At 43.8% G+C, this 72,089-nt stretch overlaps 1 protein-coding gene and 1 long non-coding RNA gene across 2 annotated transcripts; one reads left to right on the top strand and one right to left on the bottom strand.

Annotated features, from left to right (window-relative positions):
* The first annotated feature begins 13,694 nt into the window (after positions 1-13,694).
* Positions 13,695-66,819, top strand: UBE2K (ubiquitin conjugating enzyme E2 K). Its single transcript, XM_075567756.1, has 7 exons — positions 13,695-14,080; positions 42,953-43,046; positions 55,259-55,317; positions 56,015-56,097; positions 61,631-61,730; positions 62,647-62,775; positions 64,828-66,819. The coding sequence occupies exons 1-7, from the start codon at positions 14,018-14,020 to the stop codon at positions 64,900-64,902; spliced, it is 603 nt and encodes a 200-aa protein (XP_075423871.1). The 5' UTR covers positions 13,695-14,017; the 3' UTR covers positions 64,903-66,819.
* Positions 41,582-56,450, bottom strand: LOC142464293 (uncharacterized). Its single transcript, XR_012787635.1, has 3 exons — positions 56,347-56,450; positions 45,078-45,284; positions 41,582-41,929 (listed from the first exon to the last, which is right to left on the bottom strand). It is a non-coding gene; the product is annotated as an uncharacterized LOC142464293 (long non-coding RNA).
* Positions 66,820-72,089: the final 5,270 nt, after the last annotated feature.

Genomic DNA, 72,089 nt, shown 5'->3' with positions numbered 1-72,089 from the left:
TGGTCAAAGGAGCTCTCAATGCAAGTGAAACAGGGCATCCCTAGGCTGCCAAAAAAAAGAAAGTCCATCAGAGAGATAGCAGGAACATCGGGAGTGGCCAAGTCAACAAATTTGTACATTCTGAGAATAAAAGAACGCACTGGTGAGCTATGCAACACAAAAAGGCCTGGATGTCCACGGAAGACAACAGTGGTGGATGATTGTAGGATGCTTTCCATGGAAAAGAAAAACCCCTTCACAACATCCAGCCAAGTGAAGAACACCCTCCAGGAGGTAGGCATATCATTATCCAAGTCTACCATAAAGAGAAAACTTCACGAGAGCAAATACAGACGGTTCACCACCAGGTGAAAACCATTCATAAGCCTAAAGAATAGAAAGGCAAAATAAGACTTTGCCTAACAATATTTTAAAAAGCCAGACCAGTTCTGGAACAGCATTCTTTGGACAGATGAAACTAAGATCAACCTGTACCAGAATGATGGGAAGAAAAAAGTATGGAGAAGGCTTGGAACGGCTCATGATCCGAAGCATACCACATCATCTGTAAAACACGGTGGAGGCAGTTTGATGGCATGGGCATGCATGGCTTACAATGGCACTGCGTCACTAGTGTTTATTGATGATGTGACAGAAGACAGAAGCAGCCGGATGAATTCTGAAGTGTTTAGGGATATTGTCTGCTCAGATTCAGCAAAATTCAGCGAAGTGTGACGGTTCAGGGGATTCCTTCCCCTTCTTTCTCTCCATCTGTCCCCTCTCTTGCCAATTCCTCTGCACCTACCCACTCCTGTCCCGCACCGTCTCCCTCTCTCACTGCCCCATTGCCACAGCGCATGCCCCGCAGGTCGCGCACACCCGCACGATCCCCAAGCCCTTGGGGCAACGCTCCCTGCTCCCAGTCGCTCCCTGTGCCCGCTGCCTGCACCTTACCTCCGTTGGCGGTCTCGGCCGTTCCCTTGCTTCCCTCCGCTGGGGTGCCCACAGTGCGGCGCTCCGCCCGCCTGGTGACGTAGCCTGTGCGTGCGCACCCTCGGCTTACAGAGGGCGCGCGCACACGCTCCTCTTCTAAGCCCTGTCACACTCCTGACTCCTCCCCCCATTCCTTGCAGGCAATCTCACTCTCTGATCCTTCTGTCTCCTCCACTTGTCTCCCTAACCTATCCTTGTTGTCTCCCACTTTTCTCTCTGCTCCTCCCCTCTCACCTATTGGTGTGCCTCCCTTTATAATCCCTGTCTGTCCTCTCTATCCTCTCTATCCTCTCTATCGTCGCTCTGCATAGTTCCTGTTTCCCTGTGTGTGCTGACCTATGCTGTGCTCCCTCTGTGTCTCTGCTGTATCCTGCTACTGTGTTACTTTGGATTCCCCTGGCTTTGACCCCTGTGTGTTCTGGACTACTCTGCTCTCTGTACCCCTTGAACCTTGCTACGAACTCTACTTTGCTGACCTCTGGAATCCTTGGACCTGGCTTTGAACTTTGACTACTCTACTCTCTGGATCCCTGGACCCCTGGACATTGGCACACGGACACGACCATTTTTACGCTTATCCCACAAAACGTTGCAAATATCTTAACCACTTTCTCAACAGGCCCAGAAACGCTATACCACACTCCGGGCTTGCTCCCACTGCTGTGGGTGTGTTGTGTAATACCGTTCCCACCTCAGTACTGGGGTCCTGCCAGGTCTGCGGGCATACAGGCGTGACATGAAGTTGATTGGACGGCACTTCACTTTACAGATGGACAATGACACAAAACATACTGCGAAAGCAACCCAGGAGTTTTTTAAGGAAAATAAGTGGAATATTCTGCAATGGCCAAGTCAATCACCTGATCTCAACCTGATCGAGCATGCATTTCACTTGCTGAAGACAAAACTTAAGGTAGAAAGACCCATGAACAAACAACAACTGAAGACAGCTGCAGTAAAGGCCTGGCAAAGCATCACAAAGGAGAAAACCCAGCGTTTGGTGATGTCCATGCATTCCAGACTTCAAGCAGTCATTGCCTGCAAAGGATTGTTGACAAAGTATTAAAAATGAACATTTTATTTATGATTGTGTTAATTTGTCCAATTACATTTGAGCCCCTGACATAAGGGGACTGTGTATGAAAATGGTTACAATTCCTAAACGTTTCATACAATATTTTTGTTCAACCCCTTGAATTAAAGGGGCTGAAAGTCTGCACTTCTATTGCATCTCGGTTGTTTCATTTCAAATCCATTGTGGTGGCGTACAGAGCCAAAATTATGAAAATTGTGTCAGTGTCCAATTATTTCCGGACCTAACTGTATGTATGTACTGTATATCTTTATTCATATAGTGCCATCCATGTACATAACATTTCAGAGCAGCAATACACGGACATAATAATATAACACATAATGGAAATAAGCACTTGAGACATAAAGGTAGCATTAGGAAAAGGAGTCCCTGCCTGTGACAGGGTGAAGTCAAACCCTATCAATTATGCCTGGGAAACATATGTCTGAGTGCTTCATCCAGCACTCATAAGGGTTAACTCAGGTGGAAGTTAGGTAGTCAGGATGTAAGCTGACACCTGAGAGCCAGCAAGGTAGATAAGGAGGATCTTGTTACCAGCAGTAGCTGCCTGTCTCAGATGAGAGCACATGGATAGATGTGTTGCTAGGCAGAAGGATACAGCACACTACTTACTGCAGCCAAAGTAAGATTTATTTCATTTGTTTGCATGACTGCTTAAAAAGACTCTTACGGTTTGGGTATGGTTTAGCCAGCCAGCCTGCTAGCTAGGACTGCTGTGTTAGTCACTTTTCTCCCAACGTGGAGCTGGATTTATTTGCTTAAAGGGACAGTGTACCCGCATATTATGTTGCTGTGGAGAAATAAAGCCACTGAACGTTTTCATTTATCCTGAAACTACACGTGTGGACTGTTCCCTGACCTCGGCTACAGGCCGTCCTGCCACAGGTGGTGTCAGAAGTGGGATGTTGGACGGGCCCTGTATCTGAAGGGCCACACACACACACAGACGGAAAAAAAAATGGAGACAATTTTTTCTCAGTTCCTTGAGCAACAGCTCCAGCTAGCAGAGAAACAAGCTGAGCGACAGGCCCAGCAAGATGAGCGACAGGCCCAGCGAGAGGAAAAGCTACTCCAATTGCTGGCCGAAGGCCCAGCCCCAGGCAGACCAGGGATTCCAAATAACCCACCAGTGATGCTGCATAAAATGAAGCCAAACGAAGACCCAGAGCCATTTCTCCTCACTTTTGAAAGGGTAGCCACGGCCCACGGCTGGACAGTTGATCGCTGGGTAACGACTCTGGCTCCACTCCTCATAGGGGAAGCTCAGGCTGCCTACCAGGCTCTTCCAGCAGACGAGGCCATGGACTATCAGCAACTAAAGGCTGCTATTCTGGATCGCCTAGGCCTCACTCCAGAGGCCTACCGACAGCGGTTCCAGACAGTCAAATATACAAACAGAGACAGACCCCGGGTCGTAGCCCACCGCTTAGTAGACTTATGTACCAGGTGGATACAACCGGAAAAACATGACAAGGCAGAGATCCTTGAACAGTTTGTGCTCGAGCAGTTCATACAGATACTGCCCCCCTCCTCCCGCTCCTGGGTAAAAAGACACGCTGCATTTTCCCTGAATTCAGCAGTCCGCTTGGTGGAAAACTTCCTGGGCGACGACACCCAACAGGATAGTTGGGAACGGCCGGTGCAAACACCAGTTGCTTCCGGTGATGCTAGAGGCAGGAGAGCAGACAATCGAGGGGTCTACAACCCGCCAGCTCGGGAGATCCAGTCAACCCAATCGGAAGACCCTTTCCCATCTCGGAGGGTTCCTGGTACAAACTCCCGCAGAGACGCCCATCCTGGGTCCGAGGCCACTGGATCACTCAAGGGAGGCCACCACCCAAAGTATTCCCCGAGAACCTGGACTCCTGTCACCCTCCCGGTGGAGAGGATAACCCCAGACCAATAACCAACCAGAAGGGAGGACCCCATCCAACAGCGGAGAGGTCCAAACACCGAGCCCCGTCGAGAGCTTCCGCTGACGACTGAGGTTGCGGATTCAGGAGATGATGAGATGGACTGTTCATATGGCAGAACCACTGCCACAGCTTGTCTCCGAGGGGACCACAATCCGTGGTTAGTCCCAGCATCTCTGGAGGGGACAAAAGTAAACGCCATGCTGGACTCGGGCTCTGGAAAAACCCTGATCCTAGAGGGCCTAATTCCAAGCAATAGACTATCTTACGACTCTCCTTGGAATATCGAGTGTATCCATGGGGATACAAAGAGATACCCGACGGCGAACGTTCTACTGCGTATCCAGGATCAAGAGGCTAGCCTACTAGTGGGAGTTGCTCCCTGGCTACCTGCTCCTGTTCTACTTGGCCGAGACTGGCCCTACCTCGAAACATTGTTGGCCCCTACTCCTACGGAGCCTACTTCTCTGGTACCGGAGAAGCCCGGAGACTTGTTCCCTTTTTCCCCAGAGATTTTTCCCCGTAGACACCATGTCCCAAAGACACGTAAACAGAGACGTGCGGAAAAAGAGGACTGGTTAAGAAAGGTGGGACTCTTGGTAACATTAGTCAGCCCAAAGGACTGCAGGTCATGGCCGGGGATGACCAGGGTGGGGAACAGATAGATACGGGAATTTTGCCAGACCTGGATCTTCCTGACTTCCGTCAGAGACAGAGGGAGGACCCAGCTCTGGCTAGACAATATGAGAAGGTGGTATAGGTCAACAACAAGATAATGGATGAACAGGGTGTAAAAGTGTTTCCACATTTTGAACTGTTGAATGACATTCTATATCGTGTGAATTAGGTTACACAAACAGGGGAGGTCATTCGACAGATGCTAGTCCCTAAAGGGTTGATTAAAACGGTGTTCACCCTAGCCCATACTCTCCCATGGGGTGGTCATTTGGGCAGAGATAAAACCACGGACCGCATCTCGACCCGGTTTTACTGGCCAGGCATACAGGGTGACATCATGAAACTATGTGAGACATGTCCTGAATGCCAGTTAACTAGCCAAAAAGGACAGAAGCCGGCTCCCTTGGTTCCTCTGCCCTTGGTAGCCATCCCATTCGAGAGAATTGGGGTAGATCTGGTCGGACCTTTAGAACCCTCTGCGAAGGGACATAAATTTATACTCGTTGTGGTAGATTATGCCACCAGATATCCTGAGGCCTTCCCTCTGAGATCAGCAACTGCTAAACAGGTTGCTCACAGGCTGTTAGAACTGTTCTCTAGGGTAGGACTTCCCCTTGTAATGTTAACTGACCAGGGAACAAATTTCATGGCAAAGTTAATGCAGGATGTCCTGAAGTTATTGGAGGTAAAATCTGTCCGGACCTCAGTCTACCATCCTCAGACTGATGGATTGGTAGAGAGGTTTAACCGTACTTTAAAAACCATGCTTAGGAAGTTTGTGGACACTGAAAAGCGAGCTTGGGATGAACTTCTCCCTTTCCTGTTGTTTGCGTTACGAGAAGTTCCCCAATCATCTACAGGCTTCTCCCTGTTTGAGCTCCTATATGGACGCCAACCTCGGGGTATTCTCGACCTACTGAAGGAATCCTGGGAGGAGAAGCCCTCCCCCTCCAAGAATACCCTTCAGTATGTCATAGACCTTAGAAATCGCTTAGACATGATAGGTCGGTTTGCTAAGGAAAACCTCAAATCTGCTCAAGAACGTCAAGAAAGACAGTATAACCACAATGCTCGCTTGAGGGTCTTCCAACCTGGGGACCAAGTGATGCTACTACTACCGACATCAGAGAGTAAACTCCTTGCGAAGTGGCAGGGTCCTTTCCAAGTTCTCCGCCGAACCAGGGAGGTGAACTATGAGATCTCTCAACCAGGGTCCAGGAAGGGTAAACAAATCTACCACGTGAACCTCCTGAAACCCTGGAAAACGATGAGATCGCTGTTCATCCACCCTCGGGAAGGAGAGACGGATTTGGGTCCACAGCTTCCAAAGGGTAGTACGTACAATGACCATCAGGTTCCCATGGGAGGGCAGTTAACAACGGAACAAAGGTCAGACCTACTAGAATTATGTGACCAGTTCCCAGATGTTTTTTCGGAGCTGCCAGGGCAGACTAATTTAGTGTCCCATAGGATTGAGACAGAACCTGGCGTAAAAGTACGGTCCCGTCCCTATAGATTGCCAGAGGGCCGAAAAGACCTGGTAGAGAGGGAGATAATAGACATGTTGGAATTGGGCGTGATCGAGGAGTCCCACAGCGAATGGTGTAGCCCTATCGTGTTGGTCCCTAAACCAGATGGGAAGGTGAGGTTTTGCGTGGATCTGCGAAAGGTAAATGCTGTATCCAGATTTGATGCATATCCAATGCCTAGGGTGGATGAATTGCTTGACTCGTTTGGTAAAGCAGAGTATATCTCTACCCTAGATCTCACGAAAGGATATTGGCAGATACCTCTAGCGGAAGAATCCAAATGCAAAACTGCCTTCGCCACCCCTCTCGGGTTATACCAATTCGTCACTATGCCATTTGGGTTACATGGGGCTCCAGCCACGTTCCAAAGGTTAATGGACAAGGTACTACGACCCCATAGGGCATATGCTGCGGCCTACTTGGATGACATTGTCATCTATAGCAGACACTGGCAGTCTCATATAAAAACGTTAAGGGCAGTCCTAACGTCCTTAAGAGAAGCAGGGCTCACTGCAAATCCCAAAAAACGTGCCCTGGGTAAATCCACTACAAAGTACTTGGGCTATGCCGTTGGGGGAGGGATAGTAAGGCCACTAGCTAGCAAGGTGGCCGCCATAAAGGAAGTCCCCACCCCACAGACAAAGACACAGGTCCGCTCCCTTTTGGGGTTAGCAGGATATTACCGACGGTTTATCCCCAATTTTTCACAAATATCTGCACCCCTTACAGATCTGACAAAAAAGAGTGCCCCAACCCAAGTTAAATGGTCTTGGGAGTGCCAAGACGCCTTTGACATGCTAAAAAAGTGCCTGTCAGAGGGCCCCGCTCTTCGGAGCCCAGATTTTAAAGAGCCCTTCATAATCCAGACGGATGCCTCAGAGGTAGGACTGGGAGCAGTGCTGTCTCAGCAATTTGATGGTGTGAACACCCCATACTGTTCATCAGCAGGAAGCTGTTCCCAAGGGAAGTGAGGTATTCCGTTATTGAGAAGGAGTGCCTCGCTGTAAAATGGGCAATTGAGGCCTTGAGACATTATGTCGCCGGAGTACACTTCACCCTGGTCACTGACCATGCGCCCCTGAAGTGGTTAAACACCATGAAGGACACAAATCCAAGGTTGACCAGGTGGTATATGGCCCTCCAACCCTTCTCTTTTGATATTCAGCATAGACCTGGAAAGGACCATGGAAATGCTGATTTTTTGTCAAGAGAAGGAGTGGAGGGTTGGGCTTCAGCCGTGTGGGACACTAGCCACACACAAACAGGGGAGGTATGTGACAGGGTGAAGTCAACCCCTATCAGTTATGCCTGGGAAACATATGTCTGAGTGCTTCATCCAGCACTCATAAGGGTTAACTCAGGTGGAAGCTAGCTAATCATGATGTAAGCTGACACCTGAGAGCCAGGAAGGTACATAAAGGATCTTGTTACCAACAGTAGCTGCCTGTCTCAGATGAGAGCACATGGATAGATGTGCTGCTAGCCAGAAGGATACAGCACACTACTTACTGCAGCCAAAGTAAGATTTGTTTCATTTGTTTGCAGGACTGCTTAAAAAGACTCTTACGGTTTGGGTATGGTTTAGCTAGCCAGCCTGCTAGCTAGGACTGCTGTGTTAGTCAGTTTTCTCCCAACGTGGAGCAGGATTTATTTGCTTAAAGGGACAGTGTACCCGCATGTTATGTTGCTGTGGAGAAATAAAGCCACTGAAGGTTTTCATTTATCCTGAAACTACACGTGTGGACTGTTCCCTGACCTCGGCTACAGGCCGTCCTGCCACAGTGGCTTAGAAAAATCAGTAGTACTGCCTGCCACGGATTTCAGGGATTCTGTGTTTGTACTGTCAAGGTTTGAATTAAAAAATGTATTAAACATTAGGGCACAGTGTTTTTTTTTTTTACAAATCCCCTTTTTATTTAAAAATGAAAGTGGAACTGTTGGTGTGTAAATTTTAAAAATGGTGGTACTGTAGGTCTGTACATAAAAAAAAATTGCGTGTGCTGAGCATGCGTGTTCTAAGTCAAACGTCTTTGCATTTTGTCACTGAAATTGTGTTTTCATTTTTATGATTTAGATTGAATTAAACACTTTTGAGAGTAACGGCATTTAGATACTTTAAAATCCAAAATATATGTATCTTACTTTAGTTATCATAAGTTAATGATATCATGTATTCCAAGTAATTGTATGGAAATTTCAACACAAAAATAAATAAAAGAAATGATACTCTCAAATCTTTTTCATTGAATTAAAAACATCACCATCGCAAAACACAATTTCTGTAACAAAACACAAAGAAGTTTCACTTACAATACGCGTGCTCAGCACACACAACTTTTTTTGGTCATGTGGAATGACACAGAAGATCAGTTCAATGAGTTTGTGAACAGACTTAACATGAACTTTTTGAATTTTAAATTAATTACAGATATCAGTATTACTGACATTTCGTTTCTTGATCTTAAAATCTTCAAAGATACCAACAACGCTATTCAGGCAATAGTATTCCGAAAAAGCACGGCCACAAATAGCCTGCTTCTGGTCCAAAGCCAATATCAAAGATCCCTGATTTCAGGAATCCCAACTGGTCAGTATTTGAGGCAAAAACAAAATTGCTCTACAGAAGAAGACTTGGTAAAAAAAAGGTTTATTGGCACATCATAGTAGTGCACAGCAGACACAGCAACATCTAATGTGTTTCGTGCAGCTAGGCGCTTTGTCAAAGAGTAATTGCTCTGAGTACGATACACAGGTTAAGTATCGTTCTCAACCGGAAGTGGTAAGCACAGAGAGCAGCAGAGAACAATCCGAATACCTAGAGGAAACACTGTAGAGGCGGTGTCTAGAGGCCCTCCCATGGTCTCCGTCCCTTATGAAGCTCCGTATGCGAGCAAAACGCGTATGGCGTCATGACGGTATAACATCATAACCTGGTTTTCACTAAAAACTTTTCTATTTCTGATTGCTCCATTTCAACCTTTTCCTCCCTCTGACCATCACCTCATCTCATTTTCTTTCTCTCACTTCTCCCCTTCCCCACCTCCATCTGCCCCTCGTCTCTACAGAGACCTGTGCTCTATTAACCTACCAGCTTTTCAGTCCACTTTACGCTCCTCCCTCTCCTCTCTCAGCTCTGGTCCAGACCCTAAAAACCTGGTTAGGAACTACAACTCTGCCCTATCCTCCTCTCTTGATCTAGATGCCCCGATTTCTCTCTGCCGCTCTCGCCCTTTGAACCCCAGACCCTGGCTAAATTCCCACATGCGCATGCTGCACTCGTTCCTCTGAACGCCTCTGGAGGAAATCTCACACTCTCGCAGACTTCCTTCACTACAAATGTATGCTATCCTGTTGCAACTATGCCCTCTCTCAAGCTAAACAAACCTACTTTTCTTCACTAATCAACACGCACAAGTCTAATCCTTGCCGACTCTTCTCTGTCTTTGACTCCCTACTCAAACCACCCTCTGCTGCCTTTCGTCGTCCTCCATCTCACCGCAGAACTTTGCCGACTATTTTAAGGAAAAGGTGGAATCCATACGTCAGGCCATCCCCTCTGTATCCTTCTCCCATCCTACACCTCTTCCTAACTCTCCTCCTGCATTCCTCGACTCTTTATCCGCTTTCACAGAGGAGGATGTGTTGTTGCTGATCTCCTCTTCTCCCTCTACCACCTGCCATCTTGACCCCATTCCCTCTCATCTCCTAAAACCTCTTGCTCCTACTACAATCCCTACACTCACACACATTTGTAACTCCTCCCTCTACTCTGGTACCTTTCCCTCTTCCTTCAAACATGCAACAGTTATTCCTTTACTCAAAAACAGCAAGCTTGACCTCACCTGTCTTTCTAACTGTCGACCTGTCTCCCTCCTGCCTTTTGCCTCTAATCTCCTTGAGCGTCTTGTATGCGCTCGCTTGCTCCATTTTCTCAACACCTATTCTCTCTTAGACCCTCTACAATCTGGCTTCCGCACTGCTCACTCCACTGAAACAGTCCTCACTAAAATAACTAATGACCTCCATGCTGCCAAAGACAGAGGTCATTACACTCTGCTCATATTACTCAACCTCTCTGCAGCATTTGATACCGTGGATCACCCTCTTCTCCTTCACATTCTCCATAGTCTTGGCATTCGTAACAAAGTTCTATCCTGGATCTCCTCTTACCTCTCCCATCGTACTTTCAGTGTCTCTTTTGCTAACACCTCCTCTATCGCTCTCTCTGTGGGGGTACCCCAGGGCTCTGTCCTGGGACCCCTTCTCTTTTCTCTTTACACACTCTCTATAGGTGACCTAATCACATCTCTTGGGTTCAAATATCACCTCTATGCTGATGACACACAAATTTACTGTTCTACGCCAGACCTTACACCTGCTATACAGACCAAAGTTTCTGAATGTCTCTCGGCTATATCATCCTCGATGGCCCTCCACCGACTTAAACTTAACATGGCAAAAACAGAGATCCTCATACTTCCTCCCAAACCTGGCCCTATTTCCTCCTTCCACATTACTGTTGGAAGTACCATCATTCAGCCAGTAGCCCAAACATGCTGCCTAGGGGGCACACTCGACTCCTCTCACATTCTCTTCTCACATTCAAAAGGTAGCAAAAACATGTCATTTTTCCCTCTGCAATATTACCAAGATACGCCCTTTCCTCTGTTGCTCGACTGCAAAAACTCTGACACAGACCCTCATTCTCTCCTGTCTCGACTACTGTAACCTCCTGCTGTCTGGCCTTCTCATCTGTCTCCCCTACAATCTAGCCTAAATGCTGCTGCCAGAATCACTCTATTATTTCTGAAATCTGTCTCAGTGTCTCCCCTGCTGAAATCCCTCTCCTGGCTTCCTATCAAATCCTGCATCTCACACTCAATTCTCCTCCTGACTTTTAAAGCTTTACACTCTTCTGCACCTCCTTAGGCTGCGTACATATTGGGGCAGACGGAGCTGACGCACGCTGAGCGATCAGACTGCCTAAAGGCAGTGATCGTGTCTATACAGGGTGCGGGGGGAAGCGGGAGGGGGCGCGCGACGCGTGTGAAATCAGTCAAAACTGATTTCTTGCGCGATAGGGCGGTCACGTGAGCGGTTCTCCCAATGAGAGCGAACCAGCTCCGTGACGTCAGTAGCCCGCCCATAGACACGCCACCGGACAGCGTGTGTACTAAGGCCAGGGAAAGCACCCGCTTTCCCTCCACACGCCTCCGCACGGCTGCAGTGTCTATGGACACAGCCTCACATCCCAGCCCTAATTTCTCGCTATACACCATCCCGACTCTTGCGTTCTGCTCAAGGATATGTTCTCTCTACCCCCTTTTGTATCTAAAGCCCTCACCCGCCTTAAACCCATCTCACAGACTGCCCCACACCTCTGGAATGCCCTTTCCCTCAATATCCGACTAGCACCCTCCCTATCCATATTTAAGACCCACCTCAAAACACACCTGCCTAAGGCTGCGTCCATAGGACTGCAGCCGTGCTGAGGCGCGCGGAAGCTGAGGGAAAGCGGGTGCTTTCCCTGGCCTTGGTCCGTGCGCCGTCCGGGGGCGTGTCGGGGGGGGGGGGGGGGGGGAAAGCTGTGACCGGCCCTGTGCTCCCTTGAGCGCTTGAATTTAAAATTCTGCTAAGACTTACGCTTTCGCACGCTTGCGGAAGCGTAAGCGAGCCCCTGCTAAAGCCGCTCTCATTGCGGCTGCAGGGGCTCACTGCCGAGCAGTAGCGCGCCTCAGCACGGGTCAGCGCATAAGTGCTGACCATGTCCGAGGCCTTAGGCCACGCTTATAGTGCTGGCGACGCGACCGATGACGTCACACGTCGCCGTCTGCAAGAGTTGTAATTTGGTTTTGGGCGACGTCGCTGGCTGCAAGACCAGTGACGTCATAAAAGGGGAGGGCAGAGGCACGGATAAGCTCCCGATTGGCCACAAGGGGAGACCTTTGCCGAAAAAATCAAATAACAGTGACTACCAGATTTCTGGTACAACTGTTGCTCCGTCGCCGTCGCGTGCACTATCAGCGCACGCAACGGCGACAATGCATTTGTTTTGCAGCGACGCCGCCGGCACTACAAGCGCAGCCTAAGGAAGCATACGAGTAGCTCCATGGCTGATAATTAACACCTCTTACTTTAACCTTGGCCCCTTGCAGATGCACTTACAGTGGCAGCCGGATTGATACTAATGCGGCTGCCGCCGCAGTTTAAAAATAGCTGCGGGCGGCGCGCGGCTGTCTTCGGCCGGTTTTCCCGCGCCTCGGGCGCTTTCAATAGTAAGCGCCATTAGCGCTTATCTATTGAAGCGGCCGCCGCGCGGGAAACTCCGTTTTAAACGGAGAACAGACCCGCAGCTAGCCCACTATGCACCCGGCAAGCTTTAGAATAAAGCTGGCCGGGACAGTACCAGGACGCCCTCCTATTGTCTCTGTATGTTCTTCCTACCAACAAATTAGATTGTAAGCTCTTCAGAGCAGGGACTCCTTTTCCCAAATGTTACTTTAATGTCTGAAGCACTTCTCCCCTTTATGTGTTTTATATATTATTTGTTATTTATATTATTTCACGTATATTAATGCTGTGAAGTGCTATGCACATTAATGGCGCTATATAAATAAAGACATACAATAACCAAGAAGTGATCTGGAGCTCAGGCAGAGGCAGTTATGCTGCTAGCGCAAGGGATAGTTCATTAAATTGGTATATACTTAGGATTCCACTCTCACTTACTGGTACTCCTATTGTCAACACTATCCAATACAGGCAAGGACTAATGGTATAGCTATCCATTGCTATACGCTCCTGTTGTGCGAGGCAGCGACCACACTGCTCTCTGATTTAGTGACACACTTAGTCAGAGGGCGTTTGTCCTTCACTGACTACACCTATTAAGGTTAACATGTATTTCTGCTCTTGCCCCGTTTGTCTACTAGGCTCACTGGTTACACAGTTATACAAATCTCATAATATCTCTAGGTAGATGGTGTCCTGTGTTTGCCCCAAGCCTATTAAGGCTAGTCATATATCTGCCTCTATTCCTATTATAATTGGCATATGAGTTATTTACCCAGTTGGCTAAAATGTTTTCACACAGATTTATTATTCAGTCTATATTAAAATACACAGATACCCAGTAAGCCAGATACTGGGTATCTGTGTGCCAGCCTAACTCTTAATGTAACCCTAATAGAGCCAGCCTAACTCTTACCAGTGCCAGCCTAAACCTAACCAGCACTCTCGAAATCCTCCTAATCTGGGAGAAACTCTCTGAGACTAAGTGAAGGGAGAGGGTGGAGAGTATAACTGGGTAAATAAATACATATATACCCACAGTTTGCCACACACACACACAATCTATGTGTTCACATTGACACATGCGTTGCGACCTGCTGACAGATCACGTGATAACCACCCCCCTCCCCGGCCCCGGGTGAATGGACACAGTGGGAGAGCCGCCTCGGTGTCCCTGTGACGTCACAGGGACGCGGCGCCGGCGGGGGGCGGGGAGTTGCCCTGGTGACACAGGCCGTTACCCTGTCAGGAAGTTCTTCCTGTGGCCGTTGTTCTGGGCACTGCGCACGCGCGCCGAGCCGCCATTTTGCCGTGTATAGTGTTGTGTTGGTTATCCGGGGGTGACACACATACACGCGCACACACACCGAGTGACGCCTGGGAGGGGGAGGCCGAGCACGCCGGGCCCCTGCAAGAGTCGGGGAGGCAGAGCGGGACACGGAGGTGGAGCTTCGCATATATAACGCGCACCGCAGAGAGCCTGGGGCCAGATCTACACCTACTGAGGGGCAGAGAGACGGGAAGAGGAGGGGGTCAACATGGCCAACATCGCAGCGCAGAGGATCAAGAGGGAGTTCAAGGAAGTGCTGAAGAGCGAGGAGGTGAGAGGTGGAGGCCGGGAGATGTACTGCTGGGATAATGTGCAGAGACAGACATCACATGTGTATATATATCTATCTACAGAGAGAGCAGGTGTGTGAGTATAGAGAGGGGCAGGTTAGTTCGTATAGGGGGATAGGTGGTTGTCTACAGAGACGGACAGATGTGGCAGTATAGAGAGGGACAGGTGAGCGTCTATAGAGAGATGTTATAGAGAGGGACGTGTGTGTATGCTATATAGAGATATGCTATAGAGATTGACGGATGAGCGTCTCGAGGGACATGTTATAGAGAGATAGGCGAGCGTTTAGTGGGAAAGGTGGCCTACAGATGGACAGGTGAATAGAGACATGCTATTGGGGACAGGTGTGTGTGTATATATAGACATGCTGTAGAGGTGTGCGCATAAAGAGGGACAATAGTGTCTAGAGACATGCTATAAAGGTGTGCGCATAAAGAGGGGCAGGTGAGTGTCTATAGAGGCATGCTATAGAGGACAGGTGTGTCTATATCTATAGAAATATATCATGCTATAGTGCGGGATGGATGAGCATCTAGAGGGACATGCTATAGAGGTACAGGTGAGCATCTACAGAGACATGCTATAGAGAAAGATGTGTGTGTGTGTATAGAGGCCTGCTAAAGAGGTGTAGATAGGGATGGGAGAGGGACAAGTGAGGTGCGTATAGACATGATATAGAGGACAGGTGAGTGTGAGCTTTGTCGCAAGACATCAAATGGAGTGAAATATATAAGTAGGTTAGATGTAACCTATGGAGAGGACAGCAGTAGGCATCCGATTGGAGCTGTGTGTATATGGAGACATCCTATAGACTGTCAGAGGCCTGGTGCATCATGTTCATAGCTGTGTATTTGTAATGGTTACAATCCTAACTATACACACTAGGTTTTTACTTTAATTCATTCCATGCTTTCTACACTTCCTGATTTTGACTTTGAGGAGGAGGGCTTAAAACAGAATTTGATGGCTGATAAGAACCGCTTTGCTCACTGTCTGCCCATTTCCAACCTGCTGTAAAACCTCACATCCTATTTGATCATAGGCGTTCTTTATATTTATTATAGCTTTGTGTCAGTGTAGAATCTTCATAGTGCATTCTATATATCACACGTGGAGGAGCCAATCAGTTCTGTGGATCACTATGTGGAGGAGATTTGTGTAACCAGTTTAAGATAAAGCCTGCTAAGGGTTCAGAGCCAGTAACATACCTCAGGATACTTTTTCATCGCTTGTTTGGAAGAGAACCACCACCACCACTTTTTTTTAATTGATTTTAAATATAAGAACTTTGTATGATCATGATCTTTTTTTAAGTATGTTACAAAAATGACCTTTATGTATCTCTAGGAATCTTTGGTATGGCAATACATGGATATACCTGTAGGAGACAAGTTTTTGTGTGTATGTAAAGGTGCCAAAATGAATTTATGCTAATGGCAAGTTTATTTTTGTCTTATAATTGGATATTTCGAATTTAATTTTTTTTTTTTTACTTTGTCACCGTAGTAACGAAATGCTTTGGAGGTTTTTCTTTCCTTTACCTATTTTTTGTTACACTACTGTTGAGAAACTGCTGTATATACAGGTACATTCTTAATCAAAAGCTGTGTATCTATACCTATCTCTCTCTATACCTATCTCTCTCTATACCTATCTCTCTCTATACCTATCTCTCTCTATACCTATCTCTCTCTATACCTATCTCTCTCTATACCTATCTCTCTCTATACCTATCTCTCTCTATACCTATCTCTCTCTATACCTATCTCTCTCTATACCTATCTCTCTCTATACCTATCTGTTACCATTATAAGGTTAGAAATAACCATACCTAAACAAATATTGTATAGGATTCCACATACATTGGCAATGTGATAAAAACAGAAAAAATACCCACTGTAACACTCTGTTTAAATGGAAATTGCAATTGTTACATTATTTCAAAGCTGTAGCTTCTCAAAAATAAAATATCTAAGAAAAACCCTAGAACGTCTTATTTCATCATTATCCCCTTCAGTGCCCTGTAGATCTGGGATGGCCACCAACAGGTCAGGTTTTAAGGATAGCCCTGCTTCAGCACAGGTGCCTCAGTCATTGGACATCCCTACGTCATAAGGTCCCCAAGGAAGTGTCGCCCGCTGTTGTAGGGATGTTCTTAAAACCTGACCCGTTGGTGGCCCTTGAGGACTGGAGTTGGCCACTCCTGCTGTAGACGTACAACGTACATCATTTTGGGCAGCACTTCCTGGATGACCTTAAGACGTCATTGGGGTTTGATCGTTTCTTAGAGGGTGTTCGCGAATAGCACTTCACAGGAGCACTGACTACCAACTAAACAGAAGTGGAGGGCTATCCTCTTCTTTTAACATTGCTGGTTGATCAGTGCCAGAGACGGCACTGAGGTGGCAAGAACCTCTGTAACTGCTGTGCCCCCCCCCCCCTGAAAATCTTGCCCCCCAGTTTATGCAGTCCTGATGTAGGGTATCAAACATACTTTGGAGGGGTTAGGCTGGGCCTAAAGAACTTTATCTTTAACTTCTTTCTTCAAACGGGTATGTTGCTGAGCTGAATTTCTTCCATCAATTGCTACAGAATGTAACATTTAATCAGTATGTCTGAGAGTTGATTAGGCAAACCCCTCCCTTAATTGGTAGTCAAGTAACTGTGTTTTAGAGTACTTAAGACCATCCAGCTAGGCTGTGAAGCCATTTGGCTGTGTGTAACATCTAAAGTGTCTGGCAGAGCTAAAGTTTCTGACAGAGTTAATTTTGGAGGTGAAGATTTGGACTCTGCACAACAACAACTTTGCAACTGTGAGAAATTTACTTTCCAAAAGCTGTGATTATTTGTACTCTTTCTATCCTCCAGAACCTGGGAAGTCTCTCTTCCTGCATCTCACTATGCCCTCCCTACTGCTTTTGCGGTTTACTGTTTCCTCACTCCTTTGTGAACGTCTCTGTTCTCTCCAACGTCCCCACGGCACCATTATTTATACACTTCTCTCCCAACAACTTCTTTACCCTTCAATAAAAAACACCCACACAAATCCTCTATTCACACGCTCTATCTACTCCTTCCTGCTGCTGGGGATCACTCACCCCTTAGCCTGAAGGCAGACATACACACCTGATTGCACCAATGCCTCCCTGTCATCTCTTCCCCTGTAAAGTGTGTTAACCCTCTCATTTTAATACTGACTAACCTTAAAACTTGCCCCACAAATCAAGCATCCCAAGAGCCTGCACTCATGGTTACTGTCCCACACTCAGTCACTCCTACCACCCATTGTGACCAAGCACTGCCATCTACAGCACTTATTCCCTCACCTACTGTCTGTAAGTTCCCCATCAAAGTTCCCCATCAAACCTCTTAGGCTGCGGTCCCAGTCAGCACTGTGGCATGCGTGTCCGGCGGGGGTGGCGCGTGCACAGCGCTAACCGCGGTCTTCAGTGAGAGAGGGAGATTGCGATGGAAGGGGGCGTAGTGAGGGTTTTGCGGGGGTTTTGCGGGGGCGTGGCCATGACCTCACGCCGCGGCTGGTTTGCCCTCATTAAGTTTAAAAAACCTGGCAGTACGGCGCGGCTGCACCTTCAGCGGGAAGGTGCGTACTGGGCCCAGCCCCATTGAGGTGTGGTGCTAGGCGTGCGCTGTAGCAGTCACTGGGACCGCAGCCTTAGAGGGATTTCCTTTCCTATTGTCTGATTTTGCTGCACTTATGGTATTATTATAATTCCCTGTACGGTATTCTTTGTGAAGCGCTGAGTACACTTTTGGCGCTATATAAATAAAGACACAATACATACTACTGTCCACAAATGTATGTCAGTGAGCACCTATGGAAGGGCATAAGCAGACCATGCCTGTATCCCAAAGTCAGCAGATCTGTTTTAGTTTGCTCCTATGCGAAAGTTCTCGCAAAGCACAGCCCTTACTGAACTAACCTCTCTCTGATACCAGGCAGACCTGTTCTAAACTATGATATGGGGCTTACCAAATGCTGTTAATATCCATGGATCTGTGAGTTCAATAGAGCATGCAAATCACAACAGTCCCACTAACTCTGCAGGAAGGCAGCAAATTGCTTTGGACACTTGTTTCACACGCATTGCTTTACAGAATGCTCTGCTTGACCCCTCAGTGTTGGACTCTCTGAACTATTATCTTGCATTTGGCTGGCTTTGTTTGCCATAGGCACCTTGACTGACATAGGCAGTGCCGTTTTGGACTGCTTATCAGAATCTCTATTACTTTTGCGTAGGGTAGTTGACACTATTGTGAAAAGGGAATTGTGGTACTCTTTTCAGGGTTTAGGGAAGTACCTCTTTTCCTTTGGGAACGGGCCTGAGGAAGGGGCCATTGCCCCGAAATGTTGCCCCCCTATTTTGTCCCTGTTTTACCTTTACCATCTCCCCCTGCCCCCTTTGTGGTTTTCCTTGTCCTACCACCCTATCCCAGTTTTCTCTCCCTCTCCCAATCTACTGTGTTTTACTTCAGTGGGGGGCGCAGGATTTTTCTGGGGGGGGCGCGAGCGGTTGCAGAGGCCCCGCGTTCTTCCCCGAGGCATTTAAATTAAGTGCCGGGGCATCCTGTGAGGCCTCTGCAACTCACTTACCGGGGTTCAGACGCGTGGCTGTGATGCGTCGCCATGGCAACGCGGCGTCATGTGGAGTGGCGTCACACGTCCATCTCCATGGCAACGGAGTCACGTGGCACCACGTGACGTAATTTGATGCCACCAAACCAGGTAGGGGATTCGAGGGGGAGCAGGCAGGGAGGCGCAGCTCCAAAAGTTTGCACTCTGTTTTACTTGGTGCCTTTCTCATGTTCTGTTGGAGCATGTTTCATGACTCCTAGTTTGCACTATTTACTTCATTGTTCCCATTTATTCATTAAATTTATTTTTGGCCTATCTTCTTTTGACCATTTGTATCTCTATTCGTCAGTGAGTGCTAGGACTCCCACCCCCATCTCTCTCTTCCATTTATATTGTGGAGGATAAAGGGTCCTCCCTGTATGCACCCTGCACATTATATTTTTACCATATATTTCAGTGCTGTCTATCTCTGTTATTTATGCAAATATTTACATTTACACCTTCTACAAAATAAACACACACCACTAACAATGTGGTCCACAAAGCGTTCTTGGGAAAATGAGTCACTCAAAATGGCAAATATGAAAAAATATAAATATTTATTATGAAATATGAAGCATTGATAATATCCAGACAATACAAATTATGCTAAATAGCAATAAATGAAAAAAAGCTCAATAATGGAACTCATACGTGGGTCCAAAATATTGAATGAAGAGTAGCAGCAACACATATATATCTATATATCCTAATCTATGTCCTTATATGATGATAAACACTTACCCTCAAGAGAACGCAGTAATAGAAAAGCAGTCAGCATACTGTATGTAGTAAGATGCGTAGCAGCAAGTATATTCAATATCCTCAATGAGTAAATGGCCTAGAGAACATAATCTAGCCTGACTTTCACATACAGTCATGTGGGTAATCAAAAAAATTAATGATTCCTGGTGGAAAGTACACCATGGTTGGATTTGCAGTTCAGATAGGTAAGTCTCACCGCAGAGTACCTTATTGGCCCGAATATAGTGCGACCCCCTACAGTTTTGCCAACAAAATATTGGAAAAAAGAAAAAAACTATTTGGAAATTCACACTTGTAAGAAATAGAATAACATGCAAAGATCAGCTGAATAGCTCATGAGGGAGGGGGGAGTGGACCGGAGTTGGCCGAGCCTGCAGTGAAGCGCCGGGATTAAATGGCCGCCTCTCCTTACCTGTGGGCCCTCCGCTGTAGCTCCATTGGTCTGTGGCTGTCAGCCTCCCAATGTGCCGGTGACCGGATTCCTGTCGGAGTTCCCTGTTGCTGCGGCTCTCGCCTCCTCAGGTCAGTGTCACCCGCTCTGTTCGGCGCCGTGTCGGGACTACCTGGAGTGCCTTACGGCCATCTTGGATTTTTTCCCCCATATTAAATGCTAGGCTGCGAATATTGTGGAGGTTTTGGCAGGGCAATTTTCAGGGAAAACCTTGTTCTCTATTCGGGCCAATACGGTAGACAGAGTACAACATGAAAAATACTTTCTGATCTCTTATAATAGCAAGAAACCGGATTGCATGTAAACAAAGCCTAGTGTAGAAAATTCTGGCGGATCTCTCGTATAACTTTTCAAGATGGCGCAGAGGTAAGCATTTGAGAGCGAATCCTCTTTCGCCTGGGAGTGGAGCCGGCTCTGTCGGGCAACTCAAATCCATAGAAAGACTCTCTGTGGTTTATGGTGCAGAAAAAAAATATAAATGTATATCTGTTCGCTCTCTGTGGAGCGGACAGTTCTGTGCTGCTAGATACTCCCACAGGTCACAAGTACGTAACACCCCAACACGTGCATTAAACCACTGCTTCATCACCATCTATACAGGTTCTGCCTCTGTTATATTGTCATCACCAATTGACTAATTCAAAATACTATCACCAAAACAGAAGTTAAAACCGCTCAACACAATCATATGCAAGAAAAAAAATGTCGTTCTTTATGGAGATCTTCAGGTTGAACACAATCAAATCTAAAAATCCAGCGACTTTCTTGAATTTTTTTTTTTTAAGCAGTCTTCTCCAAATTGCCCCCTCGAATTCCCATATTAATTTTTTTTCGACTCTGAGATTAACCACTTCAGTGATGTTTGATGCACACGCAAAAAAATGTTGTGCCACACTGGTAAGTTTTTTTTTTTTTTTTTTTTTTTTTTTTTTTTTTTTTTTTCCTAAAGAGATTCAAATCTGTGGGTGCATTAATGATGCAATTAACATGTTCCAAAAGTCTAATACGAAGCTCTCGTGTTGTCATCCCGATATATCTAAGATCACGTGAACATACAGTACACCACTACTTTGGGTTTACAGTTTATGTAATCACGCCGATGTCTCAAATGTTTTTGTGGTTGACAAGTGGCAAGCTTCACAACCTCCACATCTGTGAGCCTGTGACAACAGGAAATCTATGACTTTTTTGATTTGAAAGTTGCTATGGGTGAGAAGATTTAACACTTTGTTCGATTTTTATATTGCATATTGAAACACTATCACACGGTGCTGTGCCCAGAACTGGGTCAAGACACAAATATGCCAGTGCAAACTAGTAGATATGAATTTGATAGTTTTGCCAGGAGTGAATTTCCTTGCCTGCTAACTGTATCCATCAGATTTAAAGACTGTCATCCTCTTTCTATGATGTATCTACTGCTATACCCTCAATCTAGGAGTCTACTGTTAAGTTACCTAGAACTAATTCTAAAATCCTTGGTTTCACTCTAATTTCTTTTAAGTCGTAAACGGACAAGTAGGTATAATCAATTGTAGATTTGGGGTGTAAACTAGAGGCATGTAGTGTACTGTTTGTTGCAGTGGCTTGCGAAATAACTCTAAGTGTACCATCCATATTTTTATTAATTGGAAGGTCCAAAAGGTTAGCCTTGGTATCCCTATCATACGTGATCTTTAGACCAAATAACTAGTATTACCGCTTGTACCAGAATTTTTAAGAACATCATCCCACTGCTATATATCTTCTTCAATGCCAGATTTTCTAAGTGGGACAAATGAGAAATCATATGTATATATGTATCTTATGTTTAATGTTGTGTGTAAAACTAATAAAGTATGAATTTGTGAGCATATAACTATTGACAGAGTAAATTGCAGGGTCTAAATATCTTACTTTTGTCCTGAACTATCTCTGCAGTCAAATTCTCCTGTAGTAATTCTTCTAAAACAGGGGTGGGGAACGTCAGGCCATACGGCCCTCGAAATCATTTGGTGTGGCCCTGCTAAGGCAATTGCTATAACTGGGGTCGCGCTAATTTAAAAAAAAATGGCCGCTGCACGCCCGATCGGGAGGAGGTGGTGTGGGGCGCCGCCAGCCCTACACGATCCACAGCAGCCACCGTACTAGCCCCAGCAATCCCCCAGCAGCCACCGCACTTCCCCCGCAGCATTCCCCGCACTTCCCCCATGCTTCTCCAGCAGTTCCCCCCGCACTTACCCCAGTATCCGCCCTACACGATCCCCCCCCAGCAGCAGCAACTACCAGATGTAGGGGGGCGGGGTTCTGTGTGCCTACATGCCTGCAGTGTGCCTGCCGTGTGCCTGCCTGTCTGTGTCTGTATGGCCCGCGAACGATGTTATAAATATCCAAATGGCCCTTGGCAGAAAAAAGGTTCCCCACCCCTGTTCTAAAACATGTACGTTTTCCTTTTCCTAATTCTTGAAGTATTTTCTTCATCATGGAAAAAATGTATGTAATGAGTTTCCAATAGAAAAGATTCAAATCTTTAACCCACTCAAAATAGTTTAAATGCTTTGCCGGAGAAAAGGTAAGCCCCTTATTTAGAACCAAAACCTGTGGTTCTGTCAAAATGTGAAGACAAATGAAGAATTTGTCAATCTGCTTCCAATGCTGGCAACTCCAATCCAGTAGTTATTTCCCGGACCTCAGTTGGTGTCCTCGTCATTCTCTATTTCTGTGATCTTAGATTACTTCCCATGTCTTGTATGTCTTTCTTGGGGCGTCTCTTCTCGATATTCTAGTTCCCTGTGGGCCAAATGTCTTTCAATGTCCTAAAAAAGACTTGTCTCTGGAGGCAGACATGGGTGCAGAGATTCCAGAATCATCTTATGTTCTACTTTGGAGTCCAATTTACTTCGCTCAGTTCTACAAAAGCACTGGCTAGGCTTGTCTTGACCCTGTTCTGGGTACAGATCCAAGATCTAACAAGTTATTCGATCTTCTCACCTATAGCTGCTACTTTCAAAGCAAAAGTCATAGATTTTCTGTTATCACAGGCTCATATTGATGTGGAGGTTGTGAAGCTTGCCTCTTTGTCAACCACAAAAAATGTTTGAGACTCGAGACACCTGTGTGATTACATAGACAAAACCAAAGTAATGGTGTACTGTCTGATATGCCCATGTGGCCTTAGATCTTAGGTGACAGCACGAGAACTTGATAGGAGACTTTTTGGAACATGCTAATGGCATCATTAATGCATCCAGAGAAGTGAATCTGTTTAGAAAACTTACCCGTGTGGTACAACTTTATTTTTATTTTTTCATGTTCATCAAGCATCACTGAAGGGGTTCATCTGTGTTGGAGTTGCTAAAGTTAATATGGGATTTCGAGTTGGCACCTGCTTGACACAAAAAAAGTCGTTGGATTTTTTTATTCGATTGTGTTCAACCTAAAGATCTTAATGAACTATTTTTTTTAAACGTATATATGATTGTTTTAAGCTATTTTTATTGTTCTCTTTCTGTATTTTGAATGTCTATTGGAGATGTCATACTTGACGACTATATAACAGAGGCAGAACCTGTATAGTCATGCGCCCTGATAAGCAGTGGTGAAATGCGTGTGTCCGGGTGTTAGTTCTTGTGACCAGTGCAGTATCTAGCAGCACAGACCCATCCGCTCCATGGAGCGGGAACAGATGCATTTTATTTGTCTGCACCCCAAAGACTTTGAGTCTTTCTATGGATTCAAGTTGCCTGGGACGGAGCCCGGCTCCACTCCCGGGCAAAGAACAAGTCTGTCTCTGAGGAACGCTTACCTCTGCGCCATCTTGAAAAGTTATACAAGAGTTCTGCAAGTATTTTATACACTGGAACTTTGTGCATGAAAACAATTTGGTTTCTTGCAAATATAAGATCAGAAAGTCGCACCCTCTTCCCCCCCCCCCCCCCATCCGCCCCTTCTATTTTTTTATTTTTTATTTTTTTAACCTCCTTTTGGAAGCTCGTCTCTATTTTATCCATGCTCTTCAGTTTGAATAAATATGATATTACTATGTCTAATGTTGGAGGTGATGGAGATACCCACTGCAGCATAATTGCTTTTGTGTCTGCTAGCAGCACCATTTCAGAGGCTTTTACTGCTTTGTTTGTCAACTTCCTCATCTAGCCATAAATCTATGTTGGCAAATAACACCATTGGGTTCTTATGTTTTGTGACTTGGAGTGTTTTTGCTACATAGTCTATAGTGTCCTCCCACAATTTTCGATGAATCTGCATGACCACAAGCAATGCACTTGGGGCATTGGTTAGTAGCTCCCATTAATGGATGAAGGTTCTTGTTGAATGCAGCATATGCCCTCTGTGTTATTTTGAATTGGACTTTTCTCTATGGCTCTGCTAGCATTGGGGCAAGTCTATGGTGCTGGCGCGCGATAGAGCGATCTGTGAACTACAGATCCACGTGACGGGGAGGCATGTCGGAAGCGTGACAGATGACATCATGGAGCTGGTTCGCCCTCATTGGAGCGAACCGTTCGCGTGAACCGGCTGCCGCGAGACAATAACATTATTTTGTTGCGTGAACAATTGGGCGCGCCATCGCGTGCACTATGGCTGTCCTCATTGAGGAACGGCAGTTGTAAAACATACAGGACCCCTATAAGCTCATATTGAACCCCCAAAGTAACCACAACATGTATGTATGTATGTATGTATGTGTGTCAGAGTGCTACTGAGCATGGCAATATATATTTTAAACCAGACACAGAACATGAAACACAGACAGAGCTCAGTGCTACATCCAAAGACACTAATACACGGTAGTGTGTGTGTGTATATTGTGTGTGTGTGTGTGTGTGTGTGTGTGTATACATATACATATATACACACATACATATACACACATATATATATATATATATTTTGTATACATATATACACACACACACACACACACACACCACACACCACACACCACACACCACACACCACACACCACACACCACACACCACACACCACACACCACACACCACACACCACACACCACACACCACACACCACACACCACACACCACACACCACACACCACACACCACACACCACACACCACACACACACACACACATATATACATATATACATATATATACACACACACACACATATATATATATACACATATATATACACACACACACACACACACATATATACATATATATACACACACACACACACACACACATATATATATATACACATATATATACACACACACACACACACATATACATACACACATACTCCTTGGTGAAGCCAGTTTCCTGAAGTTTGTGGTTATATATATATATATATATATATATATATATATATATATATATAACTGTATGCTCATCTGCAGGTCTGCAACCCCACCTTTCACCATTATCACCAAGCATACAGCACTTCCACTGCAGCAAGGGATTCTGGGAAATGACATGCAAATGAGCACTCAGTGCCACTTTTTGCTTCAAAAAACATATTTAATATGGATTCCTTATATATTTATATATATATATATATATATATATATATATATATATATATATATATATATATATATATTTATATATATATATATATATATATTTATTTTTTTTGTTTTTTTTTGCATGTCATTTCCCAGAATCCCTTGCTGCAGTGGAAGTGCTGTGTGCTGGGTGATAATGGGGAAAGGCGGGGTTGCAGACCTGCCTAAGAGATGCAGATGAGCATACAGTTGTGTGTGTGTGTATGTATGTATGTATGTATGTATGTATCTATATATATATATATATATATATATATATATATATATATCTATATATATATATATATATATATATATATATCTCATACGAACCAGCCCAAAGACCAGTAAGGAGACAGCAACCAGCGAGGTGTAATCCAAAATAATCTGTATTGAAATGAACAGATACACGAAAGCCAACGTTTCGGTCTCTCAGGGACACCTTCCTCAGGGCCTTTTGCACGGCCCTGAGGAAGGTCTCCCTGAGAGACCGAAACGTTGGCTTTCGTGTATCTGTTCATTTCAATACAGATTATTTTGGATTACACCTCGCTGGTTGCTGTCTCCTTACTGGTCTTTGGGCTGGTTCGTATGATTTGTGGATTCCTATGGGACTAGCAACTGCCTTTTGCTTTACATTAGAGTGCTGACTGCTTCATTTATGTTATATATATATATATATATATATTTAAAATGGTCTTTTAGTTTAACTCTTTGGCCAACAGCGGTTGTACTCAGCATGGACGCGGCCTTAGTTTATATATCCTTAATAGACCAACTTGGAGTTAATCTATATCATATATTTCTGTAAAGTCTCTTTGCCATGATATTGGTGTATTTTGTAGTCATTGCCTCCGGTCAGCTCCTCTCACTAGATTGGACAATTTCAATATATTGCATCTGTTTTCTTGCATGGTCAAAATAGTAATCGAAGCTGTTATTTTGTAATATGCATTTTTTTTTTAAGTGTTTGTTATTCTTTCCACCCCCCCCCCCCCCTCAACTCTCTCTTTTTTTCATGCTTCGCTCCTTGAAGGGAATGAACGCTTGCTTTCCCTATATCAAATTGTCTGAATAATCTATCACTTTTGTCACCCAGATTTTAAAAGATCTTTGCTCTTTTCCTGGAATACATTTTGAGTTTTCCTGGAGAGGCAAATATCTTGATACAGCATTGACTAACCCCAATTTTTTCCTTGTTTCCCTCCAGGCAATTATGGTGTCTTTTTTTACCATCACTGTGTGTTTTATGTGCAGTGGAATTTCACCTAATTTCTTATGCAAGATCTCTTAAAGATAGTGGTTTTACCAATTGTTTACTTAACATATTGGATGAGTAATCATTTTTTCCCCAAGATCCAATCTCCTACATGCCTAAGAAGACATGTGAGATTGTAATTTTTTTTGTATGCCGGTAGGTTGATCCCACCCAAATCTTTAGATAAAAAAAAAAAGCAGAATAGCACAGGTAAAATTATGTTTGTTACTTCCATAGAAATGTTGTCATGGCTATGTTCTTTTACATCTTTGTGTTGCATCAGAACTGGCAGGGTCTGCATGAGGCTTACATCTGGCAAATTACATCATCTTTACCACATATCCTCTGCCAAATAGGGACAATGGAAGATCCATCCACTTTTTTAATTCATCTACAATCTTTTTTTCTAATGGGTCTGAAATGAATTATAATCTAGTTTTCCCAATTCTGACGTGAATATTGTTTCTAGGTATCCAGGGGGTTTAGTTGTGATTGGTATACTGTAGATACAGTATATTCTTTGTTACTGTATTTTCTGGTTTGGCTATGTACATTAGTCCTACTTTGTTCAAGTTTATTTTGAACCCCGCAAACGATCCAAATTTCTCGATTTTTTTTTTGTTTTTAGTATGCCGGTAAACATTTTATCAGGTTGCGAAAAAAACATGAATATAACGTCTGCTAACATTACTAGTTTCAATTCCACTGACTCAATCCCTATTCCCCTGAATTCTTTCATATGACAAAGGTATTGTGCCAGTTGTTCAATTGCCAAATTGAATAAGAGCGGTGAGCGGGGACACCCTTGATGCGTACCTCCTAAATAGTTCAAATTCTTCTTATAGCTAGCCTGATGCTATTATCTTGGCCTTTGGGCTTACATTGGCTTTAGCATATCATTAAACTGTCCCTGGAATACCAATCTGTCTAATGTTTCGAGTAGCAGTTCCCAGTGTACATTGTTAAAAGCCTTTTCGGCATCTACCGATATGATGACTTTGTTCTTTAATTTGTGTATATTGACTCTGTTAGTTGCTGTTATTACAGTTCTTATATTTTTTCCTACTTTGAAAACCTTCATCTTCTCATATTCTCATTTTTAATAGTTACTCCATAGCCATCCATAAAACCCCTCCACAGAATACATTGAAGCAAGCTCTAAACAGACCATGTTTATAGGAACTTGTCACAGGGGCCATATTTTATTCCCACGTCTGGCAAGGCAACCACCTTTATTTTAAAACTATATCAGTTTGTACCACTAGGTCTGCAAAAGGTGATAAAACACCATAAAACCTCTTTGTACTTGTCGCATTATTTTCAACTTCGAACTGTAGCTCATTAACACCTTAAGAACCAGAGGGATTAAAATACCTAATCTCATGACACCTCCCTTCATAAAATGTGTGAAGGGGCTGATTTACATGCCAGTCCCGCACTCACACGAATAACGCCTTTAGCATTTCCTCTTGGTCCGTAGGGATGACAGGCTGTAATGGGAAGCTGTCTCTGCCCCCCCTTTGGCATAGTCCCCGTTGGACACCCTCCTGAGGTCTTCTGTGATGGCAAGCTGTACTTGTGAGACTATCTTTGCCCCCCACTCCGGTACAACTCCTGTCAGTCACCCTTCCCCGGCCCCAGTAGCTGGAATTGTTCCGTGGGTTCCTGAGTTTGTTGGGTCACCGCGGTCTCATATTGGGTAACGATCTTTCCAAGATCATTACCTAGTAACACATTAGCAGGAATAACATAAATTACGCCTACCTCCCACACGCCCTGCCTAGTGTCCCCATTCAAGTATACCTTTGCCACTGACAACATAGTGGCCCCCTCCTACCACCCCCATATACGTCCTTCCAGGAATGATTTCCCCAGGCTGCACCAGGGTAAGTGTAGCACCAGAGTCTCTCAGTCCTTGGGTGAGTTTCTGACCCACCAGGACTGGCTGAAGGTAGGCATCGTTGTTTTTTTGCCCAGGTACCACACGGGCACCTAAGCGAACTCCTGAGGGGCGATCCCCTCCAGAGGCAGTTGCAGTCCTCTTCCTTTCTGGGAAGTTGGTGCTGATGTGCTCCAGCTGTTGGCAGGCAAAACACAGACTGGTACCCCCCTGTCTCGGTGTGCAAACCACCCTCCCAAAGAAAGCCTCAGTTGGTGTAACAAGAGGAGGTTGGGGGGTTTCCTCAAATTTACCCCCCTTCCATGTTGGCAAATGCTCCATCCTGGGTTTTGAAGAGATGAGACCTCTGCTGCTTGGTTCTGGCAATTCCTTCTGGAGCTTGGCACGTTTCAGCTGTTGCCGTGGGCCTGCAGCATCTCTCGCTTCTGCAGCAGCTTGCCTTTCTCTTTCTGCAGCACATCTCACTACGATGTGTTCTGAAGCTGTTTTTTCTCTCTCAGCCTCACGCTCTTGGGACTGGGTGATGAGCTGCAACAGCATTGCATCATCTACTGGTCCCAGGCACTTGTGGGTGATTTCCAGGGCTAAGCCACACTGTTCCACTGCTGTGGTCATCCTGGCCCGGTGTAGCATCTTGCGCTCTGTCATCTTCCAGCAAGACTTTTGTGAGCTCTTCTTTATCTTTACCCAGACCTTGGAGATCACTCTCCTCACACAGAGCCACCAGTGTCTCTCTTATCTGGCGTTGGTATAAAGCAGCCATATTCATTACACTTTACTAAAAATAACTTTTTAATGTTTCGTTTGTCTCGCAGGCATAAACGCAAACCACTAAAAAGCTCTGATATTAATACAAATTGTTATCCCACCGCTATGTCACCATTTTGTCACGTACGGAACCTTGTGAGCCCGCCACCTGCATACCGGACAAGGGTTAATACTCGTGCCTGCAAGCGCTCCCACTTTTCACCTCTGTAGAGGTCTGTCAAATGGACAATATCTCCTCTACAGGACAAGGGTTAATACACAAACCACAAGCTGCTCCACTCTTCACCTTCGCAAATGTCCCTCAAATGAGTTATATCTATCTTGAATCCGTCCCAATATACCACCGCCACGAACAGCACACAAGTGAGCACGTGACTTAGATATGCAATCAGGGTTAATACACATGGCTACTCTAGCCAACTCCCCTTTCGCCTGCGCAAGGTACCTCCTGTGAGTTAATATTAACCTCTACTCAATTGCAAATCATATCTATCCACTGCCACCACCTAAGGTAGTTATGCAAACCAAAGATGTCAAATTAATATTTGCGAGGGCCCCAGGTCCCTGTTTGTTATAGAAAAACTTTGCACTTTCACAAATCAGTGGTAGCAAAATGTGTCCGAAAACATTAATACTCTCCCCAGAGCGTGCAATAGTTCATTCAGAGCCCAAAGCATTACTTATGTATGTACATTCCCTCCCCCCCCCCCCTTGGGTTACAGAAAAAAAGTTTACAAGAAACATAGTTACAAATGAATGCAGAACAGCATGTTGAAATACAAGGATAAAACACAAAAGAAAACGTTATACATCACCCTACGACATATGTTTTTCTCGCAGAGCGGTCACTGATAAGAGATGATGAGATACCATATCTGGTCCCAGATACACCTCTGTAGACATCTGATTATTATAATCTTTGCTCAGACTTCCCATGTAAACCACATAAATCCACCCCCTGTCGTAAATCAGCTGTAAGATTGACGGTTTTACAACAGAGGAAACAAAACTCTTACCAACGAAGTTTGAATTGTGCCTCATTATATAACTGCACTTATAACATCACTTCAATAATACTTGCACACGAGACACATCAGTACATTCAGGCCCGCAATGCGGACGCGGCAAGACTAAATATGACCATCTTAATCCTAAATTCAAGTGGCACAGGGATATCTGTATTAGTACCTGCTAGACCTGACGTGTCTGTAATCATCATGTGCCACTCAGTTCCACGGATACACACGTCATTTTTAGCATATCTAGTCGAGGACATCACAGGATATTCTCATTTTTAATAAAGTCACTCTTAGTTTGATACATTAGATACGCCCCATGGCCATCCATAAAACCCATCCACAGAATGCTTTGAAGCTCGCTCTAAACAGACCATGTTTATAGAAATTTGTCACGGGCCATATTTTTTTCCCACGTTTGGCAAGACAACTGCACTTATCTTGAGACTATATCAGTTTGTACTACTAGGTCTGCAAAAGGTGATAACATACCATAAAACAGGAGTGCGCAAACTTACTGCGCTGCACCCCCACTGCATGCTCTCCCCCTCGTTCGTGCCCCGCTCACCTCTAATATTGCGTTAAATGATGCTGCGGGGTGACGTCACGTGACCCTGGCGTCTTTTGACGCCACGTCACCATGGCAACGGGCATCAGTTGCCATAGACGCTTGGTTGAAGCTGGGTAAGTTTACAGAGGCCTCGCACTCTTGGCACAGTGCCTTTTGTAAACGCTGGGCCCCCCAGAAAAGTCTTGCGCACCTCTGCCATAATACCTCTGTACTTTTCGCACCCAACTTCAATCAAGCCTCTTTGAAGATCCCACAGATTCATGACAAGCCAGACCCCAAATTTTGTATTTTCAACTTCATACTGTAGCTCATTAACCCCTTAAGCACCGCAGGGATTAAAATACCTAATATCTCATGACATTATCATGACTGTGTGTGTGTCGCGACTTACCAACATGCTGTTAGTGTCTGTGGAGGGTGGATGCCTGTCGTGCCTGATCACCAAAGCTTGTAGTACACTTCATACACGACGTTGCTACCAAGGAGTTACTGGTGGTTTTTGAGACCTGCAGCCAGCTTCAAGGAGGCTCAATAAGTGGGAATGTATGTATTCAAGGTGTTGGTAAGGGCTGCGGTGGTCCGTGGTAAATATATATGTTTCCGCCCCTACCCCTCCGCCCCCCATCTTGTCTGCGGATTTCGCCAATTCAGAAGTTGTTCCCTGCTGCTGATTTTCGCAGAGTGGCGGTGACTGCTGTGTGCGGCATCCTCAATCCGCAATCAGTGGTCGGTCATGGAGGGGTCTTGGAGGTCCCGGATGAACGTTGAGAGCTGTGGTGGTTTACCGGGGTGTTTATAGGTGCCTTCAGATTCTTTTGCTGCTTTTTTTTTTTTTAGGGGGGGGGGGGGGGGGGGGTTTAGGGGCTTTTTCCGTTCAAGGCTCAACTCTTTGAAAGTCTGTTTTCACACTGGCAATTACAAGTATAGAGCAAAGAAGGAAAAACACAAAATGAGAGCGCGCACAAAAAGTGTATACCAAGTGATATCTATATCATACAAATAGGAATATCAATGTGTGATATAGTGAAAATACTAATAAAGTGCAATAGAATTATTAATCCAGAGAAGGAAAACTACAATAACGAGAGCCAATGTAGAAGTTCCTATATTGAATACGGATAATATGGAGAACAATACGGAAACTTTGCAGGGAAATATATAAATTAATGACACTATCTCCATCCCTTTTATAACTAACTATAACTCCCTTGGGACACAGATTAAAAGTATCATTCATAAGCATTGGGGAATACTTGAAAATGACCCTGTATTAGGGGCTGTTTTATCTAGACCTAAGGCCATCTTGAGAAGTCAAACTTTAAACGTTTACTAGCTCAAAATGATATTAGTATACCATTGAATAAGATCCCCAGTTAGACCTGGTTACCAGAGAGGCCTAAGGGTAATTTCACCTATAGTAGTTGTTTGGCCTGTAGGATGCTTCACTGATAGGAAGAATGTCTCTACTAAAGGATCGCATGAGGTGTTTAAGAACAAGCTGTGCATTACATGCACTACTACCCATGCGGTTTATTACCTAGATTGCCCCTGTGGTTTGGCACATATAGGAGGAACCAAAAGAAAATTTAGGAGAAGGATACTAGAGCATGGGATGAAGATCAGGGTTTGACAAACATAGTGTTTCGAGACACTTAAAAACACATCACAGACCCACCCTACCCTAATGAAATATAAGGGGAATGATGTTGTTCCTATTAATGGAAAAGGTGGTGAGAGGGATCTATCGAAACAAGAGTTATTGGATATATAGGCTTAAGACCACCATTCCACCTGGAATCAATGAAGATATTGACATTGTATCACTTCTATAATAGTTGGTAATTCCCGAGATATTTGCAGTTTCATTGCCCCCTTGTGATATTCCTTGCCTGCTGTGCTGCTTCTCGTAATCGAACCACTGGGATTTTATGTGTCTTATACCCTTTTTTTTTTTTTTTAAGGAACCCAAAGATAAATTCTGAGGAACCCCCAACCCTCTCTACCAGTGTGTCTGTGATCAGACACATTGTAAATTCTCCTGTATTTGATACAATTTTCAATTTCCCAAAAATTACAGTGAATCCTTTAGGCATGCCTGGGGGAATTCCCGGGAACCCTGGTTGAAAAACACTGGTCTAATCTTATATACTATATTAGTGAAAGCACTGTATGCCTGCCTGCCTGCCTGCCTGCCTGCCTGCCTGGATGTCCGGTGTCCCTAGAGGAAATCTCATTGGTCCCTTGGCCCGCCCCCGCACACCTCTCATTGGCCTGAGGCGGAGTGACGGGCCAAAAGACACACAGGGACACACACACACACACAGGGACACACACACACACAGGGACACGGACACACACACTGAGACACACGGACACACACACGGACACAGGGACATGGACACACACGCACACACGGACACAGGGACACGGACACACACACGGACACACACACGGACACACACACGGACACAGGGACACACACACACATACACAGTAGGGGGGGGTGTACATTAGCAGCATGTATAACCAGGGGGGTGGGGCTCACATACCCGCCAGTCCCGGAGCCTCTGCCTCTTCCTCCCCGAACATCAGCCTCCACACCCGCGCGCACCTCCTCCTCTCCCCGTGTCTCCCTGTTTCCTGCGCTTTCAGCCCTATCCCCCCCCCCCACCCCCGGCGCCACTACAGTCAGCGGGGGAGCGAGTGCCCGGGACACAGCGGGGGAGCGGCCACAACACGCTGCCTCCCGCCTCAGATCCACGTGGGAGCTTCCGGACGGGTGAGTGAGCGACCTTCACTTCCCCTCACCTCCCCTCCACCCCCTCCCCCCCCGGCGCAGCTACAGTCAGCGGGACACAGCGGGGGAGCGAGCGCCCGGGACACAGCGGGGGAGCGAGCGCCCGGGACACAGCGGGGGAGCGGCCACAACAAGCTGCCTCCCGCCTCAGATCCACGTGGGAGCGGCCGGACGGCTGAGGGAGCGGCCGGACGGCTGAGGGAGCGGCCGGACGGCTGAGGGAGCGGCCGGACGGCTGAGGGAGCGGCCTTCACCCCCCTTCACCACCCATCACCCACCCTCACCTCCCTCCACCTCCCCTTCACCCCCCTCCACCTCCCCTTCACAGCCACAGCAGCACTACCACCACACATGGGCCGTGTGGACCACTCCCCACCCAAATGCCACACCCACACCACAAACATCCCGGGCAACGCCGGGGCTCTCAGCTAGTGTGTCTATAAATAGCTTTACACACATGGACGTTGTTTTGGACCCAAAACTGGAACAACCTACCAGAGACTCTCACATCCACCACCAGTTTAAGTTCTTTCAAATCTAAGGCTGTCTCACATTTTAATCTGGTCTGTAACTGTTTCATACGCCCATAATATATATTTTCTTTAACTGTGCACACAATGTCTTGTATATAATGTATACCTTGTTCATTTATGTAACTGTATTTGTAACCATGTACTATTTGTTTTACTCTGTGCCCAGGACATACTTGAAAACGAGAGGTAACTCTCAATGTATTACTTCCTGGTAAAACATTTTATAAATAAATACTACACGTCCATTCCTATCTTTAGGATGTATAGACAGACCCCCAAGCCTTCACGTTTTCCATATCGGAGTTATGCATATATGCCTTTCTACAGAACCCTGATGTGTAGTTCTACAGGTCGGCACCATTCATATATAGACTGTTTTGCTTCCTCCATGTGCCTGTCCATTAAACTGGACTCTAATCAGTTCCTGTCTGCCCCATATAATGTGTAGTTCAACATTTCCTACTCTAATATTGCTACCATTGCAACATTTGTTATACATTTTTGAGTGTTACAATAACATTATGTTGCCATTAATTCATGTTTTTGAATTTGTATCCATTTTTCTCCTCTTTTCGTGTACATTGAGACTTAACCTCTTGTTGTTGTGATATATTGTTCCCCTTTTTTTAGAGTTATTTGTAAAATTCTGTTAAATGTTTTTTAATACCATATTTCCTTGATTCTAAGACGCACATTTTTTTCCCATTTTCACATCTGTATTTGGTCTGCGTCTTGGAATAGTTTAAAAAAAAAAGAGAAAAAGTCTGCAAAGGGGCGCTGCTGGAGCAGCCGCAGCGGCGATGTTTATAGCGCCCAGCAGCAGCTCGGCAGTCTTACCCGACTCCGATCATGGCTGTTAAGCCCCCCGTCGACTTTCGGCCTGGCGGGCAAGTGTGAACGGGACCGAAACTCCTCTCCTCCCTCCACAATATCCGGCTGTTTAGCTCCCGGTGACCCTCTGACCAGGGAAGGGGTGACTGGTGTGCACATAGGACCTGCCCTCCCGCAACCCACACCACCAAACCCGTTAAGCCCTTGTAAGGCTGCGATTATAGTGAGCAACTGGAGATTTTCCTTCAAGGGATGTGAGCAGCCCAAGTGGCGGACTGAGTCCAGAGAGGGAAATCTGTATGGCTGCCACGGGCAACTACCACCGTCCAGGGAGAACGTTGCCGGTTATCGATCTACTACCCGGTTGACCTGGACTGTGAAGGGCAGCGGATGATGGTTTCAATCTGGCCATTACGGTTTTTAAGCCCACAGCTTTTTATATTGTTTGTTCTTGTACAAGCATACCGTACCATTGTACTTAATACATCTTATTTTTAATATACTGCACCACGAGAGGGTTTGTGCTTTTCTTTTCTGTCCCTATAGAAAAAAACACCTGCCAAAGCAAGTGGAAAAAGATCCTTATAGTACCAGCACTTACTCAGAGTGAGTGCTGGTACTATAGGGGTCTTTTTCCACTTGCTTTGGCAGGTGTTTTTTTTGTCCATTTACCCTTTTCCACCCCTGGCACCACTCCATAGACTGTAGCAAGAGCTCTCCTCTCTCTCCTCCCCCTCCCTACACTCATTCTCTTTCTCATAGATTTTCTGTCCATATAGAAGCAAAGAGCAAACAGAGCCTCTTGGTGTAGTACAGGCATACCCCGCATTAACGTACGCAATGGGACCGGAGCATGCATGTAAAGCGAAAATGTACTTAAAGTGAAGCACTACCTTTTTCCCACTTATCAATGCATGTACTGTACTGCAATCGTCCTATACGTGCATAACTGATGTAAATAACGCATTTGTAACAGGCTCTATAGTCTCCCCGCTTGCGCACAGCTTCGGTACAGGCAGGGAGCCGGTATTGCTGTTCAGGACGTGCTGACAGGCGCATGCGTGAGCTGCCGTTTGCGTATTGGGCAATATGTACTTACTCGCGAGTGTACTTAAAGTGAGTGTACTTAAAGCGGGGTATGCCTGTATATTGGGAAGTAGTAGAAACAAAGTAACCCAATGCACTTAATGATTCAGCTCTCCACAAATAGCTAATCAGTTCATGCAGTCCACAAGGTATCTGTGCGATGCAGTCAGTCTCTCCATGGGTGGTGTCTCAGATACTCGCTGCAGCCTTTTTACCAACTGCTTCACTCTCCCTAGCTCCGTTTTGCATGCTTTTTTTTTACTCCGTGTCTGTGATATCCAGTATCCTATTTGCGTTTCTTTCTTTTAGTCAATACTTCTTCTAAAGCATTACGTTTCAATAAATTAAAAAGGGCATCATGGAGGAGGGGCATGGGCTACTTTTTAAGGTGCTAAAGTTTTTTGTTTTTTTAAAATATATATATACATTAATAAATGTCACTTATCATTTTTAGACGGACAAAAATATTCCCAACAAGGAATTTTTACAACTTAAATCTTTTTACATAAAAACAGTACCGAACAATCTTCTCACTAGGTTTGAGTCGCTCTGCCTAAATGACACAGGGACCCCGGGCCTCATCTCGCTGTTGTATGGCCTGGTGATAGGCTCTCCCCCGATGACCAATAAAAAACTTAAATACATGTCCCAAAGGGAATAAGATTTGGGGGAGGAACTGGACGAGGAGGACTGGAATGTCATTCTCCTGGCTGTGGCCAAGTCCTCGATCTCCACCACCATTAGGGAAAATGCGTACATGGGGTTGATGCAGTGGTACCTCACTCCCTTTAAGATCACGCGGTTTGTCCCAGGGTACCCTCGGCTTGCCCCAAGGGATGCGGAGGCCCGGCCTCATTTATACACGTGATGGTCTTGCCCTCTGGTGACCTACCTGTGGAGGAAGGTAAGACCATGGATTCATAGACTCCTCCAGATCAACATCACTATGAATCCTTGGCTCTTTTTGCTAAACAGACCCCTGGGCACTGTGTCCAGGCAAGAGAACAGGTTAATTACCCACATTGCCACAGCCACTCATTGCGAACTGGCCTTGGTCTGAAAACAGGCCGGTATTCCCTCCATTCCCAAAATCAAGAACAGGCTAGGATTTATATGCAACATGGAAAAACTAACGGGGCTAGCAAATGATACCTGTGGGGGATTTCTTAAGGTCTGGCAGCCCTGTATCCTTTCAATGGGAGCCCGGGCCTAATTGAAAGATCCTTTATGCTCTAGAAGACAAGGGGCAAGTTCTTACATCATGAATGTTTGGTTCAGTGGTTAACAATGTTATGTATATGGCTCTGCAATGTATTTCAATTAAGGTATTTCTCCCCCCCCCCCAATTCCACCTTCTGTATCCATGTCCCACCCCCCATCTCTTCCCTTCTATTTTTGATTTGATGTACCCCCCTCCCCATGTGAGAACTTCAATAAAATTAAAGTTAAAAAAAAAGTCACATTTTTTTTTCTTTGCAATGATATTCACATTTTTGTATTCTGTGGATTGCTGAATAAATATTTAATTGCTATTTTTCTTTAACGACCTCATGTTGGTAGTTGGTCAAACCAAACAAGTATCTTGTGTTCAACAGTGGTCATCAAAGGTTACACTACTGTAACCTGTTGTCTGGCCTTCCTGCCTCTCACCTGTCTCCCCTACAATCCATCCTAAATGCTGCTAACAGAATCACTCTACTATTTCCAAAATCTGTCTCGGCAACCCCTTTGCTGAAATTCCTCACCTGGCTTCCTATCAAATCCTGTATCACACACTCAATTGTCCTCCTCGCTTTTAAAGCGTTAAACTCTTCTGCTCCTCCTAACATCTCAGCCTTAATTTCTCGCTATACACCATCCTGTCTCTTGCCTTCTACTCAAGGATGTGTTCTCTCTAACCCTTTTGTATTTAAAGCCCTCTCCCGCCTTAAACCCTTCTTACTGACTGCCCAACACCTCTGGAATGCCCTTCCCCATAATATCCGACTAGCTCCCTATATAGCCAAATTTAAGACCCACCTCAAAACACACCTGATTAAGGAAGCATATGAGTAGCTCCATGGGTGATAACTCCTCATACATTAACCTTGGCCCCTTGCAGACGCACTTACCAGAACGCCCTCCTACTGTCTCTACGTTCTTTCTACCAACCAGTTAGATTGTAAGCTCTTCGGAGCAGGGACTCCTTTTCCTAAATGTTACTTTTATGTCTGAAGCACTTCTTTCCTTTATGTGTTATTTATATTATTTGTTATTTATATGAATGTCACGTGTATTACTGCAGTGAAGCGCTATGTACATTAATGGCGCTATATAAATGAAGACATGCATACATACTAGGGGACACAGTCATTGCTAATGATTGGCAATATGACTTTAAAAATTAACTGGAAGCATGCAGCCTGTCTTGCTGATCACAATCTTAAGCGCCGTAATGTTTCATACATTTGGCTACTAAAAATGTGTATATGTTGGAAGTGTATAGAGATACTCTATCATTATGCAATTAACTATTTTGTGATAGAGCAGTTTACAAATTTGTTTGCAAAAAAAATCATTTTTTTTTATGTTTGGAGGATTTTGTTACTGATTTTAATTGTCCTACTCTGAATGTAAATTCATGAGCTAAAGACAATCCCCATAATTGCTTTGTATCATGCCGATTGGAACTAAGGTTTTATTTTATTTTTTCTCTAAATCCACTGGTATTAGAATAATGGGTCTTTTTGGGATAAAGATAATTTAGTACATTTATACTGGACGTTTTCAGATTAGGGGAAGAAAGTATAGATGGATGTCCTTGCCACATACCATGAGAATGGGATTATCTCAAGAAGCAAATTATTAACCTCTGTCTGCTCAAGAGGCCTACACCACATTGCCAAGCATTTGGAGAGAAGCAGTTAAAACATGGATATCCAAATACAGATCTTATATACGTAGGAATAACTTTATATTGTGATGTACTGAGCCAATTGCCCTTGAATCCTATGGAAACTGATATTTGGCATTATACAAAGATATATTGTGTTATCTAGGGGAGCAATGTCACACTACAGCTGTATTTGCTAAAGGTCATTTGTATAGCTTATTTCTGTGGTGTTAGTCTGTACAGTTTCCTTAAAAAAAAATATCTATCTTTCTAAAACAACATTTTGCTGGAAATTATATTTGTTAAAGCCTAATCAAAATGGCCATAGATGGTTACTTGCTGGAAGGTTCTTTGTAGCTGAAGCTTTGAAATTGTTGATGCTCTTTTTATTTTCGGCTGTGAGCTTGAACTGCCCCTCAAAAAGAGCCAATATAGTACTCTTCTTGGTACTTGAGTAAATCTCCCCCTTGCTTTCTCTCCCTCCCCCCCCCCCCCCTCTCTTAGGACACATCTTGTAAAAAAAAAGTTTATGTAGACAGTGCAGTCTTTTCACTTAATTGCATTAAGTAGAAATAGCAATGTTAGTCCAGTTTTTAGAGAAATCCAAATGGGTAAAAAGCGGAGCACAGCATTCGCAAAAATATATGAGGCTACAAACCAAAAGCTAAGTTAAAACCCCTTCATTTACTCTGATGACAACATGGACAGACAAGTCAGTCACTAACGCATTTGGTGCGTTTTCAAAGTGTTTTGCCATTGTAATCAATAATTAATATAACCTAGGCTCAGCCCCCTGCCGGAGGTGATGCAATGCTGTTTTGGCGCGAATATCGCGATACAAACAAGACTGAATGAGGCAAGCCTCCATTTATCTGTTGATCACAGACACCTACCGGATGGAAGCTGAAGCCAGATATAACACATATAAACACATAGAAAACAAATAATATATATTCATATATACTTTTGGTTTGTAGCCCCATATATTTTTGTGAATGCTGTGCTCAGCTTTTTACCCATTTGGATTTCTCTAAGCATACTGTCAGCGTGATGCGCGCACTGAGACTGGACTGCCTAAGATTGAGTACATCTTCATCTTCCTTATGCCTATAGAGACATGAATGTATGAATGTATGAATGTATGTATGAATGTATGTATGTATGTATGTATGTATGTCTGTTGCTCGAGAGGTTGTCTACAGAGGTGATAGACGGGGCAAGACTGTTCATATACAGTTTGTCCTAATATACACCACAGGATATATATACACACACACACACACACACACACACACACACACACACACACACACACACACACACACACACACACACACACACTCATCTGAGCTTATTTACACACTAAATCATGGATTCTTACTAAGGCCAGGTCTCCGCTGTGGTGGACGCTGCAGGGACAAAAGCCGCCCCACAATGGGGCCAGGCCTGCTGAGAGGGGTGGAGCCGCCACGCTGCGTCGACAAACTTCTGCTCAAGAAAATTGAGTTCAGGAGTCGCGATGGAACGCTAGGCCACACTCCACGGCAGTTCAGCCAATGAGGGCGAGAACCTGCCGGGTCACGGCCACGCCCCAGTCCCCCCCCCCCTCCCCCTGTCTTTCCTCCTGCAGCTCACTGCAGACCGGGGGACTCGGCTGCACGCACCGCCTGCCTCGCAGACGCGCGTGCAGCGGGGCCGTAGCCTAAGTCTTTCTTTTACGTCCATCAAGCAAGTTGAATATTTTGAGCACTTATATACCTACTAGCTTTTGTGTCCGGGGAGCTGCCAGCACATCTTCCCTAGCTGCCGGCACATCTCCCCTAGCTGCCGGCACATCTCCCCTAGCTGCCGGCACATCTCCCCGTCGACCCTGCTGTCGGCTTCATCTCCCCACGCTGCTGCTGCATCTCCCCTCGCTGCCGGCACATCTCTCCTCCCCCCCACTGCTGGTACATTTCCCTGCGCTGCTGCCGGCACATCTTCCCGCCCCCCCTCACCTCCTGCTTCTAGCACATCTTCCGGCACATCTCCCCGCGCTGCTGGCACATCTCCCCCGCACATCTCACATCACACACAATCACAGCCCAGATCCAGCCAAGGACACGCCCCCTCCCGTAGTAGCCATGCCCCCCGCTCATGCTCTAACATTTTTGCAGGACACCCGATGGAAACTTAGACTGTCCATAATTTGGGAGGTGAGTCATATTGGAAGCTCAAAATAGTTGCGTTGACCTACAAATCCGCAGCAGAATGTCCAGTAAAAGTTTTGTTGTGCCACGTCGTGCCGTTTGTGAGATTTCGATGCTTCGGACATACAAACAAACAAACAAACAAACGGTATAACAAACTTAGAAATATAGTATAGATAGTCATCTTTGATTCATGGATCTTGAGCACTGATATCTAGAACTTTGTTCTTTTTCCCCACATGTTAGTCCAGTTGCGATAGTGCAGAGTAAATGAGTACTTCAGTATTCAGCTCAGCAATAGTGATTTTATAAGGATTCCATGAGTTTAACACAGATATAAAAAAAAAAATAGGATAACAAAGGCAGATGAGTAGGAAATGAGTGGCAGAGAGAATAGTGAATAAATACAGGGTAAATATATGGATGAAAGGGACAGTGAGAAATAGGACCATCCATCAGAAGTGTGCAGGGGGGTAGAGAGGTTGATTTCAACACTTAACAGAATGAAGGGAGAAACATCCGCATTGTCCTCTTCTTTTAGTGTCAAAGCATTATCATTTTATGCTCACATTTTCCTCGTTGAGTGTTTTTAGATATTCCTTGGAGGATTTGCAGAAACACTGTTGCTCATCAGGGACTACTGCTATACAACAACAAAATAGGGTTTACAGTTCAGTGGTTGATTCAAATTCCTAGTCAGCAAATTTAGCGGTTAAGGCAGGTAACATTGCTTATCTGGGGTATGTTGATATGTTTTGACGAGCAAAGTAAATAAAAATTTCCCTTTGGAATGTCCTCCGCTGAAGAAAATGTGTGAAATACGATGTTTGCCATTTGCGCTTTCATTTTAGGGAATTTTTTTCGATACGGCCTTGTGTTGTGCAGGCTGTGTATGTAGTTACCCATTTGTTGAGGAACTTCTTGTGAAAGCTGCCAAATCAAAAAGCTGTTTATTCATATTCTTTATCCTGACTCTGGGAACCCCCCTGGTTCTGGGAAGGGACTTTTGCTGTAACACTTGGAACCCATGCCAAACCTTGGTACCTATACGAAACAATCTCCATTTTAGTTTAACCCTTTTGAGTGCCGGAAGACTGGCAGCACCCAAGTGCCACTGGTCTAACCGTCACTCAACCATGTTATCGCATGGTGCAGCGTTAATGTGGTCATGGACAGGCCCACCAGAACGTGAACAAAAGTGGAGTGGTAAACGCAACCTGCGGCACTCAAGGTGTTACTATAGCACAGCGTATAATGTTTAAGTGCTGGAAAAATTTGTCTAATTTTTATATTTTGCTTTTGAATTAATTGAAAAACATATTGACCAAAACCACTTCAATGTCTTAGTAGCCGTATTGGTCCCGGAGAAAAGTTGTGTACAATCTATTTGAAAAAACCTTCAACTTCTTCTAAGGTTGAAAGTTTTTTTTTTTTTTTTTGTGTACACTATAATTATGTCCACGAAGAACACTACTGTGAGGGACTGAATCAAATGTAAAGTTCATTCCAATAAGTTGTTTACATTTATTTTACCAGGTACAGTATGTAGGACTGCCCCATGAAATTATTTTTAACAAGTGAATTGCTGTCTTATCACAGAATGAGGGGAGGGCTTTCAAAATGTTTTATATACTAACATGATTACTTCTCTCTTTTTTTGTTTAAGACCAGCAAAAACCAAATCAAAGTAGATCTAGTAGACGAGAATTTCTCCGAACTGAGAGGTGAAATAGCAGGCCCCCCAGACACGCCTTACGAGGGTAAGTGCTGCTGATGTGATAACTGTGCCATTTGTATTTACATTTATTTAATGTTTTACGTTTCTAGAAAGATTTTATAGTTTTAAATGAGAAGGTAGCTGCAGTGGTTTCTTATGTTTTTTTTTCCCCCTCACTTGGGCCCATATTTATTAAGTAATGTTATTCTAGAAGACCCCTTCTGGTACTGAAACACTTATGGCCCATTTATTTGTGTAGGCTGTTCGGTTGCATCCAAAGCTAGAAGGTCCATTTGATAGCCTGAATAATTTTTAAAAGAATTTTTTTAATTGTTTTAAATATTTTAGTAGGAAAACTTCAAAGAATGCCTCCTGTGTTCATGTGTATTCAGAGATTCAGAACTGAGACACATGCAATAAACATAATTAACCCTTTTGCTGGCATGGGCCTTATAGCGCATGGCAGCAAATGTGTTTCATAGTTAAAACATGTTTTAGGGAGTGAGACTTCAAAAAGGTAGCACCCCCCAAGGAAATTTAAGTTTTGAGTTGAGTAACATGGATTGCTGTTTAGAAGTTGGGTAACTCTCCTTCTGCAATTCAGTTCCTGAGTCTTAAAGCTTGAAGGACAATCTTGTTACCCACATAGTTTTGGCCAGCTGCAGCATCTTAGTATAAATAATGTATACCTGAAACATCCCAAGTAGTCCGGCATGTGATGGCAATGGAACAGATTCCCAGCTACCTTTTTACAGAGACTGAAGACTTTCTATGCAGCCTGGACCCTTTGGCTATTCTCGTTCTAATGATTTGTTCCTGGAGCTATCCATTATTAATGCCTTTTGATGAAGAGTAAATGCTGCAGCTCATGATCTCTTCATGCCCTTTGCTTATTTCAGTGTTTGTTTATACTGCTATCGAAGTAGCAATCTTTTCCCATAATGGCAAAAGAATCTTACGTTGCGCTTGGTGTTTACAGCACTATCCATGGAATTTAATGGAATGAACCAAAGAGCTGATAATCTAGTTTTTGTGCCTAAAACAGGAGATAAAGGGATTGCCCAAGTTCACAATGAGCCAACACTGGGATTGTGACCGGGTTCAGCGGCTTGAAAAGTTAAGGACTTTATTATTGAGCTACTCCTTCAGTTCCTAAATGTTTATTAAGGAGTATAAACGTCTCTTCAGTCAACCATATGGCTGCGTCCATAGACACTACAGCCGCGCGGAGGCTGAGGGAAAGCAGGTGCTTTCCCTAGCCTTAGTACACGCGCCGTCCAGGGGTGTCTATGGGCAGGCCAGTAACGTCACGGAGGGCGAACCGCTCACGTGACCGCCCGAGAAATCAGTTTTGACTGATTTTGCGTGCATCGCACGCCCCCTCCCGCTTCCGATTGTGCCCGCACGCTGTATAGACGCGATCACTGCTTTTAGGCAGTCTGATCGCTCAGCGTGCGGACGCATCTGCGCGGTCTGCCCCTGTATGGACGCAGCCTATGTCTCACACAGCTTCTACACTCCTTTGCAAGTCTCTAAAACATCATATGGTGCATAAACTACTCATTCAAATTCTGATTGACCTTTACAAAAAGTGACCTTGCCTTCTTGCAGGAATATTCCTAAAGCTCCTCCTAAATTAAACAAGAAGGATTCACAGTACTGAAAATGTTTCGAGGAAGTCTGGGTGAACGTAGAGCCATCCATGGACTAAACAACCAGCCACTGTATGTTTGAGACCAGCAGGGCGTGTACACACCAAACTGGGCTGTGGGTACAACCCATTGCTTTGTCAGCCTTTAATAATAATAATGACCTGTAATATTTTCTGTGGAAAACTCTCCCACTTATCATAAATTGTGACTCTGGGGTTGGCATGCTTTGTGGTATGATAGATATTTCTGTGTTAATTTTTTTCTTTTTTTTTTTCTTAAGTTAATGCAGCAATCGCTGGATTTATTTAACCTAACCAATTTATACATATAATGGTCATTTAGTTCAGTTTTGTCATAGATGAGTCACAACTGTGATTAAAACAAATTCAAGGATGAGGAAAAGGTTATTGTCTGTTAATTACCTGGGAGTTATGATTCTTTTTTCCATCTCAATTACATTCTAAATAGTTTTTCATAATTGTAGCATAGGTCATGGAAATCGGTGAGTGATATAACAGATTATATCATAATAATGAGAATGGCGCTGACTCATAGGCGCTCAATGTGGATCTCAGTAACTCATCTCTTTCATCTCAATGACACCTGTCTCAGTCTCACTCTCCTCTGACCTGAGGATTGAGACAGTAGTGGCAATATTGTTCTTTCTTTACATTTACCAACTTTTTCTCTTCATTAACACGATAACACCATTTCCCCCCCCCCTTTCTTTCCCCTTCCTTCCTTCCAAAAAATAAACATACTGCAACATATTAAAACGGCATTTCCTTTAAAATCCTGTGTGCCTTTTTTTTATCAGTTGCGTAGTGTAACGTACAGCACACCTGTGAGTATGTGACTTGCATATGTGACAATGGTTAATACACACAGCTATCTAGCTGATTCACTTTTCTCTATACATGAACCCTCAAAAAACCTTTATTTTGACTTTTAAGCTTTGCCTCAATATTATAGAAACAAAGTTAGGCAGTCTTTTATATACTTAGACAAACGCCATCTTCACTGTTGCACCGGTGTACTTCATATGCACATTCGGATTTGAAATATGACAATCTAATTATTAAGTTTGCATGAGAAACAGATCTGTCCTTTGCACCTCCTAATCAAGTGTTTGGCATCATTGGATTTGTCTCATTGCAGCTGTTATAAATATCTGTTTGTTCTTGCGAATTGCTGTCAGGCCCAGGATATATCTAGTAACTTTACCCAGCACTTTGGGCTGTCATTTTTGGCCACACCCCTGGTATTCCACAGATCACAAAGGCATCCCCTTTCAATTTACATTTAAATGGTTTTACGTTTATTCTAGTGTCTGGACAGCCATAGTTTAATCACCCCACTTAAAAAGACATATCCTTATCTCTAGATCAGCACACAAAACTAGACACGGACAGGGGTTCATCCTGCCATTAACCAATTCACGTATTTTTAAGACAATTTGTAACCAACATGGACCTCTGAAGTGCCAGGTTTATTAAAATACTGAGTATCTCATGATATGACACATAGTATTAGATTAATATTATTGTTTATTTGTAAAGCACCAACGTATTCCGCAGCGCGTTATAATTGGGGTACAGCGTTATTCATATTGCATAAACAGAATGACATATCAAACAAGCGCAAATAGACACAAAAGGTTCAGGGCCCTGCTCGTGCGAGTTTACAATTTAGAGGGAATAAGGGGCAAGGTTGAAACAAAAGGTAAAGTGGCTGCTCATTGTGGGACAACGTATGCCTCGGGTGGAGTATGGGTTCAGTTGCACTGCTGATGCCATTAAGGTTCGGGGATGAGGATTTTTAGCGGGTGTTAGCGTGGCGTTTAATCTAGCTGCCCAGCAGGTCCCAATTGATTTCGAGTTTTTTTAAATGTGGAAAGTGTGATGGTGCGTGGTTGGGAATTTCAGAGAGAAGTCTTGTAGGTTGGAGTGAGAAGAGGTAAGGCAGGAGGATGTCATGGGCAGAAGGTAGAGGGCGTTTAAAGGTATATAACTATTCCTTGTCTCAATCCATTCCCTTCACCCCCCCCCCACCTGTTGTACTTGCTACTTTCGAGACCTTCCTCCATTGACACCTCTGCTCTAGCATCTACCTTGAACGCTAACCTCTTCTTTCTCTCCTTCCTCTGAACCTGACAATCTTGTCAACTCTTACAACACTATCCTCTCCTTCTCACTTGATCTATGTGACCCTTCTCGGCTCTGGCACACCCATCCCTCTAACCCATGACCAAATTCACAAACACACTTTCTTCGCACTTGCTCCTCTAAAAGACTATGGAGGAAATCCCACACTCATGCTGATTTTCTGCACTATAAATTTCTCGTCTGTTTTTTCTCTGTTCGCTCTAATGCTAAACACAACTACTTTTTCGCCCATCAATACTCTCAAATTCAAACCATGCCGTCTTTTATGCTGTATTTGACGCCCTACCCTGACAGTGTACTTCCTCTTCCCATCCTTCCTTCACTTCTCTCTCCTTCGCTGACCATAAAGGCCAGGTGGATGCTATCATGTGACTGTTCAAATGTATAAATCTGATACCACTTTAAGGGAAGCATGAGCAGCAGGGTTTAGCATTGGCAACTTAAGAATGCTGCATCTTAAAGTGACCATCTTTAAGTGAATAAATATAGTTAGTCTATAGTTTGACTATAGGTGGACTTGACACTGCATTTTTCTGCAAACACTTCTACACAAGGCAACAAACTGGTGAGCATATCTGACCACACTATTATCCCATGCTTGTTAGCCTGCACATTTAACCCCCCCCTCCCCTGTACACTTTATTTACTGCAGCCACTTCCAACACTTGACTGCACACAACTACCTCCCACATACCTCGCCCCCCAAATACCTCTGCAAACCCTGAACAGACCCTAGCATTGCAAATGCAGCAAAACATTTTGGCAAGGAAAAGGCACACCTCTGCTGTTTACTCACTCTCACTTAACTCACTTGACTCAACAGATTCATGCAACGTTGCCTAACGTAACATAATCCATATTACACCACATGACCAATGAAAAAATGAAGATGTACGGTTAGCCTGTCGAAACCAATCCACAATCGACCAGTACATTAAGCGACAAAGACTTGAGTGGTTTGGCCTCAACACCACACGACCCATAGGCTGGAAAGTGGACCGAAATGCTCCAAAGAAAACGTGGTCGAACCAGGTGGCGCAAAATCTCAAACCACTCCACTTCACAGTAGCCGAAGCCCAAAAAGCCACCCTAAACCGAGAACAATGGCGCGGAATCACTAGACATTGACCATCCTGCTGCTGGCCTCCACAACGCATCGCTCCTTACCTTATTAAAGATGAAGCAATGTCGTTTACGGAGTATATACCATACCAACGTTACCTACCTCTGTGATAATGAACCTGGTAGTTCTCAACTTTGTTCTTTTTGACTTCATGGACATGTAACTCTATCCACTACAAACTCCTTCCTCCTGGCTCACACCCAATATCATTTTACACTCTGGACTACTCAAAAGCCTTCCAAATCTACTGAATGTTGGTGGAGAACTCTGAAATCCAGCACACCAACCACCGCTCATTCTAATAGCAAACATCACAAATGTACAACTCAACCCAAATCACAAACCTGAACCTCATTCTGGTAGTACCCCTATAGCCCCACCCTCTCCAACACTGCCCACAATTATCAATTTTTCCTAGTATCTGAAGAGGAGATTACACAACTGCTCCTCAAATTAAAACTAAGCAGCCAATGTGGACCTGACTTACTGCAATCTAAGTTCATACGGCTTGGTGCCCTAGCCATTGCCAAACCACTTGCTTCCCTACTCAACTCAATTTTGTGTGCAGGCCATATCCCTAAGACCTGGAAAACTGCCAGAGTTGTCCCAATCTGTAAAAGTGGGGACAAAAACACTGTCTCAAACTACAGGCCAATCTCCTAATACTATCCAAAGTCATGAAAGAATGTGTTCACTTCCAATTAAGCGATTTACAAGACAAATGTCCCTAGCCAATTCCAATCTGGCTTTTGCCCAAACACTCCACAGTAACTACCCTCCTTAAAGTTTGCAATGAGATCCAGTGTGGAATGGAACTGGGATAACTTACTGGTGCAATATTCCTAGATTTTGCTAAGGCTTTTGATACTGTTGATCATGTTATCTTGATTAACAAACTCCAGTGCTCTGGAAGAGGGACGCATGCTTTAAACTGGTTTAATTCCTACCTATCGGGTAGATCCCAACATGTGTATCTCGTACTAACTCCAACCCCTTGGATATAATCTGCGGTGTCCCGCAAGGCTCTGTTCTGGGGCTCCTACTCTTCTCAGTGCCATTAATGACCTTTCTACAGCTTGTATGGAAGCCTCAATACACATGTATGTGGATGACAATCTTATATGTACACAGCCCTAGCCTCTCCGACCTTGAACAAATACTTCAATCTGACTTTTTGAGACTTGCAAATTTGGATTTCCTAAAAAAAACTGTTTTTAAACACTGACACGACTGTAACAATGGTATTTGAGACCAAGGCTACATTTTTTAAAGCTTCCAATAAATGAGCTCCAGATCAGAACCAACACAAATACCATCCTATCCCGTGTTACTAGTTTTAAATATGTTATATGGTTTGACTCCGATTTAACATTTGGGTTGCACATTAATACCCTGACATCCAAAACCTATGCCAAACTAGGTGTACGTTTATAGGAACAAATCCTCCCTAAGTCTGCTGGCCAGAAAGCGCATCGCACAGCAGATGCCAATGCCAATGAAAGATTATGGGGACATAATATATGGCATAGCACCCCAAACTCACCTTGGCAAACTTGATACCCTCTACAATTCAATATGCCGTTTTTGTCCTCCAATGCAACTACAATACATCACTGCGAAATGCTTAAAGAACTAGATTGGTCATCACTTGATTCTAGGTGCAAAGTTCATCTCTCCTGTCTTGCCTTCAAATACTTTCTGGGCAAGTTACCTGTCCATCTGAACAAGCTCCTCACCCCTACCACATGAGGCACTTATCATCTGAGATCTGACTCCAAACAACTGTTCATGGTCCCATGGTCCAACCAAGTATCAGGCCGCTCCTCTCACCATGCACCCCACAACTGGAACAATCTACCGCAGACTCATAGCCGCTACGAGTCTAAGTTCTTTCAAAACTAAAGCTGTCACACATTTTAATCTGGTCTGTAACTGTTACATACTCCTATAACATATATTATCTTTTACTGTACATGCAATGTCTTGTATATAATGTATAACCCTATTCACTTAATGTAACTCTGTATTTGTAACCATGTATTTGTCGTCATAAATCTATGCCCAGGACATACTTAAAAACAGGAGGAAACGCTCAACGTATTACTTCTTGGTAAAACATTTTTATAAAATCCATAATGAGATGCCTTCTGTCCATTCTCCATCCTCTCTGCCTCTACCTAAACCACCACATTCTTCCACTCTGACTCCCTTTCTCCTGTTAGAGTTGGAAGTTTGAAGCTGATCTTCTCTTCACCGTCTAAAACACGCCTTTTCGATCCTATTCCCTCACACTTTACCAGAACTACTGTTCCGGTCTTAGTCCCCTTTCTCACTCATATCTTCAATTCCTCCATCCTCTGACACTTTCCCCTCTGATGCATGCAGTGGTCACATGTATTCTCAAGCACTCCACACCCTATTGGCCTTACTAACTACTGCCATGTATCCCGCTTGCTATTTGCCTCCAAACTGTGTAGGTTTCTTGTGTGGGATCAACTTTCTTAATTCCCATACCCTCTTAAACTCTCTACAATATTTATTTTGTACAGCTCACTCAACAGTGTGTTCTCACTGAAGTAGCCAATGATTTACTTGAATTAAAATCCTGTGGTCATTTATCCCTCCTTATCCTACACTATCTCTGCTGCCTTTGATTCGGTCGGGCACTCTAATTTCCTTCATATTCTAAACTCTCTTGTGATCTGCAACAAAGCTCTCCTGATTTTCATCATACCTCTCCCTTCACACATTTTCTGTCTTTGTTGCCAACATGTCTTCGACTCCTGTTGATCTGTTTGTTGTACCTCGGGTTTCTGTTCTTGGACCTCCTTTTCTCTCTACACAATATCCCTTGGTGACCTCATCAACTCTTTTGGTCTTGGGTATCATCTCTATGCAGATGATACGCAGATCTATCCACCCCTACCCCCACACCTGTAATCCAGTCCCAGGTCTTTGATTGCCTCCTGGCTGTATCCTCGTGGATGGAACTTTGCTGCCTCAAACTTATTGTCTAAATTTGAGCTTGTATTCCCCCCTAAATATCACAGTGTACTGTACTACCATCCAAGAAAAAAAGGGAATTACACCCTGGCGCATGAATAAGGAACTGACGAGTAATAGAAGCTCTAATGGTATACCAAAATTCCTAAAGAATTGAGTATGCAGTATTAAATACAATTTATTAAAAATACTCTAAGTACAATTTAGTAACGCCTCACCAGGAGTCTTATACACAATTGATCCTATGTCTTGATTAAGCTTAATCAACCCGCACTACACATACACAATTAATAGGATAAAATATACAACAAATCTATCCAATCGGTGGACTTCTGCAAAAAAAGATGAACAACTATAGTGCACAAGAATAGTTGTTTCTGCAATTGTCCAAATCTTCAGTGGATATACATTCAATTGATACTGGCACTATGGCCCAATTTAAAAAACTTTTCAGCATATAATCCCCTCTTGTTAGAGGAAATATTTGTTGAAAAACTGTGTGGAATATAGTTACACACTAAGTTGAGTGCATTTGGCAGCCTGGAGTTTTTATAAGCAGTGGTCGACAAATCACCAAAAAATCTACTCGCCGAACAAAAAAATCTTCTCGCCACCTAGTACCACACGTGTGCTGCTTGGGCCAATAAGAGCTCGCCACGATGTTAAATCCACTCGCCCGGGGCGTACAAATGTATAGGTTTGTCGAACACTGTTTATAAGTATTCTTTTTAAAGATGTTATATTCTTGGTTTGATACTGTAGTTGCTTCACTTAGAGGTATGTAGATATATTCTTTGTTTAGATTGATTTCCTGAAAAGGGTAATGCCAGGTAGGAGAAGGTTGTAGTAGTCGAGACGAGTGAATTAGTGATATTTTGGAGGTGAAGACGACAGGACTTCATGAGGGAGTGAATGAGGAATGAAGGTGAGGCAAGAGTTGAAGATGACCCCTAAACAGCGCGCTAGGGGTGTTGATCGTGGTATTATTGGCAAGGTTTTGGGCTGTGAGGGCAGAAGCCGGTACTGGTGCAGTTTGGTAGAGAAGCAAGTTAAATGTGGACAGTTAGTATGGGTAAAGAAAAGTAGATTTGTTTGGAAATGGTAAGATCAGGGTTATAAGAAGAGCATTCATTTATGTTGGAGGAAATGGTAATTAGAAACGCGATTTCCCCCAGAAAAGTTCAGCGGTGCATGAGCACTTTTGGAAGTAGCGGGTAAAGTTTGTGTGCGCCATGGTTGTGGCTTAAATTGTCGGGAGCAACGTGTGATGCGAGGAGCCATCTTGTCTAGGGCTAGTAAAAGTGTACTATTGTATAGAGAGGTTGCTATGTCTGGGAAGGAAAGAGGAGAGGTTGTAAAAAATTTGAAAATTGGAGGTTTTTGTACATGCATGTTGGAGTAGGTGTGTTGTGGATGGTGCAGAGGGTTGAGTGAGGTTAAAGGTTAGGAGGTAATGATCAGAAAGTGGTAATTCTAGAGAAGTTAGACTGAGAAGAAAGCAAGAGAAAAGCAGGTCAAGGGAGTGTCCGTTACAGTGAGTAATAGAGGTGGTCCATTGGCAGAGACCATAGGAGGTGGTTAATGAGAGAAAATATTCAGCTGAGGTCTCAAAATAGGTAGGTCTATGTTAGTCTCTCAGGATGAAAGTAGGCGTGTCAGAAGTGAGGAAGCAAGGTGTCAAAGTTGTCAAGAAATTAAGAGGTTGAACCAGGGGGGAAGGAGGGGGTGGCTAAGATGGGGGGGGGAGGGGTAGCTACCTGAAGCTCCTGAAATTCACTTTCCGCTGATAGATTGACATGTTGCTTTACCGACAGTTGGCAGTTTGATAAACCTATTGTTTGTATTGATTTCCGTGTGCGATGGTCTTCCACATGGTTATTAACATTTAAGTTGGAAGTTTAAAAGAACATTTTGGAGAACACCTTGTCTAACCTCTAACCAAACACCAAAAGTTGGATCCCCCACTGAGGAAATAGTGTGAACATGAAAATACAAATGTAATATTTCAAGCATGAAACTTTTTTTGTTAAGTTTTACCTGGAGCTAAGTTAGTTGGGAGATTTCTGAAGCATGAATGCCCCTTTTACTGTTGTGAGGCCCCATTTTAGCAGAAATGTCACCCATGTATCCAACAAAGAAATTGACATGTCCCATTCCCATCACTGTCCATGAGACAAATTGATGAAATATTCCCAAGCCCAAAATCAGTGCATCAGAAAAAAACCTTTGTGCAGTGTTAGAAATACATATATAGATGCGGTTTGTGTATACTTGGAATAAATAGTCCACATTTCGCTCAAGAACTTATTGATCCCACAGATATACTCTTGATTTGAAGTAACATATAACCGGATGACAATCAAAATGAATAAATGTGAACAAGAGAGACTAATCCCTCGTGGGGAGAAAACCTAAAGATAATTTCTGTCTCTCAGAATCTAATGCTGCACATGAAATAAAGAACTGAAACAGTCCACAGTGATTTACAGAACAAAACCACTTTCCTTTGAAAAAGGCACCGTAGAAGTACACATGGGATTCCAGTAAGTGCACAGTGCAGTGAAACACTGAGGGCCGAAACTGGCAGCAGTATAAAAAGTTTGACATAACAAAAAACAGGGTAAAAAATACTAACGCGTATCGTGCCCTACTTGTGCTTTATCAAAATGTAGGACACAAAACCGGTTGGTGTTTTTGTACCGTCTTTTGTCATATAAACTTTTTATACTGCCGCCAGTTCCAGGCCTCTGTGTTTTCACTGCACTATGCACCATTACTTCTTCCTAGCTGCTGCAATATTTCCTGAGCTGGTTAACTCTCTGCTACACTCCATATGCAGTCCTGGGAACTATGAACACGTTTAATGGGTTAAATGTGGCTGTTTGCCATTCTTTATTTTTGGAATCCTTTCAATGACCCTCCCATTCTTGATTTCTGTGGCTGTTTTACCAACTGATAAATTGGTTGGTACATTCCCTGTGGGGATTTTATATTGCACTTCCAAAGGAAAGTCCTCACCCCCCCCCCCCCCCCCCCCAAGTCAATACAAATTGAGATTGTGCTGGAAAACCCCCTGTTTTATCTGCAGATACTTGTACAGAGAATGTAATGAAAAAGGGATATGTCTCTGAAACAGGAAAATAAGACATCGGAGGAAATCTCGTTGAAACAGTTGTCTAGGATTTCATACCGCTACATTTGCTGCTGTTTACACTTCTAGAAGTTAGATCAAGTGTTGGCAACTAGAGTTCTAAAGGGCCACTAACAGGTCAGGTTTTAAGGATATCCCTGTTTCAGACACACAGATACCCAACAAGCTCTGAGAAACCCCAAATATTACCACATAATATATATATGTATATGTGTCAAAAGGAGAGCCAGTGGTAGTGGCTAAATGTATACAACAAAAACAAACAAAGATGCCCAAAGCTACTTCCAATGTGACAAAAATACACAGTGCAATACCTATATATTCCTGTTTCAGTACAGGTGGCTTAATGACTGAGCCACTGATTGAGCAACCTGTGGGGAAGCAGGGATATCTTGAAAACCTGACCTGTTGCTGGACCTTTTGAGGACTGCAGTTGTCCACCCCTGAGTTAGATGAACGGGGCCTGTGTGTGGACGGTGGAGTTACAGTAGTTCTCAGCAAAATAATTATATAGAGATTCTTGAAATACTCCCCCCCTCCCACCCCCCCCCCGCCCCCCTCACCTTGAGGCACTATTTTCTGCGCACGTCTTCATTAGATAATGACATCTTTTTCATGAAATCACTAAGTGTTGTCCCAACTCCACAGCTCCCTAGAGCTACATTGTAACCGCCTTTGAGAGACCTACTGTGCGTTTGATTGTGGAAATCTTAGTCTTGCTCAAATTTCAATAGTCTATTTAAAATGTCCCAGATTATGCCTCCAGGTTAACCTACTTTAAAATGGGTTACTTTTTCTTAGCTGCTGGCCTCAACTCCTGAAACCCATCCCAGTGACTCCTATTCTTCTGGTACAACATTTTTCTCTCTTGGAGTTGAAAAAAAGTCCATTACTTTAAAGGTGCATTATGCTACAAAGCATAATTTAAAACACAAATGATATTTGTTTTTTCATTGTTTTAGCTACACTGTGTCGGATAATTTTTTGAGGGTTTAAATTGTATCTTGAAATTGTCTGTGGGAACCTGAATGTGATTGCATAAAGTACACACTGAAATCTTCTTATCCCTCAATTGTCTTAGTAATTGGTGACACGACTCAAGTATTTAAAAGTACAAATCTGGAGGCATAATGGGAAACTATTTATTTTCTTTAATTACAGGTGGGCGATTTCAGTTAGAAATAAAAATTCCAGAAACATACCCATTTAACCCTCCTAAGGTAAGTAGAGACGGTGTGAGGCACTTTCAACGTCTGCTGGTTGAAGCCTTAAGAAGTATTTATCAATTGCTTAACTCTTCTATGTTAGATTAACGGCGTATTCCAATTTCTACAATATTGTAGCAAACCAAATATTGCTCTGAAATGCACTTTTTCCCGTGGCTCTTCATTTTTTTGATTAAGTTGTATTTCCTTTCATGTGACTGTTTGATCCGTGGTAATTTTCACATTTAATCGGTTTCACAACAAAATTACTAAAAGGTTTCTTGTTAAACTGGCAATTTTCTTGTTAAATGATTAAAGAAGTTTGGTAACTTTTTTTTTTTTTTTTTAACCAGGCATAAAGAATCTAAGCTGTATCGCTCGTGATATATTGTGCAGTATTCTAATCTTTATGAAGATAATTGTATATTCAACCGCAAAAGTGTTTTATTCAGTTGTGATCAAATGGGACTCCATTTGCTTACATGCTTTTTTTATTGAAATGTATTTGTGTGCACTTTGTGTTTTCTCTCAGAATTGGCCTTTTTTAGGGAATTGCACGCAAAAGGCGGAAGAGGAGACTTCACTACTGTTTTATTGAGGCTAGAATGACAACACTGCACATTTCTGTGGCTATGTACAAAAAACATTTAAATGCATCTAGTGGTTTTTGATCTTTAGCAGCCGATGTAACCATATACTTTTTGTGTTCTAGGTGCGGTTTATTACCAAAATCTGGCATCCGAATATTAGTTCAGTTACAGGAGCGATTTGTTTGGATATATTGAAAGACCAATGGTAAGGCACATATCACAAATACATTCTCTTACGATCTACCAAGAACCTTTTTTATTTTGTTCCATATATTTTATGCAAGGCTTTCAAATGAACTTGCTTATGTGTTTTATACATGAAGAAAGACTTATTCCGTCATAAAATCTCTTTGGGTGTCTGTAAAGAACTGTTGTGTTGGTGCAACCACAGGTATTTTAAAATTACATACATACATACATACATACATACATACATACATACATACATACATACATGTTTTTCTGCACAAGGAAACATATCACCAATCTTCGTACCCTACAGAAATCTGTGCTCAATGGAAATGCTGATAATACATTCCTATGTAGAGATACAGGCAGGTGAACTGTAGAGGCAAGAGACAGGGAAAAAGCTTTTACTAACAGTGTTGAATAACTTGCTGTCACGTACGACCCCCTGCTAGCACGCGACTTGCATACGGGACAAGGGTTAATACCGACGCTCGCAAGTGCACCCACTCTTCACCTCCGCAAAGGTCCGCCAAATGGGCAGTATCCCCTCTCAAGCCGTCCCAATATACCACCGCCTAGGATAGCACACAAGTGAGCATGTGACTTTAGATATGGAACCAGGGTTAATACACATGGCTACTCTAGCAACCCCCCCTTCTCCTCAGCAAGGAACCAGCGAGTTAGTATTAATCTCTACTCAATTGCACGTCATAACCATCCACTTTAACATAACATCAACTGTAGTAACGTGTGCCCGAGCTTAGTAAATTATTCTCTCCAGTGTGCACCAGTTCAATCAGAGCCCAAAGCATTACTTATTAAATGTTTTAATATATATAAATACAGTGCTTAGATTACAGAAAGGAGATACACAATAAACATACAGTTGCAATATAAGGCAGAACAGTTTCTTAAATTAAAAGGAATAAAACAGAAAATCCTATACAGTACATTACCAAAGGACATAGGTTCTTCCCAAAGAGGTAATTGATAAGAGGCAATGTCTTATCCTCAATCTGGTCTCCATAAAACTCTGAAGCTAACTGCCATTCAAAATCCTGTAGCCAACTGCCAACTGCCTTTCTCAAGGCACCGGCAGGAGCCCACCCCCTCTACAGAATACTTTGAAGCTACCCTCCCCCGACCAGGTCTGTAGGCCTTGGTTAAAACAGGTAACCCCTTTAGTGGGCCATCCAGGATGCAGAACAGACCAAAGAAACATCCTTGCCGGTTTCAAACCCCGCATTTTTATCTTTTGTTAAAAAAAAGAAAAAGTGTATGTCATTAACCCTTCAAGCATCAACGGGGATTAAACGACCTAGTAGTTCCTGATATTATCATGACACTTGGCTAAAAACAAAACATTGCCGTCTCCACCCTATGTACAGCTCAACCCGTTATAGCGCGATCCGCTTATAACGTGATCTGAGCGTGACTCCGGTTTTCAAAACTATGACGCAATGCGATCAGCTACATTTTTGCAGGTTCACTCGTCTCTGTTTCTGCTCCTGCACCATGGCGCGCCTCTCTGTACACCTGCGCACTGCCAGCGCTTTATGCCAAAGGGCCCGTTCAAAGGCTACGGCAACTGGGTAGTGTCAAACGCCCTGCGGAGTTACGCAAGACTAAGTGTTTGGGAGGGCACATTACCCCCAGTGATATTACCACCAGTACAGGATGAGGAGATACCCAACACATTATCCTCAGTGATATTTCCAACCACAGAGCAGGATGAGGTGATGCCACACACATTCCCCTCAGTGATATTATTACCCTCGGGGCAGGATGAGGTGATGACCTTGGGGTAACCGTCCTCTCCCTTCACCTGGTTGTGCACGGTCTCCGCCGCCAGGCAGTTGTATTGAAGTAAAGGGAGGGGAAGAAACACAAAATGTTGCGATCTACTGTATGCCCGTGCTACTCAGAACGCAGCCCTGGGGGATTCTAGAATCCATTATCCATGCAGCGTTCCATCCAGTCCGATCGCCGCCCACGTGGTTGATTTCCTGGCAACTCTCCTGTTACTAAGGACGCTGATGCCTCGGGACAGCTAGAGAGACACCGTGATTGGGTGAAGGGAGGACGAGGAGGAATCGGGAATCGTTGCTATTGGTGGGTCGTCGGTCGCTAGCTATTAGCATAATAAGTCAGACTGGAACGATAACTGCAGCTATTGGTTGGGCTGGGGGTAAGGCTGTGGGGTGATGCAGGCGTGCCCATTAATTCATTATTAATTTGGGTCGATGGTTCCCCATAGCGCCTGGATGATCCGGTTCGGATCCATTTAAGTTGTGGTTGAAGACAACGAAATAACAGTAGGACCGGTGCACACAGCCGTAAAACGGCGATGGAACACTGTTTTTTTATTTACGGTCAGTGTACTGGAACAGCTGTCGTACCGTAAAAGCCTGAGAACCAATCAATGGAAGGAATCAGAACCTATGGTGGAGGCCATATTATACGGATGGTTTCAGAAGCTATACCAGTTCTCCCCCTGATCATGGCCATCCCCCACCCACGCCCCGCGATCCCCGTTATAACGCAGTCGCATTATGTGGACCCCAAGCACCGCGTTATAACGGGGTTCTGTAATATATTCTCTGAGGAGGATAAAATGTTGTCTTTTCTTGTACACTTCGCCATGTTTTCAGATTTGTTTCAGAACTTGGTTGTAATGTGCTGTTGATATTTCCTGTAAAATTCTTGTGCACATGTAGTGACTGTTTTTGATGTGGGACAAGGCGACAATGTCCATCGTTCATGTCACGGTGAGATTATGGCAGGCTGTATAAGGTCACATAAATATATATAACAGATGATATATATTTATCACTGGGTCTGAACTGAAACGAGTCTTAGATATAATAAAGTGAGTTTATTCCTTAGGATAGGTGAACACATGAATAGTACAGTAACAGACAAGAAGTACACTTACTGAGGGGTTGGGGAATGAGAAGTTAGATGTAGCATTTCTCTTCAGCAATCAGGTAATCATTCAGGTGATATCAGGTAACCATACCAGCAGACGAAGATTAACAAAGGAATATGGGGAACAGCAGTTTATATATCTTTTGTCCCTCTATTCTTAACCTGAAGTACCTGTGATTGGTGTTCAATTATCTCCAGCCAATCTTTGATGGGGGAACACATTTTGGGACAGGCCCCCCTGCTAGCTGGCACATGCGCAGTAGAACTCTGGGGTCTCATTTCAGTAACACCCATAGGCAAATGGAATGCCAGCCAGTCTACCCATCTGGCTTTCTAGCAAGATAACCTTTGTTGGAAGGTGAAAACTGGGACACTTGGAGACTGCTCTGGTTTGAGCCTCCTCCGCCCTTAAATCATCAGGGAGGGTGACAAAACCCTTTGAACAACACTTAAACCCTAGACATTAGGGCGCTTCTTGGGCCATCTGCTATCCTGGTGGACAAAGGAATTTCCTCTGAGTCTTTGTCCATACCTGGGGACACAGTATCAAACATAAAACATAAACGTATTAAAATATCCGGTTCCATTGGGTCTAGCAGAACCAAACTTCCCAGTTCTCATGGCCGGAACTGGGACACCATATGATCCAAAAAGCGACTTGCTACGAACTAGGGAACCGGAGTTACACAAATGCACATTAAATCATTTTTCATTTTAATACAAAAATCTCAGCTAAAAAAGAAATCTCAGCTTTTCACTAAATCCCCATTGAAAACAACGGGCTCCTCCGCCATAGACTTTCAATGGTGAATTGCCGCCATTGAGGTCAATGGGGTTTCTCCGCCATTGAAGTCTATGGGAAAAGTCCCGAACCTTCAAGGGGGTCCACACCCTGTCTGGTTGGCCCAGGCGGGTCAAGGATGGTTCTGCAGTGATACCGGAGCAGTGACTACTGACACCCCAAACCTCGATCCGCTGGGCCCTCCAGAACCGGAGATATGGAGTACCAAAATACAGCATTTCACACTTCATTTTCTGAGCCGTTTCTGCCGCCGCCGGCAAAGCCTATGGCGCGACCCGTTCTTCTGGATTCGACCCTTATCGGGGGTCCAGGATGTGGGGACCCGGTTGTGGTCGAGTGGGGGGACGCCTAGGGACTAGGGGCAAAAAGAATTTTATTCCTAGAGGTCCTAGAACTGTTTATTCCCACGCCACTTGACGTTGACCTTGACTTGTAAGTGATCAAAGCTCTCCTATTGAAAATGTATCCGCTTTGCGGTCTGGACGGCAGCCAACTTGTTCTTCGAAAGTTACCTCGAGGAACCTCAATTGAAGTCGATGAGCCCATTGACTTTCAGTGGGAAACCGCCGCTCTCCCTCTCGGACGCCACCTGCTGGTCTTTACAGGAAACAGGACTAAAACAACAAGATTCTCCATTAGAATGCATGGAGTCCTAATGGCGGCCAATGGGGACCTGCAAAATGGTGCCTGAAAAGGTGGGAAAACTTCACAAAGAGCTATAATCATTAAAGGGCTATTAACCCTTGTGCTTCCGGATGGATTCCAGTGTGTGTGATGCAGACACGGATTAAACCAGACATTACAATGGAACAGGGGAATACACATGTACATGTCATTACAGGGGTTAAATCACTGTTCTGGGTCTTAGCCCAGTTAACCCTTTGAATCCCGGGTGAGGTCAGGGGATGGCCAAACGGGGTGTAACCCCTTTCTCCCTCTACAGTTCACATGTAGCACTTGTCACTACTGCGGAAGAGAAGCTTTGTGAAATTCGTCATAAATATCCATCGGTTTTCATTTACATTTAACTAATTATATAAAGAATTGTGGGTTATGTTACATTTTTTTTATTTACATCCAAAATTAGACATAATTATGATGACTGTTTTGTGTGTTCAATTAAAATAAACAGGAAAATGATACAGAAAGATGTCTACCAATACATATATGAAAAAAAAGTGAGGGCACAAAGACAGATGCTTTTTGGAACATGGGGAAAATAATGTTGGATAACTCGTTGGGCAAGAACATATTTTATTTAAGATCTATACAAAATGTAGTGAAAGTCATGACAATAATAGAAATCTCATTAAAAAATTTAAATATGATGAACAAAGGTCATACTCGCAATGCTTGTGTCTACGCTGAAGTGGCTAGAGAAACCCCAAAAGATTATGCCTATAACTATAGGTCTAACTATTGTTAGTTAGACCCGTTTTGATCTAGTTTTTAGCCTTTTGCATAAAAGTTGCTGTGCAGCATCTTCTTTTACATTAATAATTCACCTTTGTGTCGATGTAGTGGAAGACTTTGACCGTTATAGGTTTTTTTTTTTTTTTTTTAATTTAAAAAAAATTAATTTTTTACTTATGGACAATCCATTTTGAAACAGTTAAATACAGGAATGATATACTCTCTTTGAATTGCCATTATGCATAATGGCGACCTCTAACCGATCATAAAGGGCTGAAGATCCCTTATTTAGTCATAACTGTCCATAGATGGCACACCATGTTCTTTCTGGCAGCGAGAATGATTTTTTGTTCCAGATTAGATACTGTACAACAATGTGAGTTGCTTCTTTCTCTCTCTCCCTCAGGGCCGCAGCAATGACGTTAAGAACAGTGTTGTTATCATTGCAAGCTCTATTGGCTGCAGCAGAACCAGATGATCCACAGGATGCAGTGGTGGCAAATCAGGTGAGACTAATATATAAGAATACAGATGATGACCGCGCTCGTGCTTTTGAAACAGTGATGTAATGACGCCCTCTATTTCCGCCTTCCCTCCCCCCACCCTCCATTTCCCCCTTCCCTCCCCCCGCCCTCCATTTCCATCTTCCCTCCCCCCCGCCCTCCATTTGCCCCTTCCCTCCCCCCCCGCCCTCCATTTGCCCCTTCCCTCCCCCCCCCCCGCCCTCCATTTGCCCCTTCCCCACCGCGCTCACCTACAGGCACACACTTTGGGGGGGAGGTCTCCGATGCCGGTACATGCGGTGCTTGAAGTAAAGCCTGGGCCGCAACTCGGAAGCTGGATAACACTGATCATTGTCTATTCAAAACATTTGTAATTTTTTTTATTTAAATCTTTGTCTGCATTTGGTAAACCAAATATGTAGATGAAATGTTCTATCCAGCAGGTTCATGTAGAACATCCCCACTTTATTTTTTTGCATTCAAGGAAAGTAACTTGGCAGCATCTCTACAGAGCTTTACTACCAAATTCTTAGAAGTAAAGCTTATGTAAAGAGGTGCTGCAAAGCTTTGTGTAAGATATATATTAATCTTAATTTGTGCTCACTGATCTTCAATAAGCAAATTGTGACTCCATCAGTCAGATGGAGAATCCTAAACATACCTTGATAATGTGCCTCACCATTCTATGTGCAATTGTGTATGTTTATAAAGAACTACAGAAATGTTTCTATTGCTAATATGCCAGCTACGCAATTCTAACATTGTAGGTCAAACTTCAGTGTTCAGGGGATATAAAAAGAACTCTCTGGATGAATGTACTTTCAATTCATTAGTTGAAAGTAAAACTATTGTTATCATTTGGTAAATTGATAATGACTTCTGTCACTTCTGTGTTTTTTTTCACCCCTCACATTGCTAGTACAAACAAAATCCAGAAATGTTCAAACAGACCGCTCGACTGTGGGCACATGTGTATGCAGGAGCACCCGTCACTAGTCCAGAATACACGAAAAAAATAGAGAACCTTTGTGCTATGGGCTTTGATAGGGTAAGTTGTGTGTGTGTGTGTGTGTGTGTGTGTGTGTGTGTGTGTGTGTGTGTGTGTGTGTGTGTGTGTGTGTGTGATTATAAACACAATATGGAGCTGTTACTGAAAATAGTCTGGCCATTACTTGATGGTCAGAAATAGGGAAAACAGAAATCCCTTCTGATGCACTCATTAAAACTTAATTATTTTTTGGTTTTTAGTAACTAGTCAGAAAACAGAAAAAATACATGCTAATTAAAACCTAAGGTAAAGCGCATGTTAAACACTGGTGAGTAAATTCTCACTGGGTACTGAAGAAAACCCTGTTGACCAATTTATCACACTGCGATGATATCCATTATAAACATCAGGATACCACTTGGTGATAGTGATGACAGAGGTAAGTATGTTCCAACGTACAGCTCAAATCAATATAATGGGGTCAACCCCTGGTAAACCTATAAGGTCTAATGGTGTAACAGTGGATGAAGTAAATCCAGTATCACTGCATATACAGCTAAACCCCGTTATAACGCGCCTCGTTATACCGCGATTCGGTTATAACGCGGTTTTCCCGTGGCTCCCGTTTTAAAAAAAAAAAAAAAAAAAAAAAAAAAAATTTTTTTTAAAAAATTTTTTTTACATTTTTTTTTTGCACACTGCACACACTCACTGCACACACACTGCTCATTGCTCACACTGCCACACTGCACACACACTGCACACTGCACACACACTGCTCATTGCTCACACTGACACACTGCACACACTCACTGCACACACACTGCTCATTGCTCACTGCCACACTGCACACACACTGCACACTGCACACACACTGCTCATTGCTCACACTGACACACTGCACACACACTGACCACACTCACGCACACTCACACACACTTACGCACACTCACGCACACTTACGCACACTCACGCACACTTACAGACACTCACACACACACACACACACACACACACACACACACTTACACACACTTAGACACTCACACACACTCACACACACTCACACACACTTACACACACTTAGACACTCACACACACTCACACACACTCACACACACTTACACACACTTAGACACTCACAGACACACACTCACACACACTCACACACACTTACACACTCACAGACACTCACACACACTTACACACACTTACACACACACTCAGACACTTACCCACACTCACACACCCATATACACACACACACTTTCTCTCCCATATATACATACACACACACTCTCTCACTCTACACAGACGGGCCGCGACCAGCACCACCACCCGCTCCCCCCCCTCCTCCCGCGCAGGCAGCGGGAGCACCGGGGACAGCGGTGGGGAGAAGAAACCCCCCGCTACAACCTCCATGCAGGCAGCATGGTTCTGAGGTAAGCGGCGACCTGAGGGACATCCCCGCTCCCATCTCCTGCCCCGCGGCCTGTCCCGCGGTGACAGGGTGAAGCGGGGACAGGAGGGACATCCCCGCTCCCATCTCCTGCCCCGCGGCCTGTCCCGAGGTGACAGGGGGAAGCGGGGACAGGAGAGACATCCCCGCTCCCATCTCCTGCCCCGCGGCCTGTCCCGAGGTGACAGGGGGAAGCGGGGACAGGAGAGACATCCCCGCTCCCATCTCCTGCCCCGCGGCCTGTCCCGCGGTGACAGGGGGAAGCGGGGAGCGGAGGGACATGCCCGCTCCCATCTCCTGTCCCGCGGGATGAATATGCGCTAAAGCGCGGCGGCCATTTTTTTTTCTCGCGACCCCGTTAGTAACGCGGTGGTCTCGGGGTGGACCCCGAGACCCGCGTTATAACGGGGTTTAGCTGTATATATAGGAATGCAGTCTGGATCCTGCTTATTCAGAGTGTATCGCCTATAAATTAGGAGATGCAGTGTATTCACTGATTTAGCAGACACACAGCTATAATTTGCCATTTAATCATCTCCAATCACCTGGTATGATGTTTTTGTGTTATGTTTTTAATTACTTATACGGGGTCCTCACGTTCTTAAGCCTGTATGAGTCAGTGTTGTTTTTGTTTGCTTTTTTCCCTTCTGCAGAATGCAGTAATAGCTGCCTTGTCGTCAAAAGCATGGGATGTAGAAACTGCAACAGAACTACTTCTGAGTAACTGAGCTAGCTGATCTTCTCACTCGCCCCTTCCCAAACAGCACGTCATCTGTTATTTTTAGGATTCTGCATAGGTTCTGTTTTAAAAATGACACTCCTACCTGACAATGCTACTTAGACAGTACTGGAGACTGACAGAAAAGAAACGGCTCTGTAAATAAAGCTAATATAACAAAAAAAACAAGGGGAGGGGTATGATTACCTGTCTTTTTTTTGTTTGTTTGTTTTTTTTTTGTTTTTTTTCTTACCCAATATTGAAAAGGGAGAAAAAAAAACTGAGCTGAACCAATGGAAGAATATGCATTTGTGTTTTACAGTGTGACCGATAACAGCAGGAGTTGCTTCTGTTTCTTTTTCTTTTTGTTTACTAGTTTGAACACCTTTGGTGGTGGAGAAGCATCGCCAGCAGCAGAGGGTTTAATAGCCATCAATTTTTTCATCCATTGTCTACCTTGCTGTTTTTACCAATCATCCTATGTGCCCTGTGGACTTGCATGCATTGTACACTAATGGATTTTGTCCAGGCTCCTGAACAGTTCACCATTTTAGAATGTTCGGTGCTATGAGTTCACATATATATGATTTTTTTTTTCTCTAGGTGAAGGTAGGAAGGAGATGCACATTATTAGGGCTGCACAAATCCACAGTTCACAATAGCTTCTTGAAAGTGCTGTGGAAACTGGCGGCTCTTATCTCCACAGCTATAGGGGAGACGGCAATCAAAATAAAACTCCATGAAAGGAGCCAATTAATGAGAAAGCAAATTCATAAAAATGTCCTGTGTAGGTCCACTATTTACAACTTAATGCAATTAGTCTATGAAACGTTAACTTTCTTCCTCAAAATGGGCGCCCGACTAATATAACGTTTGCTGATAACACTTTTGCTTTGGATGTAGGACCATGTTGTGAGTTGATGGGGAGTAACAGCAGCTAATTAAGAATTGATGAAATTCCAAAACTCCTATTTTGTATTAAACAGTTGTATGAAAATGCATCAAATCATTAATATTTACTGACTTTAATTTAATTAAAGAACATTTTATATGAGCAATTGCTTACTCGTCTCTTGGCCTTTCTAGAAAATGTGACCGAAGTCTCCCTTAAAACAATGTGCCGGATATATACATATATATATTTTTCTTTACTTTACATTTTGTAGATCTGTGCCATTTGCAGTAGCCCGATTGTCCATTTTAAAATAAACATTGAATTAAAATAACAGATTTTGGAGTAATTTACATAACTGTGGTACATTCCACACCATCTAAAAGAGGTTTGATATGTTTGGAAATAGCGCATCAAATAAAATTGAACAAAAAGAAAAACTACTATCAAATTGGTTGTGGTTTTTTTTCCTGAAATAAGTGTTAGAAAATACAGCTGCTGAGATTGTTTTTTGACTCTTTAATTTATTTATTTTTGCTTTTATGCGATCTATCTTTTTTGGGAGGCAAATTGTCAAAAACAATGTATGGCAACAATTGTCTTCCTTAGAAAGATTAGTCACCTTTACACTAAATAAAATACTTATGTGCATCTTGTGAAAATGTTTTTTTTTTTTTTTTTGTCTGCTAAATTGATGCTGATCAGCCATTAATGTTCAGCTCTTTGAACAATAATGGCATCCTATATGTATTATTTTTACAAAGAACAATAGGAAAGAGCAACATAGCTGTAGGCTTGAGGACTGACCTTTTATCACCAAAACATTAGAAAACGTATGTCAAAAACCCCCCACTAGTTTATCATGGAAACATTAAGCGTTTAATAAGACATGTCACGGTCACTAGTTTCCTTTGGTCCGAGGAAGGACTGCCCTTTAACACGTTTGCAGAAGGGCCTGCAATGCATCATTGTTGTAATGTTTCTCTTGCGTCTTATGCACTGAAGGACTTTAATAAAACTGCACTTGATGACTTATATTGATCATTGTTATTCTATTAGAGCAAAGTAGACTCCTATTAATGACCAGCCCTGCACAAAGGAGTCGAGCAAAAAAAATAAAATAAAAAACACTGCCAACCCATTTATACAATCGCTTCGTTCACTAAACTGTGATAATGGCTTATTGTGCAACTTGGATGCTGTTTTCATACAGGAGATCACACCAGACTCTCTGATAAAGCCTTCCCGTTCTTCACTTTGCACATGCAAAGAAAAGAGTAGTAGTCATATAGTCATAGTAGTGAGAGGTCAGTACTATTTGCCCTGGAAGAAAGTGAATGAGATAAGGAACAAGAACCGACCTTTAAGTGCAAAGTCATCACTCGCTTTTGCCAATAGTTATGCCCCAAATGAGAAACAGGCACATTTTTATGAGAGTTTTCCCACGGTTTGCCAAATTTGCAGAAGGAAAAATTATTAGGGCAGGGAACTTTAATGCGGTATATGGCACAAAATTAGATAAATCAAACCCCTCCCCCCCCCCCAAAAGGGATATATGGAATACGAGACTCAAAAGACACAGAATATAACATGAGAAATATGGAGGTTATAACACCCCAAAGAGAGATTATACATTTAATTTGGCTGCATTTAGTATGCTCTATTATCTCTTCATTGAAAACTCATATTCCAGTAGTTAGTCACAAAAATCAATGCAATTACCTGGTAATAACATGCACATTTAGAGATATAAACCCCAATGTAGTGAGACCTATGTGGAAGCGAAATGATTTGCTTCAGAGAGATCTTACTATTGTTGAAGAGGTAAATACACATCTAACGAAGTTTTTCCTCTATCGTGTGTGTCCTCTCTTTATATAGCGGATAAAAAAAATGGAAAAAAGTAGCACAAACCACCCACCAAAGGTACACATTACAATGAATAAAATAAAAATGATAATCATGTGCAATAGTCTGTGTCTGAAAAGTCCTGCTGCTAGAGTCCAGCAAGGTGATTCCAACACCTCCAAAGCAACCAGTAAAGATGTTGTAGATAAAAGTAACATTTAGGAAAAGGCGTTCCTGCTCCGAAGAGCTTACAAGCTACTTGGTAGGAAGAATGAACAGACAGTAGGAGGGCATTCTGGTAAGTGCGTTTGCAAGGGGCCAAGCTTTATGTATCGGGTGTATTTATTTATAAAATGTTTTACCAGGAAGTACATTGAGTTACCGCTCGTTTTCAAGTATGTCCTGGGCACAGTGTTATGATGACAAATACATGGTATCAAATAAAGTTACATAAGTGAACAGGGTATACATTATATACAAGACATTACATGCACAGTTAAAGATAATAAATATACATTAAAGGCATATGTAACAGTTACAGACCAGATTAAAATGCGAGACAGCTTTAGCTTTGAAAAAACTTAGACTGGTGGTGGCTTGTTCCAGTTTTGGGGTGTACGGCAAGAGGAAGAGCGGCCAGATACTCGGGAGGGGGTGGGGGGGTCAGTCGTATATACATTTTTATATTTTGTTGAAATCATCTAGGGGTTTGACATCAGATTCATCATGAAGGTTTACATTGTAGTCCTGTCTGTGTAAAGTGTTGCCACAGTGGTGGCTGTTATAGCAATCGATTATTTTATGAAGGTATAATCAGGGGTAATGGAATCCTTTTGTTTTTTAAGGACTAAATAGAAAAAAAGAAAACCACATAAACAAAGAATACGATAATTAACAAGTGCACTGGAACTGAAATATCCAGTGCACTAAATCAGGGCGGTATTGGCTGGATTGTCCTGAGGCTATCCCGGTCCGGGGCCACATACCCCAGCACCACATTGGATTGCCTATGTGGGTGTAATTCTGATTGAGTAGCCATAGGTCAGGCCTGCACAATTCCAGTCCTCAAGGGCCGCAAACAGGCCAGCTTTTCAGAGTATCCCTACTTCAGCACAGCTGGCTCAATTAGTGGCTCAGTATGACTGAGCCCCTAATTGAGCCAGCTGTGCTGAAGTAGGGATACCCTGAAAAGCTGGCCTGTTTGCGGCCCTCGAGGACTGGAGTTGTGCAGGCCTGCCATAGGTGATCCATATCATTCATAATCCGACCCAAGCTACAATTCCGAGACTTCGATGGGTGCAGCTGCAGTCGGGGCACCCTGAGTAGCCACGATCTGGTGGGACTCCACTGATGGAAGGCAGCAGAATCCCTATCATCACAAGGATGACCATGGGCCTGATGGATACAGGAGCAGCAATAACTCTGATTTGACCTGATATGGTTGGGCCAGAGCATATTTTGCCTGGCAAGGGTATACAATATAGCCTTTGGAGCCCCAAGGTCCCTGCAGATTTTCCTTGAGTGGGGTGCGGGTCAGGGCATCTGTTAAATGAGTGTGCTGCCAGGGCTCGATACCAACATTGTGTTAGGATCTATGCAGATGTCTGCAATTATGCAAAGGATGGAGTGGCCAGACCTCTGGTATTGGTGGTCCCCGACTCCCCGAAGCAGATCCTTGTACCGACCAATGCCCCTACAGATTGCATCGGGGCTGAGTTCTGCCAGTTGGGCTACCGGAGCTGCAAACTGCTAACTCGGGTCGCTTTTGTGATTTGCCCCTACCAGTCCAGATCGATAGCCAGGGTTTTACATAGGGATCCATATTATTGTGGCCAAAATTACCAATCTGTATATTCCCTGATGTCTAAACATTTTATTCCCCATGTGAATGTAATAAAAATGGTGAGGAATATTGAGTATTTTAATCAATCTGGTACTTCAGGGGGTTAACGTTGGTTAGAAATGGACTTAAAAATACAAATAAATTGTTTTTATGACCCATGAAGAACCTACCTGTGTCTGTGCTGATCTACAAAGAGGGCTTAATTGGGGGCTATCACTGATGGCCCACTAAAAGTGAAATATGTACAGTTTAGGCTGTGAACGATAGCCAGATCCTGGGCTGTTAGCCTCAAAGAAAACCGTAACATTCTTGAAATAGGTTGTCAAAGTTTGTATGCAGGCGTGTATGTGAAGTACAGACAACGGTGAAGATGGCATCTAAGTATTAGAGAAATAATGTTATTAGTGTTTTTTTTTTTATATTTCGAGTCATTTAAATGTCAAAAGAAAATGTTTGTTTCTTTTCAAGTCGTAAATGTCACCCAAGTAGCTGCAGCTGCACCCATCCGAGCCTAGGAATTGTAGTTTGGGTCAGATTATGGATGATCTGGATCACCTATGCCTACTCCATTGGAATTACACCCACATAAGCGATCCAAAGGGGTGCTGGGGTATGTGGCCCCAGACCAGGAAAGCCTCAGGACAATCCAGCCAGAGGTGCCAGGATCTGGAGGTGGAGGGACTAAAGGGCTGCTCGATGCAGGAACTTCAGAGCCTATTCAGTGCTCCATTTACAGGGATCAGAGCCGTTGGCTGTTGTCACCTCCAGAGCTGTCTACCTTGCCCATACCGTCAGAGCCATGAGTTCCAAAGTCAAATTAAAATGAATGGAGTTAAAGGGCAGCCCTGTTTAGTTTAGAGGGCTTAATTGGGGGCTATCACTGATGGCCCACTAAAAGTGAAATATGTACAGTTTAGGCTGTGGACGATAGCCAGATCCTGGGCGGTTAGCCTCAAAGAAAACCGTAACATTCTTGAAATAGGCTGTCAAAATTTGTATGCAGGCGTGTATGTGAAGTACAGACAACGGTGAAGATGGCATCTAAGGCCCGGGCCATAGAGGTGTGGGGAGAGCGGAGGCGCGCTAACGCTGAGGCTTGCCTGCTTCAGTCAGCGCGATTGCACGGACTTGCAGGCGAGCCAGCATGCGCGAAGGGAGCCGGGGGGGGAGGTGGTTGGAGGCGGGGCAGTGACGTCGCTGGGCCAATCGCCCGCGACGCACTGACGTCAATGTCACGGCGCCGTGACGTTGATGCTGCTTCAGGCTGATTGGAGGTTTTCAGCCGACAGCGCGCTGAAAAACAGCATGGCGCTCGGCTGAAAACTCCAAAGCCTGAGTACGCCTGCGGACGCTCGCGTGAGCCCCCTCTCAAGGCATCCTCATTGAGGATGCAGGGGCTCAGCGCGGAGCGTCCGCACGCCTCAGCACGGCTGGTCCATCTATGGACGCAGCCTAAGTATTAGATAAATAAAGTTATTAAGTGGTTTTTTTTTATATATATATTCCGAGTCATTTAAATGTCAAAAGAAAATGCTTGTTTATTTTCAAGTTGTAAATGTCACCCAAGTAGCTGATTTACAACAGGGGTGGGCTTATGGTGCTTCCAATTAAGGGGAGTTATAAAATAAAACCCTTCTTTTCAATTATGAGTTAGAATTCAACAAGGTGTGTTTTCGGATCAGACACATGAGTTCTCATCTTTCCTACGCCAGTGACATCTCTGGAAAAAACCTGACATATGGTAACATACTGCTGTATAGGGATTTCTGTTTGTTTTATCCTTTTATTTTAAGAAACGGTTCTGCATTTATTGTAACTGTATGTTCGTGTAATAATCTTTTTCTGTAACCCAAGCACCATGTGTATGTGTGTTAAAATAAACCTTTAATAAGTAATGGTTTGGGTTCTGAATGAAATGGTTGCACGTTTTGTAGATTACAGTACATTTGAGGACACATTTTGTTACAACAGTGTGTTAAGTGCATCGCTTTTCTTTAATAAACAAGACCAAAGGCTCTGTATATTTTTCTAATATCTTTTACCTGTGGTGGTGGCAGCGGCAACAGCAGATAGATGATTGCATTTGCGTAAGGGGTAAATATTAACTAATTGAAAGTACCTTGCACCGGCAAAAAGGGAGTTGGCTAGAGTAGCCGTGTTCAAACCCTGGTTGCATGTCTAAGTCACCTGCTCACAAGTTTCCTGTCCGTGACAGATGATATATTGGGATGGCATGAGGGAAGATATTACTCATTTGAGGGACCTTTGTGGAAGGTGAAAAGTGGACCAGCTAGATAGCGGCGTCTTTACCCTTGTCCCATATGCAGGTCACATGCTCACAGGTGTGCTGTACATCACAAATGGTTGCATAGCAGTGCGATAACAATTTTTATTTTGGTTAATATCAGCTTTTTAGTGGTTTGTGTTTATGCCTGCAGGACAAACTAAACACTTAAAAATCACTGACCTTTATATGATTCTTGCAAGAAATCACAGCTCAGTACTCCAGAGCTATTGCTCAGTGCTATATTTATTTTTTTTATAAAACATACAGGCAGTATCCCCTCTTGTTTTTCTTCGCTATCTTTTTATTTTGAGTAAGTGTAGTTGCATT

Source organism: Ascaphus truei, chromosome 1 (genome assembly GCF_040206685.1).
Source record: "Ascaphus truei isolate aAscTru1 chromosome 1, aAscTru1.hap1, whole genome shotgun sequence".
In the NCBI taxonomy this organism is placed as follows: Eukaryota; Metazoa; Chordata; class Amphibia; order Anura; family Ascaphidae; genus Ascaphus; species Ascaphus truei.
The sequence above is the reverse complement of the archived record's forward strand: the minus strand, read 5'-3'. Positions and strand labels throughout refer to the sequence as shown.

What these genes read in the sequence shown, in the direction of transcription:
- UBE2K (XM_075567756.1), top strand. Translation starts at nt 14,018, where the DNA reads ATGGCCAACATCGCAGCGCAGAGGATCAAGAGGGAGTTCAAGGAAGTG. An exon ending in ACCCATTTAACCCTCCTAAG is followed by an intron (nt 55,318 to 56,014) that starts GTAAGTAGAGAC and finishes TTTGTGTTCTAG; the next exon opens with GTGCGGTTTATTACCAAAAT. An exon ending in GATATATTGAAAGACCAATG is followed by an intron (nt 56,098 to 61,630) that starts GTAAGGCACATA and finishes TCTCTCCCTCAG; the next exon opens with GGCCGCAGCAATGACGTTAA.